The sequence below is a fragment of the Lactuca sativa genome, chromosome 4, assembly GCF_002870075.4.
Source record: "Lactuca sativa cultivar Salinas chromosome 4, Lsat_Salinas_v11, whole genome shotgun sequence".
Classification (NCBI taxonomy): domain Eukaryota; kingdom Viridiplantae; phylum Streptophyta; class Magnoliopsida; order Asterales; family Asteraceae; genus Lactuca; species Lactuca sativa.
Genome location: NC_056626.2, coordinates 34,259,266 through 34,331,354, shown reverse-complemented (window position 1 = coordinate 34,331,354; position 72,089 = coordinate 34,259,266). Strand labels below are relative to the sequence as shown.

The following is a 72,089-nucleotide window of genomic DNA, read 5'->3' as shown; positions in this document are numbered from 1 at the left end:
AACCAAGTTATAGGTTGGTTACACAAGTTCTTCAAACTGGATGATTTGATCAGTGATCTGTTGTGATAAAGTTCACCTAAGCAATAGAGATTTGGGGCATAAATGAGATCAAATATGTCTATTAAACTTTGTTATTAGTGATCCTATAAAAATAGGAATTATATACTGGTATATAATTGATATCGATATCTACATAGTTGGATTGAGATGAATGGGATAAATGATACTTAACCATTTTTTTGTTTTGCAACTTGGATCTTAAACTTTGATAATTAATGTTTTTAGAAACTAAAAGGGTATTAACTATTAAAGATTTAAATACTGAAAATACTGAATGAATTTTGTTAAAGTTTTGTAGAAGTATAATTCGCTCTCATTACCATGAATCATCATTTTCTTAATGATAAAAAGATAATAACATTCTTAAAATGCCATATTCCTAAACCACCTACTTTGAGCAGGAAACCTAAACATGATACCTGGTGTCATCAATGGGAGCAATTATTCCTGACTTCTAGGAAGTCTTAGATAACTTAGATGTGTATCTAATGTTCTGACAGGTTCGGCAAATATTCCAACAATACAATGATCTTTTTATTTTAAGCCAGTTGAAACAATGGAATAATGCAAGGATGAAAAGAGTTACCCTGTATGATCTATGAGGCCCATAGTTTATGGAATGGATACCTTTAGGCCTAAGAAATCCAAAAAGACGAACATAGATGGATCATGTTTATTCTATAAAGAAACATTGCACTGTAAGAGGAACTATATCTTTTATATGAGAAGAAAGTCTGGAAAAACTAATACTTCGGGTATCTACTATATAGAACTTATGATTTTCATTTAACAGTCAAGTACTTGGTACTTAATGTTAATCATATATTTGTAAATGAATTAGCGATATTACAAGAAGAGTAGCCAGACGAACACAAGCAAGTTGGAACTGCACTATCGGAGTTTAGTTTATTAGTTATGCTTCCAATATAATGCATTTCTATTGTTAAACAATATTTGTTTTGGAACAATGTATGTTTTGATTTAGATTGTATAAATAATATATGTCTCGGTTAATCTATTAAATGATTGATTATTTAGTTAATCGTTTTTCGTAACGATCACCTTCATATTTTGTAATGATTAGAATTTTATTTTTGAGAACGAGATCAATTAATAGAATTACAAAGAAAATATCAATGTTTTCTAAATAACAAGTTCTATATGCAAACACTTTTGACTTCAACTTGTTTCAAATCAAACTTATCTAAGACATTATTATCTTTATTATATAAATAATATCCACATATTCCAACTTCAAGAAATGGATTTTTTAAGGTAAATAATATAGTTTATTTGAAATATATGAATCTTATTTAAATATAAAAGATTCCTAATGTTATTTTGACTAACTTGTAGAGAAAATAATTATTAAGGAACTATACATTGTAATGTATGACTTCATTTCTAATGAATGTCTAAGATTTAACACAAGATACCAAATCAACTTTATTGACAACTATAGTCATTATAATTATATTTTACATGTTAAAACATAATTATGAAATCTTTGTTGAAGTTTTCAAATATAAAGTTGAGACATAGTTTAGTAATACCATCTAAATCCTTAATGATTATAAAGGATGTATTAAACCTTACTAGATATGGTTAACTTTCTAATTCGTAAAATTTATCTTCCTTTATCCTTTTAGGATTATACCTTAACCACTATTACTTGTAATTTGAATAAAAACACCAAGTAATGAGTAGATAAAATACTTTATAATATTTTATATCGAAATGCTCCGTCCTTATCGTATTTAATGTTTTATAGATTTGACGCTTATGTTAGACTAAAGCTTCTAAACCTAAAATCTACTAAATACATATTTGTAAAATATTCTAAAAGTCTGCTTAGATTATTTGTACAAACCCACTAAGAATAAGTTCTCTTATTCTTATGAATGTTGTGTTAACAGAAAGCACACTTATAGTGACAAAGCAATTTGGAAGGCACATGGAACTTGAATCAGCTCAATAACCATAACCTAATGTAGCAACAGTTGGCACTAGTTTCAACAAGGAATTGTTGAGCATGAATAACAAAATTCATAAAGAAAAATAGTTCACATATATGGTAGAAATCATCTACGACTTGGGAAATGAGGAATCTCTCATTGATGAGTTCTTCTTGATGGTTTGTGGAAAATCCATCAACTACGAAAATGCTTTATCAAATCTTGAATATGATTAATGACTAAGAGTCATGAACACTGAAATATAATCCATGTCTAGTAATCAAGTATGTGTTTGATTAATTTTCCTCTTTATAGCAACGCTAGAAGGAATAAATAATTCTTTTAGAAAGATTACACACATGGAGATCTATACACATTTATCAAGACTTGTTATAAAATGATTTTCTTATACTCATGTCATTGACTACGATCTTTATCATAACTTATGTCATTGACTATGATCAAACATATTCACAAGTAGCTACGATTAGATAAAAAAGGATAATATTTACTATAACTACATATTCCTAATATGAGATATGGAAAATCGATTTCAAGAAAAATCGTTTTTATTAATAAACGCCAACTTGAAGATGTCTATATAGCTTAGCCTGGAGGTTTTCTTAATCCTAGTTATCCTAACAAAATGTGTAAGCCTTAAGATACATTTGTAGATATAAAGCAATCATCGTAATGTTGGAATCATCATTCTAATATGAAACTAAGAACTAGTGGAAGCATAGTGATATTCATAATCTTGTATGAACAAGACACACTTAATCATAAGAGATTACATTCCGACTATGCAAGGGTCTCTAACCTTGACTCAAAAAATGATTCTAAGATAAAAGACTTAGAAAAGACAAGATATATTCTTGGAATGTAAAATCTATACGAATAGATAAAGATGAATGTTAAAAGTTTTAAATCTTTATGCATAAGTTGACAATATCTTTAAAGAGATTAAAATACAAGATTCCTTCGGAGGACTCTTGATTGCCACATGGCACTAAGTTTGAGCTAGCCTAAAAAAGGATTTAGCACATAGGTTTGAGTAATATAAAATGATTTATATTCAATTTTCTTGGCAAATGAATTCATTAATTATGCCATATTATACATAAGACTAGGTATATGATTATGTCGTGAACATATCATAAGATACCAATTCGATACATGGGTATGTAACTTGATGACTATCAGAACATTCTAAGAGTACTTAAGAAGAACTATGAGAATGTACATTAGATAATCAATGTAGAAGATCTTTATGTAAAGAGCTATACAAGTTGTTGACTTCAAAAAAAGTATATATAATTATGAATTATAATTAGATTATGACTTCATTATGGAATGAAAGTTTTTTTTGGGATGAGGTCCAAGAAAAACATAATTTCACAATCTAGTACAAAATAAGAATACACTGCTACTTCAGAAGTTATAATCAAATATGATTGGATGAATTAGTTCATTGAAAAACTAAGTTATGTCCTTCCATTTTGGGATAACCTAGAAATATTTTATTACTTCGAGAGTATACTTAATCAATCTAAGAAACTCTATGTCACATAAGAACACCAATTATATTCTCTGAAGATATTTAACTATACTTAGAATAAAGTTAAATATGGAGATGATAGTATTTTCAGAATTCACACAAATTAAATTTAGTCTGGCCCATTAATAAAGTCTTTCCTTAAACTAAGTATGAATAGTCACACTTCAACTATAAGACATTGTTATTTTGAAATGGGATTTAATTTAGATTTAGTATTTGGATATTGGAACATTAAAGCAACAACAATTAACTTGTTTAGATATATTGGGATATGATTTTCACATCGATAATTTTTGTGTTCTATATTAACATGTTTAATCCATGAATAATCTTATTACTCTAAAAGTTCATAGTCAATTATAATTATGGGAGCAATTATGAAGTAAGAATAATATAAATTGAATTGGTTGAATTTCATTGGATGAAAGTAGGTAAGGTTTGTAACCAAGATTCATATGTACTTTTTAGAGAACTGGTATTGAACAGACCTACATCAAGGTCACCTGATAGATCATTGTTATGAGTGATACTTGATTAAAAGATACTATATTCGTATCCTTAATACCTGGGATACATAGTGGGACTTAAGTTTAGTGAGTTTTGTGCTTTAATATGGTCAAATGTTGATCCTTAACTAGGCAGTTATAAAATCCATTTCCATGTACGGTATGAACTATGCAAGAGGCTTATGTAGTCAAGATAGGATTTGTTCCTCTTATGTGTTGAGAGATAGACATTGATATGTATGAAATATACTAGTTTTAATCCTAACTAACTTAAACAAAAACCAACATTTGATAGGCAGTGTACCTAATCGAATAGTATTTTAGTACAGGTAAGTAAGGTATCGAACATAGGGAACAATAAAAATAATAAAAAATACTACTAATGTTAACTAAATTTAACAATGATTAAAGAGGGGGTTTTATCTAGTTTTGCAAGACTAGAAACTTAGACAATCAATTAAGCACTTAAAAAGAAACAATTAACAACTAATTGAAGGACAAAAGACGACTGGATTCAAGAGTATTAAAGAGACTTCCGTTTAGATTCGATTCACTTATTCCTATGGTTGATTTCATGGAAAGTGCAATGGATTAATGTGTTATCAATTACAAATTTCTAATGTGATTAGGTTAATGTCACTACTACTAATACTTTAGAAAACAAATCAATTCAAGCAGTGATCAGTTGATTAAATTAACAAGTTTCCTAGTATTAAGTTTGAATAATGCAAGACTTGTAATGGTGGTTAATTAAATTGGTTGGTCAATTAGCTCATATATGATTGGTCATCATATATAGCTCATACATTAACTTACATATTTTCTTATTAATTCTAGGTTATGTTCACAACACTAGGCTTACAATCTTGATGCTAACAAAATCATAAAAGGCAAGCAATCAAGAAGATGTTCATGCAATCTCAATTTACTTAGTAATTAACAGAAAATAGTTATCATTAACACATAAGGTTCTTTTAACTAACTTGGCATGATAAATAATCAATTAAACATAATCCAAAACCACAAAATCAACTCATAATCGTAAGATCCTCTACTCTAAACAAAAGTAGGGTGTTTAGCCCATGACATTAGCATAAACAATCACAAAAACGAAATACAACATTAAAAACATGATTTAAACAAGAGAATTAGGTAAAGTGGATGTGATTTTGCCTTAGATCTCTCCAAACAAAAGCTTCTAGTCGAATTCTGTAATCCACGACTCCTTGGGATGTCTCTGGCATCCAAAAGTCGCTAAAATCCTTCAACATCCGTTAGGTTTTCGAACAGAAACGATCCTTAAATATAGTCTGCAAAACGGTGCAACACGGCGTGTTCAAGGACCCAACACATTGTGTTCTTCATTAAAAATGTGTGTACAGCAAGACACTAATTCATCGAGACTTTCCATATCAACATGTCATGTTTAGGTATAACACGACATGTTCTTCTTTGATTTCTTCTATTTCTTCAAAATCCAAGATCCAAGCTTCCAATTGCCAATTCCGCTTCCTTTTCCTTCCGAGCATGTCTTTGTTGTTGCAAATGAAATTTTAAACTAATTAAGTACCTTTTATTCAATATTTGAAACAAATACAACATAAAATATTAAGATAATGCGTGAATTATATAATTAAATACGCCAATATCAGACATCTAACGCATATTATCCAAATTTGAACACCAAATGAGATTGATTGTGTTCCAAGTCTCATGTTCAATAAGATGTCTGTAACAAAGGGATAACTGATAAACTTACCTTAAACATCAATTGCAACTTTGACCTTTTAGGAATTGGCTGGTGGTAGAATGGTATAAAATCACATATTACTAGGGGCAATGAAATGTTGTTATACGTTCATCACTGTCTAAATCAATATATTATGTGTCTTGTGCAAGTGGGAAATGAAAGATTGGTGGTTGTCGAGGCCAACACAAATAATAACCCTAAATATTACACACTAAAATAGTGTATAGTGGTAAAGGGATCGAATCCACAGAGATTGGTTCAATTTATAACTCTATGAAAAATCTCTTTGTAAAAATACTTGTAAAATGACGATAAAAATAAAATGGGGGGTTTTGGTGTTTTGAAATACTTGAAACAAACTAGAATTAACTATGATTTAAATAGACAAATGCAACAAAAATAAGAGTTTGATGTAAAATCAATAAGGGAGAGATGGTTGACTTAAAGTTTCCTCACTTTGACTTTTGATGAACATATCATTAGAATCCAATGGTGCAATAATTTGATTTAAATCCTTAATTTGGCTATAGCAATCCAAGGAGCTTGAGATTACCTAGACTTTTCTTAATTGTTGAAATGGCTAGAGAAGCTCATAACAATTTCCTTAGTCAAAGTCACTAATTCCAAATAGCATGTAATTAGTGAAAGTCAACTAGCATTAAGAACCAAAAAGTCACCAAATCCAAGAGGGGTCAAATGCTTTCACCACCATGTTGGAGGAAATGTTTTTATGATTGTGTGAAGCAAAAACAACACAAAAATCATTTGTTGCTTGCTAATTTGAGGATCATTTACTTAATCAAGAAATTAGCCAACTAATCACCACAAACATATTTAAACTCATGAATAAAAACATACTAGTAATGATAATATGATAAAACACAAAACAATTCCATAAAGATTTAAGAACAAGTTCATGGATTCTTCAACATCCAACAAAAATTCAAAAGATTCAACAAAAAGTCAACCAAGATTTGTTTAGCCAAGCATGGCTAAACTCAAATGAACAAAGTTAGATAAGATTGTACCAAACATTTGACAAGATTCAAGAGATGAAAAGAAGATATTCTTCAAGTGTTCTTGGCCTCTAAAAGTGCTCCAAACTCCAGAGAGAAAGTCTCCAAATCGGACCTTCAAGATAAGGCTAAAGAGGCACACCAAACTTCCCAAAATAGAGCTCTTAGCAAAATCCCGAAATTGCCCTAGTCAGGAACCCACGCGGGCCGCGGGGAATCTTACGCGGGTCGCGGGCTCTGACGGGTATTTTTGGGCTTCTTCAAGTTTTGGGCCCCAACAGCTAATCCATTGGCCCAGTTCGAATCCAATCAACTCCTAGCCCATTTTTCTTCAATATTTCTTCAATTAAAGCCCAATTTGTTTATCCACATCACTCTAAACTTCCGCAAACTCCCAAATATTGATCTTGCACACTCAAGAATTCTCCCGCGTCTTTCCAATTTAAAGCTCAATTCTTCCAAGACTTCAAGCAATTGACAAGTCCACCTCATGAGTCACCTTCATACCCATCAAGCACGAAATCCCCAATTCCCTTCAAGCCCAATCGCCTCCCAAGAGTGCCGCTCCGATAGTTTCCAAGAAAATCTACAATCATGCTCAAGAAACTAGAAAGTACCCCGAAATGGTCATAAAAATAACAAAAGGGAAAATATGCATGGAAGTTAACTAAAATGCGAATGAAATGTACTAAAATAAACTATAAAAAGAAGTAAATAAAATGAAGCTATCAAATCACCCCAAGCTTAAACCTTACTTGTCCTCAAGTAAGACAAGACTAAATGAACTTGGGACGAACTACCCTAGAAATAAAAAGAATGGATAGAACCATGGAACCTGATCGATGTTAGTCAACATGGTTAGAATTGATCTCGCTGCTGTCTCACAACTTTTTCATCCGATGACAATGGGACCATAAACCACAGCCGGGACAAATCCTTTAGGTGAGTAAGGAGGGATGAGCAGTCGCAGCCTCAATGGAACATGCATACAATGAAGAACATCTGTAGTAGGGAGAAAGCAACTGGATGGGCTCGGGTGGAGCTCTTCTTTAAGTGCACACTTTGATCTCACGTATGCCGGTTTCTCTCATGTGTAACTAGGTTTAATCGCTCGGGCACTGTTGTAGGAATCGGTTCATTTAGTGTTGGCTCAAACCTCCTGTAGCATCCGACTTGACAGTCTCCCTAACATCACCAATTTGCGAAAAAAAGAACAACTCGATCTATATACAATAAAACAGACCTATACAAATGAATATCAAACGTCGGGTGACCAAGATGTTGGGAAATTCGTTCAATAATTGAACCGGCCACCTATCTAAGATAGTTGCAACTGAAAATTTGCATGCTTCTTTTTGTTTTTGTTTTTGTTTTGTTTTTTTTTGTTTTTTTGTTTTTTTATAGTAATTTATTAACTATCGAAATTTGGTTCCCAAAGGTGTGTAAGTGGAACCGAAAGGGTAATGATATAATCCGAATGGCCTAAGTGTGAAAATGACCATGTGTGGAGCATAAAGATGTAATGTAAGCTCCTTTTCAAACTTGTGGCTTTTCAAAGATAATGAAAATGTCCAAATGTGGACTAAAAGACTCTCTAAAATTCTAAGAAAATCGCAAAAAGATATGGTGATGTAAAGAGACTGGATATGGATTCTACTCGGGGACAAGCACCAATGCTTCATCCTAACAGTTCAAACATGATCAAGTGTGATCCTCTCGGCGGTAGTGACCGCAAGGCTAAGAACATCCATTGCTATAGTATATCCTACAGTCGTTAGTATTGTATGCATAATTTTTCATGAAACTACCTGGCCATGATCACTTACCCCTTTAAGCTACCAGCATCTGATCCCAAGTATGAAATCCCAAACTGCAGCCAATGGTCCCGGTTCGATGGGTGAGATAGCAACAAGATCCTGGACCAATAATGATACAATAACTGTGAACCTGTTCCATGGTATCCAAGAGAGGTGAGAATAAACAGACAACAAAAATGCATGAATGCTAATGCCTTAGGCTAAATGTTATGCAAAAATATAAAAGGTGAAAAAGAAGAAAATAAAATCTTTTTGGAATTTTAAATAAATAAAAAAAAATGAATGAAAATTAGCTTAATACTAAAATGTTATGCAACCTAGTTAAAAATGCATGAAAAAGTAAAAGATAAGGGAAATGCCCCACCCCAAGCTTAAGAACAAGCATTGTCCTCAATGCTTAAGGAAAGGGCGGAAAGGACCTAAATCGGTGGGTCGGGCGGCGGGAAATGCCGGTGGCGATAATGGTAGTCCCATATATCTTGGACCTGGCGGGAAATGGGAGGGAAGGACTGTTCCAATCGACCAACGCGACTCGCCACATCTTAGATGGCTCTCATATTCTCTTGCGTTTGGGTATCGATGCGCTGCACCGTGGAGAACATTGTGGCAAATTGATCAAAGAACGTAGGGGGAAATATGGTGGGACTTCGTGTCCCCCCTGCTGCTGCAGCTGGAACTGAGGCTCGACGAATTGCTGTGCAGGCTGAAACTGGTCATCCTCATCATCTACAGGTGGAGGGTAGTCTGATGGAATGATCCATTGCTCGGGATCGGTCGGCTCAAAACTCCCTATATACTCATGGGGAGAATGAGGTATGGTTGGTTGTCAAGGATCCACATGGGACCGACGACCGAATCCCGGATGAGTTGCATTCGGCGAAGTGAGTTGCCGTCAAGGCTAGAGGGGCCGGAAGCCTTCTCGAATGGAAGAGTAGAGAGATGAAGTTGAAGCGGTGGCCGGGATGCAATGAGGGTGATTATTTCCCCAATGAAAATGTCTCCTTTGTCCATAGTTGTGAGGTTGTAGCACTTGGTGAAGAAAAAGGAGGCAAAATTAGGCCGCGGACCGTTCTCACGAGTCATGCACCAAAGAAAAAATAATTCCGCCTTTGAAATTTGTCCCACTTCGGAGCGGACGAAAATGGTGCATGTGAGAACTCGATGCGCTAGGCGCAAACATGGGTGGATTATGGAGGAGGCCTTTGACGAAGACGATGAGTATTGTGGCTCGTTGGTAATTTGTTGCCAAAAGTGATTCTCATTGAAGTTTCCGAGCCATGGGTCATATTGGTAATATAGGTTGTCCACTGGAGTGCCCATCAGGGCGTTCACGACCCGATGCGGTAGGGATCGTTTCTCACCAAGCATTTGGAAGGTGACAGTTTGGGCTTCCTCCTCGGAATTGAATGTGGCAAGAAATTCCAAGGTGGGTTCAACATAGGTGGCGGCGCGGTTATAGAGGAATTGACCCCACCCGATGTTGTTAAATAACGCTTGGACTCCATCGAGCACCCCAAGACTAGCAAAAGATTCCCTATGGAGGAATTTTGTTGACTTGACTTGACGCTTATTTGAAGCGAGAAAATCATAAGTTTTACGATCCTCGCGATTCAACAAACGAAACGGGGGATCCTTGGATTTTCCCTTCGACCCTCCCTTAGAGGAAGTTGCTCCCGTCCCCGTTTTTGCACGCTTTGACATTTATTCGGGACAAAATTTTACCAATAATAATTTTCAGCCACAATAAAGGCACACAATACCAACAACAAATGGGAAATTGGGATGTAAACAATCAAGTTATAGGAATGAGATTATCCAATTTCTTAGACCCGGGATGAACTACTGCCACCAAAAAGATTTCGTCAAGACATACCCCAAGCTTGCAATTTTGCTCCGTATTTGACGCTTTAATCGCTAAAACAACCCCACAAACTAGCTTCAAGATGACATTCCGGTGAATGGAGCGGCGGCACCCGGAATTAGATGGAAATTTTTCGTGAGTTTTTGTGGGAAGATTGGTATGACTAGAAAGCTCTTGATGAGAGAAACAAAACCCCATGCTCGGATTCTCCAATGGTAGCCGGAGTTGGCCGGAAAACGCGAAAGAAGGTGGTGGTGGCGCCCGGAATTCCGGCCACAGATCGGACCGGAATTTGGGTGGGGTTTGTAGAGGATGAAAAATGGAGAAGAATGGCGGTGGTTTCGCGAGATTCCGACCGGTAGAACTCCGGGAAAATGGATTTTAGTGAGAAGTGGGTTTAGTATTCTTGAGCTTCTAGAGAGAGAATGGAGGAATGTGTTAGGTTAGAATGAAGAAGAAGGGTGTGGAGGTGTTTAATCTTTGGTTAAGGAAGGTCAAATCCGGGTCAATGTTGGTCAACTCATTAAACCTCTTGGTCAACGAAAGTCAAGGCAGTCAACAGCTCAAAACATCAGTCAAAACGACCAACACGCGGGCTGGGCGCGGGCCGCGTGCTGGCCGCGTCTAGCATCCTCCAATACAACATAACCAAAAGCAAAAAAATACGACTTCTGCGCGGGTTGGCCGCGGGCCGCCGGCTGGCCGCGTGAGCTGGTTTGCTCAAAAAATTGCCAAGTGCTTCGAAAATACATGCAGGTCAGGCGCGGGCGGGCCGCGGGTACTGAATTGAATTTGAGCTTTTGGTCCACGCGGGCTGGACTCGGGCCGCGGGTTGGCCGCGTCTACTTGCTAGAAAACCTTCTGACCCTTCTGACCTTTAACACGGGCTGGACTCTGCCCGCGGGTTATGTTGTACATCAAAAATGGGATTTTTCCAAAAAAAAAACTGATTTTCAAGCCAAAACGATCCCCGTAAGGCCCGGTATCAAAAATTTGACAAAATTTGGAGTAAAATGGGGATCGATTGGTGAAACCTTTCAAAAATTGGAGTAAAATGATTTATTAGAATTTGAAAAAAAATGGTGAAAGCACATTGCTTTCCAAAAATGCCCTTCTTTAACGTCTTTGGCGAGACGTCCTCCTAGCTTTCTTCAACACATCGGGACATCCAAATGGATGATTTCAAGGGCATTAGCACCGAAACCTTCATAGAATGGCTTCAACCGGTGCCCATTGACTTTGAAAATTTGTCCCGTCTTTTCGCTTTGAATTTCCACCGCCCCATGGTCAAAGGTCTTAATCACAACAAAAGGTCCAATCCATCTTGACCTTAGCTTGCCTGGAAATAACTTCAATTGTGAATGGTATAGTAAGACCCTATGCCCCGGTTCAAAATGCTTCCGGGTGATGGACTTGTCGTGGAAGAGCTTCGTTTTCTCCTTGTAAATCCTTGCGTTTTCATAGGAGTCGTTTCTCAATTCTTCAAGCTCTTGGAGTTGAAGTTTCCTATGCCTTCCCGCCTCGTCAATGTTGAAATTGCATTGCTTGACCGCCCAAAATGCACGGTGCTCTAACTCGACGGGAAGATGACATGGCTTTCCAAAGACCAACCTAAACGGGGACATTCCTATCGGGGTCTTGTACGCAGTCCGATAGGTCCATAAGGCATCGTCTAGTCTCAAACTCCAATCCTTCCTTGTCGGATTCACTGTTTTCTCTAGAATAGACTTCACTTCACGATTCGAAACCTCCGCTTGACCATTTGTTTGAGGGTGATAGGCGGTAGAGACACGATGGGCACGTTGTACTTTTTCAATAAAGCTTCCATCATTTTGTTGCAAAAGTGCGTCCCTCTATCACTAATCAAAGCACTAGGCACACCAAATCTCACAAACACATTAGATTTTAAAAACTCGATAACTGTTTTGGCATTATCCGATCTTGTGGCTTTGGCCTCAACCCACTTAGAAACATAGTCAACCGCGAGCAAGATGTAAACGTTGCCAAACGAAACAGGAAATAGGCCCATGAAATCAATCCCCCATACGTCAAAATTTTCACAAACAAGGATTGGATTTTGGGGCATTTGGTTCTTTTGCGAAATGTTTCCCGTCATTTGACACCGTTCACAACTTTTGCAAAACAAGTAGCAGTCGCGTGACATGGTTGGCCAAAATAGTCCACATTCAAGAACCTTTCTCAAGGTTCGGCTAGGTCCGAAGTGTCCCTCACAAGCAAATTCATGACAAAATTGCAAAATGGATTGGTGCTCTTGTTGGGGTACACATCGCCTAATGATTTGATCGGGACAATGTTTCCACAAATAAGGCTCATGCCACACATAATATTTTGCATCACTTTTCAACTTGTCTTTTTGAGCACGTGTGAATGTGTCGGGATACCTTTTTGTGACCAAAAAGTTAACGATATCGGCATACCAAGGAATAGATTGAGTAAGGGAAAAGAGATCCTCATCCGGAAACTCGTCCCGCAACGGGAGAGGAGTTTCATTTGAAGTGATCCGGCTTAGATGATCGGACACGAGGTTCTCGCATCCGCTCTTGTCCCGGATTTCCAAGTCAAATTCTTGTAACAGTAGGATCCACCGGATGAGTCTCGGCTTTGCATCTTTCTTTGTCATCAAGTACTTGAGAGCCGCATCATCCGAATACACTATGACTTTGGTGCCAAGTAGATATTGCCGAAACTTCTCCAAAGCAAACATTATGGCCAATAGCTCCTTCTCCGTGGTTGAGTAGTTGCTTTGAGCATTGTCTAGTGTCCTTGATGCATAATAGATCACGTGGGAGGCCCTCCCGTTCTTTTGACCCAAAACGGCGCCTATCGCATAGTTGCTTGCATCACACAAGATCTCAAAGGGGAGATCCCAATTTGGTGCTTGCATGATGGGGGTGGATGTAAGCAACTCTTTGAGCTTGTCAAAAGCTTCTTTGCACGCCTCGTTGAACTCGAAATCAACCTCCTTTTGCAAGAGTTGGCATATTGGTCTTGTTATCTTTGAAAAATCCTTGATGAACCTTCGATAGAAACCTGCATGGCCCAAAAAAGAACGAACTTCCCGAACACAAGTCGGGTAAGGTAAGCTTTGAATAACATCAATTTTGGCCTTATCTACCTCAATTCCTTTTTTAGACATAATGTGACCCAAAATGAGACCTTGACTCACCATGAAATGGCATTTTTCAAAATTTAGAACCAAATTTGTCTCAATGCATCTTTTTAAAATTTTGGTGAGATTGGTCAAACACTCTTGAAAGGAGTTGCCATATACCGTGAAATCGTCCATAAAAACCTCAATTATGTTTTCAACGTATTCTGAAAAGATACTAACCATACAACGTTGGAAAGTGGCCGGGGCATTACACAATCCGAATGGCATTCTACGGTATGCGAAAGTGCCAAATGGACATGTAAAAGTTGTCTTTTCTTGGTCCTCCGGTGCCACCGGGATTTGGTGAAAATCGGAGTACCCGTCTAGACAATAATAATGGGATTTCCCGGCCAACCTTTCTAACATTTGGTCAATGAATGGCAATGGGAAATGATCTTTTCGTGTGCTTGCATTGAGTTTGCGGTAGTCAATACATACTCTCCACCCGTTTTGCACACGGGTGGGGACCATCATACCTTTGTTGTTTTCGACCACCGTGATTCCCGTCTTCTTTGGAACGACTTGCACCGGGCTCACCCACTTGCTATCCGAGATTGGATAGATCATCCCCACATCTAGGAGCTTCAAAATCTCTTTCTTGACCACTTCCATCATTGGCGGATTCAACCTTCTTTGTGCGTCCCGTCTCGGCTTGCATTCATCCTCCATTAAGATCTTGTGCATACAAGTGGAGGGGCTCAATCCCTTGATATCCGCAATCATCCATCCCATGGCTTCTTTATGCTCTTTCAACACCTTGATGGGTTGTTCTTCTTCAAATTCGGCTAAGTGAGTTGAAATGATAACCGGAAGGGTTTCATTCTTTCCCAAATAGGCATACTTCAAGTGTTGAGGTAAGACCTTCAATTCCAATTCGGGTGGTTGAGCAAGGGATGGGGGCAATTTTGTATGAGTTGGGGGCAATTCAACTTGCTTGACATCTAATCTTGTGGATTTCTTCATCTCCATTTTATTTACCAACTTCTCAACTTCCGGATCCAAAGAATAAAGTTTTAATTGCTCGGCTAGCTTCCCACAATCGAATCCTTTGCTTAAGATCATCTCCAATATATCACCGTTAGATAACTCGAACAATTCTTGAGTGATTGGCTCGACAACATCAACAAAGTACAAAGATGAAACATCACTAGGATATCTCATGGCATCATAAATATTAAAACTTATTGTTTCGCCATCAAACTCCATTGTCAAACTTCCCGCATACACATCGATCTTCGTCCTAGCCGTCTTCAAGAACGGTCTCCCAAGCAAGATTAGAGCCGATTTGGAGGACACTTACCCATCTAGATCAATCACATAGAAATCCGCCGGGAAGACCAATTGGTTCAATTGCACTAGGACATCTTCCAAAACACCTCTAGGAAAGACACTTGATTTATCCGTAAGAGAGATTATGACACCGGTTTCACTTAAGGGTCTGACATTCAATGATTCATACACCGAATAGGGCATGACATTGATAGAGGCACCAAGATCAAGCATAGCACTACTAAAAGTGACATCTCCAATCTTGCAAGGAACCGTGAACATCCCGGGATCTTTGCATTTAGGTGGAAGTTTCCTTTGTAAAACCGCGGATGCGTTTTCATTCATCAAAATTTTCTCATTTCCCTTCAACTTCCTCTTGTTGATGCAAAGTTCTTTCAAGAACTTTGCATATCTCGGAATTTTCTTGATTGCATCAAGTAGAGGGATGTTTACTTCCACCTTTCGGAAGGTGTCCAAAATCTCTTTCTCCTCCATATTCTTCTTTGAAGTTGCAAGTCGGGAGGGGAACGGTGGTTGAGTGGCTATCGGTGTTACTAAAGGGGTAGTCTTCTTTGGGGCTCCGACTTGTGCATCATTCTTGACTATAGGTTCTTCAATGGGAATGATCTCTATTTCTTCCTCTTCTTCCCTTGGCTTCTTCTTTGAAGTACTTTCTACGGCTTGTTTGCCACTTCTCAAGGTCACCACATTAACATTTGGGTTCTTTTCGGTTTGAGAAGGGAGCTTACCACGGGATTCCAACTTGCTTATAGATGTAACTATATCTCCCATTTGTGCTTCAAGGTTGGAGATACTAGTCCTTGTCTCTTTTTGGAATTGTTGGGTACTAGTGGCTAGAGATTTGACAATGTCTTCAAGAGACATTCCGGAGCTACTTGGTTGAGATTGAGGAGGTTGTTGATGATGATGTGGAGGGTGTGGTTTGGGTTGATAGTGTGGTTGTTGATGTTGGTATTGAGGTTGTGGTGGTGGATAGGACGGTCTAACCAATGCATTTTGAGGCAATGGTCTTGAGTTGTAGCTCATGTTGGGATTTGGCTTCCAACTCGAATTATATGCATTTTGGTAACCGGATGGTTTGTTGTGGTAGTTTTGGAACTCTCCCGTGGCATTCACATGTTCCGCATCTTCTTGAAGGATGGGACACATATCCGTAGGATGTCCCATTGTTGCACATATTCCACAAACCATCACTTGTGGAGTTTGTCCCATGGCTAGCTTTTGGACAACGGAGGTTAGATCTTTTATTTGAGACTCAATATTTAATGTTCCCACTTCATTGACTTTGTGTTGTGTGTCTCTCTTCATGTCTTGGCGAGGGCCAAAATGTTGTGAATTTGCGGCTATGGTGTTGAAAAGTTGTCTTGTTTGTTGTGGGGTTTTACTAAAGACATCTCCACCACTTGAGGCATCAACTAGTCTTCTCTCCATTGGTAACAATCCCTCATAGAAGTGTTGAATGAGGAGTTGTTCCGGAATTTGGTGTTGTGGGCAACTATAGCACAAGTTGTTGAACCTCTCCTAATAATCATGGAAAGTCTCATTTTGACCTTGGCGGATTCCATAAATCTCATTTCTAAGACTTGAGACTCTTGAGGTGAGATAGAATTTATCAAGGAAAGCTCTTGCCATGTTGGTCCATGAGTTGATCGACCCCGGTGGAAGATAGAATAACCAATCTTTTGCTCTATCGGCCAATGAAAAGGGGAATGCCCTTAGCTTGATTTGGTCATCGGTTGACCCTTGTGGCTTCATGCTAGTGCAAATAATGTGGAACATCTTCAAATGCTTATGAGGGTCTTCATTCTCCAATCCATGAAAAGTTGGTAGATGATGGACTAAACTTGACTTCAACTCCGAGCCTCCTTCCAAAACCGGGTAATTGATACCGGTTGGAGTTTGTGTAACATCGGTCTCCATCATTTGCCTCAAAGTTCTTCCAGGAACTTCTCCTCCATCCGCCATTGCAATTGGTTCAATAATGGGTGGATTTTGTTGTAGGGGTGGTGTTTCGGGAATTTCTTGGCGAGGGTCGGGACTAGAATCGGGTTCTATATCACTTAATGAAGCGGTTTCAACCTCCGGGTCCCCGTGGGGGTTAGAAGTTTGACCACGTTCAACTCGTTTTTCCTTCGCCAAACGCCTTGCTTCTTTTTCGATTTCCGGATTGTAAATCAAGTCACCTGTACGCTGAGATCTGGGCATAGAGAAACAAATTGATTAAAAATAAACCAGTCCCCGACAACGGCGCCAAAAAATTTAGTGGTTGTCGAGGCCAACACAAATAATAACCCTAAATATTACACACTAAAATAGTGTATAGTGGTAAAGGGATCGAATCCACAGAGATTGGTTCAATTTATAACTCTATGAAAAATCTCTTTGTAAAAATACTTGTAAAATGACGATAAAAATAAAATGGGGGGTTTTGGTGTTTTGAAATACTTGAAACAAACTAGAATTAACTATGATTTAAATAGACAAATGCAACAAAAATAAGAGTTTGATGTAAAATCAATAAGGGAGAGATGGTTGACTTAAAGTTTCCTCACTTTGACTTTTGATGAACATATCATTAGAATCCAATGGTGCAATAATTTGATTTAAATCCTTAATTTGGCTATAGCAATCCAAGGAGCTTGAGATTACCTAGACTTTTCTTAATTGTTGAAATGGCTAGAGAAGCTCATAACAATTTCCTTAGTCAAAGTCACTAATTCCAAATAGCATGTAATTAGTGAAAGTCAACTAGCATTAAGAACCAAAAAGTCACCAAATCCAAGAGGGGTCAAATGCTTTCACCACCATGTTGGAGGAAATGTTTTTATGATTGTATGAAGCAAAAACAACACAAAAATCATTTGTTGCTTGCTAATTTGAGGATCATTTACTTAATCAAGAAATTAGCCAACTAATTACCACAAACATATTTAAACTCATGAATAAAAACATACTAGTAATGATAATATGATAAAACACAAAACAATTCCATAAAGATTTAAGAACAAGTTCATGGATTCTTCAGCATCCAACAAAAATTCAAAAGATTCAACAAAAAGTCAACCAAGATTTGTTTAGCCAAGCATGGCTAAACTCAAATGAACAAAGTTAGATAAGATTGTACCAAACATTTGACAAGATTCAAGAGATGAAAAGAAGATATTCTTCAAGTGTTCTTGGCCTCTAAAAGTGCTCCAAACTCCAGAGAGAAAGTCTCCAAATCGGACCTTCAAGATAAGGCTAAAGAGGCACACCAAACTTCCCAAAATAGAGCTCTTAGCAAAATCCCGAAATTGCCCTAGTCAGGAACCCACGCGGGCCGCGGGGAATCTTACGCGGGTCGCGGGCTCTGACGGGTATTTTTGGGCTTCTTCAAGTTTTGGGCCCCAACAACTAATCCATTGGCCCAGTTCGAATCCAATCAACTCCTAGCCCATTTTTCTTCAATATTTCTTCAATTAAAGCCCAATTTGTTTATCCACATCACTCTAAACTTCCGCAAACTCCCAAATATTGATCTTGCACACTCAAGAATTCTCCCGCGTCTTTCCAATTTAAAGCTCAATTCTTCCAAGACTTCAAGCAATTGACAAGTCCACCTCATGAGTCACCTTCATACCCATCAAGCACGAAATCCCCAATTCCCTTCAAGCCCAATCGCCTCCCAAGAGTGCCGCTCCGATAGTTTCCAAGAAAATCTGCAATCATGCTCAAGAAACTAGAAAGTACCCCGAAATGGTCATAAAAATAACAAAAGGGAAAATATGCATGGAAGTTAACTAAAATGCGAATGAAATGTACTAAAATAAACTATAAAAAGAAGTAAATAAAATGAAGCTATCAAAGATCTATATGTCCAAGAGACTTTATAAAATGATATTGCTAGATAATATATGAGTTTTTAAGAGTCAAACTAACAACAACTTGATGATAATATATTATTTATAAGAATTTGATTGATAAAACTTATATTAATATATATTATTTATAAAGATTTGATTCTTAATAAATATTTATATTTGTTGTAATTAACTGAATATTAATTTTATGAAAATAATATTTTTCCTATCAAAACTATCAAAGAAAAACGCTTCGAATGTTTCATATAAATTAAAGAGGATTATTTTTTTTTATAAAACTAGAAGTGTATTTTATATAAAATGGAGGAGTGCTAGGTACTCTTCCCTCTCTTTTTCTTTCAAGGCTGAAGTCAACATAGGGAGTGGGGGATTTGATGGTTGCTTGCATTTTCTTCTTAAAGTACATGCACCATACAATCCTTACTTGTGTCATATGAAAGTATAGCTTAAGGACTTTATGCTTGACTTTTTTCATGCATAAAAGAGTGGACTTGAAGCTACTTTTGGTTTCTTCTTTTGGCTCCCAAAATCATATACACAACTCCCTTTCTCTATATTTTCTTAAGTTCTTAAGAAACTAGAAGAAAAGCTTGATACTTTGAAATTCTCTTTAAGTTAATATTTGGTATTAACTTAAAGATTATGAATTCTTATTACTACAATATTTTGACTAGAACCTCTATCAAGTTGATCTATTGTTGGTGTCCTAGACAAGAAGGAGATTTTCTCTATATTCTACATCAACTTCCAAATTACCAAAAGGAATCAAAGTCTTCAAAGGTTGTAACACTTTCCCTTTCTATGGTGTTTTAATCTTTCCTAGCTTTTTAAAATGATCCTTGTTGAAAGATTTGTATTTAGTTTACTCAAATGTAAAATTGCTTCCATTGCTAAATTCATAGTTTTGACTATTTTTTTTTTTAATAAAACCCAACAATTTCTCCATGGTCTTAGAAAAGATCACAATATCATCGATAAAAATAACCATTGAACAATTGAGCATATGTCTGCACACACGATTCATCAGTTCCATGAATGCAAATGGTGCATTAGTGAGCCGGAAAGGCATCACTACAAACTCATAGTAACCGTATCGAGTTCTAAGGTTGTCTTCGGTATGTCATCCTCTCCCAATTACATCTGATGACACCTTAAACATAGATCAATCTTGGAAAACCAAGATGAACCTTGAAGCTGATTGAATAAGTCATCGATTCTTGGTAGTGGATAAAAGTTATTTAATGTGAGCTTGTTAAGTTCTCTGTAGTAGATGTACATTCTGTATGACCCATACTTCTTCTTAACAAACAAGGTCGTTGCTCCCCAAGGTGAACTTTTTGGTTGAATGAAACCTTTTTCCAACAAATCCTGAAGTTGAGTGGACAAATCATGCATCCCTAGTGGTGCTAGGCGATATGGTGTCTTGGCTATTAGTGTCACACCGGGGATTAGATCAATCTTAAACTTAACATGCCTCTCTGGAGGCACGCCATGCAAGTCCTCGAGGAAAACATCAGGGAACTCACAAACTGTTGGTACTTCTGTAATGGATCCATTCTTCTTTTCTTGGGTGTCAACAAAATAAGCCAAGAATCTTGTGCAACCATGTTGTGAATACCTCTTGGACCTTGAGGTGGAATAAAAAGTTGAACTTCCTTTGGAACCCTTGCCTCGAATAGCCAGCTCTCCCCCACTTAGGGTTTGAACTCGAACTAACTTTCACGTACAATCGACCAGGGCCTCAATTTGGTCTAGCAAGTCCATACACACCACTATATTCATTTCTCGCATAGGAATGGGAATGTCATCTATCAGAAAACTTACATTATAAAGTTTTAGGGTATAACCACGATAAACTTTTGATGCCCTTAATGTTCGATCATCAACTATCTTGACCTCAAGAGGATTGTCCACATCTCATATGGTGACATCGAAACTCTTGCTAAACTTAAGTGACACGAAGGAACGAATAGCTCCTGAATCAAATATCACTAAAGAAAGCATATAGTTGATTAGGAATGTACCTAATCTCATGATTAATAATAATAATAAGTGCTAAAAGTAGGAACACAACATCACAAATAAAGGAATATATACAAGTCATGACGTTTGGCGCACTCTAGCCTCCTCTGCTGAGAATTGGAAAGCTCAACCCTTGGCCATTGGGGCCTCTGCCCTGCCCTGTCGTCCATCTGTGATATGTAGTGTCGCAAGTGTTGGAGTCTATACATGCTTGCCTGAAAGTAGGGGAAATCTGCTCTAAAGTGACCAATTTGGTTGTAGTTGAAACAAACTTACGTGCTATGCTGGCAATCCCTAACGTAATGCCCATCTTGCCACATTTGTGGCATTCAAACCCTCCACGACGAGGCCCCTCATAATACTTTAAGTGCAACCCTTCTTTCCCCCAGACTTCCAATTAGTAGGCTTAAACCAATTAGCTACTAGATGAGACTGAACTGGAGTCTGTCTCTTCACTTTGCTCTAGGACTCCAAATCAGTTTCTCTCTTCCTGGCGTGCAATTGAAAGTCTGCTAAGGTCTAGTACTGTTTGTTCGACATGAATTTCCTAATCTAAGTATTGATTATACTCAAATATCGAGACATTTACACCTACTTTGAGGATGCATACTGTAGGTGAAACAAGACCCTCTCGATGAACATCTTGGTGTTCTCATTCACCGACTCTTTTGTATGCTTGAGCGGAAAATACTCATGATCTAGTTTCTCCCTATTTACCAATGGGACTTACTCTTCCCTGAGCATCTCAACAAACTGCTCCCAGGTCATCGTGCTTCACTCACCAGGTGTAAGGTGGAGACCAAGTTCCACTTGTGTTTCACTCCCAACAAAGAAGATTTTGAGCATAGTTGAACTTCAGGTTATCCGGACAAGCACACATATACAAATATCGCTCCACATATGAAACACATCTTATGGAAACAATTGGGTCCTTGACATTGTCATACTTTGGGGTTTCGTTTTATTGAATTCAGGATAGGACATCCCCTACCTACTCGTTATCTAGCAGTAAAAACAACAATTGTAGTTGCAGCGGTAGCAGATTCAGTTACGACTATATAAGGCTCGTCAAACATGGTTGTCAGTTGGGTCTTGATAGATTCGGACATATTTGGAATCATCTGCCTCACTACCACATATACTTCAACAACTATCAAATCATGTATATCAGTCTCGCTAGGACCTAACCTGTCTGAACCCGTTCAAGAACCGGAACCGCCTATTCTAGTTACCACCATACTAAAGATATAAATGGGAATAGATTAATACATAATCATATAACTACCCCATAATATGTAAAACGTTACCATTTCCTTAGCAACTTTCTGGCTCTACCTGATTCCTATAAGGATCGTGTGCTTTCGGTAATACGGGCCCATACTACCTTCCACACTTATTCATACTAGTCCCAAGAGTTGTCCCAATGTTCCCAAGTCACTACACTCAACTACTGCTATGTTTCTTATCATACCTATGTGCTCAAAGATCCCAACACTAAACTTCCTAGACTTGTTTTCTAGGATTCTCTTCATCTACGCTTTTGTACCACTAGAAGTATCTGCTAACATTGATACTCACCTCATGTATGCAAGCCGTACATAATCCATGATTGAATAGACTTTAGAATAAATGATTCTACCCCAACCCCACAACCAAACAAGGAACATAAATTAAGGCTCAAGCAAGCATTCTAAGGATGTATATAGAATCTTAATCATTTGCGTCAAACGGGTGAAACTTAGGTTTTACTTGATAGTTGAAACACTAAGTGACATGGACTAAGTTTGTAGAGGTTATGATGGAAAGGGACTATATTGGAAGATATTATAAGTTCCTTAGTTATTTTGGAGTCATTTTGAAAGAGCTTTTGTAAGGAGCGACTAAAAGTGGTTAAGTGACCATGATGTGTCTATTTGAAGCATCCTTCTTCCTCATTTCCACTATTCATGATTTCAGCCTCTTTCCCTCTCCATGGATTTATTTCACCTCCCAAATCCATGTTGCCTTGATGCTTGAAGATTCCACTTGAAGCTTGGTGTAACGTTTGGTTAAGGTATTATTTATTTCTCAACATTTTGGGGTTCTAGGATGGAACTCGACGATTTGGGGAGCTCCAACTCGTCGTGTAGGGATTTATTTGGACGCGTAGATTAAGCACCCAACTCGACGAGTTGGGGAGCCTCAACTCGACAAGTTGACGTTGGGGATGAAAACCCTAATTTTTCGGGCTTTGTACCCTATTTAAAGGACTTAATCTCTACGGATGGCCTCCTTACCACCCTCCTTGCCCCAAAAAAAAAACCCTAGAATCACCTCCCCCTCTTGTTCGTTGAGTTTTTTTTGATTGTTGAGTGATGGTTTGAGAACTTTGAAGGAGGTTTTGAAGAGATAAGTATCAAGCTTGGAGGAGTGAACTTGGATCCAAAAACTCTGCATCAAGGGCTACATCTTTGAGGTATAAAGTCATAACCTTGACATGTAGCTTATTAGATCTCATCTTTTGAAGTTTAAGCATGATTTTGGGATTTCGGGTTGAGTTGTCCAAAAGAAATAGATTCCAATGGTTTTCAAGCTAGATGTGACCCCTCCATGGTATCTTGAGGCTTAAAGTTGCAAACTTTAATGGCCGCCATGTCCCATTCATGCAATATTTTCACATATAGTAGTTAATAAATATAAGCCTTTGTTTATAAAAATGAAAGTGAAAATATATTTCTTTTTAGCCAAATTGTTGAGCATAAAAGTTGTAATAGACTTCAATACGAACGTGTGGATATAAAGAACGTCGAAAACGCGGTTTGTATGAGAATGTTACGATTTTTCGAATTTCCGACAAATTCCGGAAGCATTGGGGGTCTATAAGGAGTGCGGGGCACCACATTTAATGCAATTGACATCTTTCAGAACTAATCATAAGGCATGGTGCGTTTTTCTCATTTTCAGTCTGTAAATAGTGACCTTGGCCTCCCTCATTTGTTTGCCCTATTCTTTTTGAAAGAGTTTTTCTCCCTCTCCATCGAGCATTTCGGTCCCTCGTGTTTCAACTTCTCGTTCTGTTTTCTGGTTAGCGAAGTTCTAGAAGTTTTCAAAGGATATAAGAAAGTAGGCGTCGAAGTTCTGCTCATGGCTATTCGAATTTCGTCAAATCAAGTAAGTTACACATATCCTTATCTATATCTAGTTATATTCATAGTCATTGTTATGAACTCTATAAAAGTTAGATTAGTCATTGATTCCATTTATGTGCTAATTGGTCTACTTACGAGAAAGGTTTCTAGGATAAACACATTGGCCTGGTTGTTGGATTACATAAAAACTATATGTCGAAATGGTCCTACTTCTCGACTGTCTTTAATGGTTGGTCCTTATTTGATAGCCATGAAAGTATATTTTTGGAATTATAGGATCTAAATATTTAAATGTTATGTTTAAATAGTCAAAAACCTTAATAATATATTATAGGTTGTTACATGTTGGTTGAGCCATCTGCAAACCAACCTACTTAGCTATTTTGAGATTGTTCAAGTGAGTTTTCTCCCACTATATATTACAATATGTATCCTTTGTATTTTAATATGTTGTTATTTGTAGAGGGTTTTAGGCAAGTAGACTAGTTTAGTTAGTTGACTGTTGTGTTGAACCGTTTGTTTGTTTGTTATATATGTCGGCTTTTTTGTATTTTTTTAATTTACCAAAATACCCTTTTAAAAAACATCTCAAATATTCTATATACCCTTTAAATCCGAAATGTTTATTTTACAGTATTTCAACAAAATGTCAATTTTAATGCCTTTGTATCATAGTCTATGTTTTTATTGCTATGTAAATTAAAATTTTTGTTAGAGCTAAGTAAACAAAACATTTTCTTGAAGTTTTAATCTTTTTTTAATTTCAAATTTCATTTAGGCACATCTGCCAAGATTATAACTTTCTCTATTAGGCACAACTGCCGATATTAGCATTTAGGTTCAACTGTCATGATTATGATGTTCTCTATTAGGCTCAGCTGCTGATATTATCCTTTAGGCGCAGCTGCTAGGATGTTTAGAGTACATCGTAGTTCAAAAACATCTATAGGTTGTGGCGCAGCTGCCAATATTCATCTATATCATCTTTCACCTCTCATCATTTATCTACCCATGTTCTACCCAACATATTCGTAGATATACAATACATATACAGTTTAAATCATTTAAAACATGTATAAACGTTCATCCAACATAGAAATCAGGAACACAAATAATATGCACACATAGCACATAATCTATATTAAATACTTCATATCTATGTGTAAGATGAAAGTAACCATGCACACACTTGTTAAAGTGATGATTTCAAACTCGGGCAACGCTTCACTCCTAACAATTCTATTTTCCTTCGACGAAACAAAGTATTATTACCACTAGATTTTAGTCTAATATTTTATTGCTCCTGTTTATGAGCGATGTTGTTTTATATATATATATATATATATATATATATATATATATATATATATATATATATATATATATATATATATATTGTTTATAGGTTCATAATAACAATAATAAACTTAAACATAACCTATACTTAGAGTAGGGTAAACATATCTCACTTACCGAGCGTTTGGCTAGGAACCGGGCTCTGTGGGGGTAGAACTTCGAAGCCGAAAAGCTCTTCTTCTCGGAGCCTTCTGGCGCTCCGGGACTTGCCTCTTAGCACTTAGGAAGTGCTAGGTAAAAGCATTGAGGGTTTGGGGGTGTTGGGAGAGAATGAGTTAGAATGATGTGAGAAATGAAGTGATTTGCGCCTCTATTTATAGGCTGGAATTTGGACCAACTCAGCGAGTTCAGAGCCTCTAACTCGTTGAGTTGAGTGCCAATTATCACCATTTGGTGGCAAGGCGTGGGGAGGAAGCAATGGTCATGATTTGTGCCACGTGTCACTCGCAGATTACTCCAAAAACTAATTATTTTTTAAAATTCGTAATTGTTGCATACGAGCTTCGTTTTTGACGTTCTTTATACCCACGCGTAGGTATTGCCAAGGTCTACAACTCTCCTTCTGACTCCATCAACTAATTCTCGACCAACTTTAAATTTAACAGTATGAGAAGATTACATTATTTAACGACCGTGTAAAATTCATAACTTCTACATACGGACTCAGTTTTCGACTGTCTTTTTATCGTTGAACTCCTATTAATGAGATCTTCAATTCTCATTTAGTTTGTGCTGGCTAAAAATCAATCGATCTAAAATTCAAATTCCGGGTTGTGCACTGCTATGCAAACTCTTAGAAAAATCATAACTTCCTCATACGAAGTCAGATTTGGGCGTTCTTTTTATGTCCGCTCTCGGTTTAACGTATACTACGACTTTCGTGTAGATCACTAAGGCTAAAAAGTGCTTTATCGCAAAACTCACTTTTTACCATTACTGGTGTCGTGTCAGTTTTGCCTTAAAACTTTGACGGGTCATAACTTCTTCGTTATAACTCAGATTTCAGCGTTCTTTATATGTACGGAACCGTTGTGACATATATTATAGCTTGGTTAAGATTATTTATTCTAAGACACTTATTATCTATAAACTGATAAACCCAAATTTGCGGGCGTTACATAGTTAGGATTAGAACTAATATATTTTACACGTATCGGGTGTTATGTTATACATAGGATAATCTGAATCCATATAACTTTAAAAGGAACAAAACTTCTAAAAATAAAAAAACGAACACCAAAACATTGACACCGGTTTTTTATTAGCCTTTGTCATTTGGTATTCGTATAACTCGAAAATGGGTGTCAATGTTTTCAAGTTCATTTTCTTATTTTTAGAAATTTTGTGCATTTTCGAGTTATATTCATTTCGATTAGCCTATGTATAACTTGACACCCTTTTAGAATTTCAGTTAGCCTATATATTAATCATATTAAAATAAATAATTTTATACATAATCTATGTTAATCATACTCTATTTAAAAAACATTTTTTTACAAAATATTTTATAAAAATCTTTACAAAAATATAAACAAACAAAAGGTCAAAAAACAATAAACATATATTCGATGAAAAATAAAATAAAAATTGGAAAAAACCATTCACAGACAAAATGAAAAAAAAATGTATGCAAACAAAATGTGAAAGAAAGGGTAAAATTGTCTTTTTAAAAAGACCAGGGATGCACAATGTAATTTCTTTAAACCACAGAGATGCATCTTGTCAAAATTTTAAAAGTAGTGACTAAAAATGTTATTTACTCTTTATTTTATTTAATAAATAATAAGTATAGAAAAAACTGCAAAAATGGTCTATGTGGTATGTATTTTCTTCGAGTTATGGTCCAAACCCCGACTTTTATTCGTTTTGTGGTCCTTTTAAACTAGTTTCATTATAGATTTGGTCTATCGATAAACTGAAATGATATTATCCTTTATTTTTCTTTATTTTTTAAAATCTAATACTTATTTATTTATTTAAATAATTAAAAATTAAGTGTCTTTCTCTCTCTCTTTCTCTCTCTTGTCTCTCTCTTTCTTGATGAAAGTTGATTGGGTGAAGAATTACACGAGAGGACTTGTTCATCTTCTTCAATCTTCACCGTTAACGCAATGCATCTTCAACAAATGTCTCTCTACAAGATGACTTATCAGGTGAAGATCTTCATCATCTCCATCCCTGCTTACATCTCTGATGTCTCTTGATGAAAACACACAGTCGAAGCTATAAGACATGTGTTTAACACACACACACACACACTATAAACACACATATATACTTGCACATAACGATGAAAAACAGTATATAAAACAAGTCATTTTTTAGGTTTCGATTCAGCAAATAGACAAAATCGAAGCTTTAAGATCTGGGTTTTGAAGAAGATGTGTGGTGGGTTTCGAATGCTTTCGAATTTCGTTTCAGGGTTTTCTACGTTTCACTCAGGTCCTCTGGAATCAATAACTCAAAGCATTTGAGCATAAGGAAGAAGTCAGTATAGTTATTGGGTTTCAGAAATTGATTCAGATTAAGATTAGGTTTCAGAATCAAATTTTTTATGTTGATGGTCAAGGAGAAGGGAGATAAGGATTGATTTGGGTAGAGACTAAAATGGGTAGTTTATGAATGGTTTCTAGGTTCAAAATCAAAGCAGAAGATGAGAAATTTGGAAAAAAGATCTCGTTTTGTTGACCAAATCAGTGAAAACGCCTTCGGCAGATGGGATTCTACAAATGTTTCCCAAGCAAACGAATAGAACAGATAAGGTTTTTCTGTACTTTTGTCTGTCTGAGTTGTGGAAGCCATCGATGACGATGGTGATGATGTGATTAATGTTATGAGTTTTTTTGTTAGATTTGTGATATTTGATAAAAAAATATTTGAACTTTGAAAATGTGGTGATGGATTTAGAGGAAGAAGGATTTGAAGAAAGGGGGATTTGGGGCAATGGCAAAATGGAAACTTGAGAATGGTTGGGAGGCTACTGGTGCATAGTGACCTCATTGATGGTGTTGGCGTATGAGAGGTTGTCGCCGGTGGTGGCGGAGGCTGAGATGACTTCCGATGTCAATGGAGATGTGGGTTTTCTTGAGGAAGAAGAAGACCAGGTGAATGGATGTGTGTGCGCGCCAGGGGGAGAGAGCCCTCGATTATTTTTTTAATTATTATAGATAAAAATGAAAGAAAAATTAAAAATAAATACACAATGGTATTTCAGTAATTTTATTTTCTGGGAGTAGGCCTGACAATCGTGTCGTGTTCGGGTTGGCGTGTCAAAATATGTCAATCCAAACACAACTCATTTAAATATACATGTCACTGGTTGGCGGGTCACGGGTTGACGGGTTTGGAACATAAACCCATATATGATCCACCAACCCATTTATTTAAACGGGTTCACAAGTTGGCGGGTTCGTGGGTCAGATTTGGGTTCATGGGTCTGAATTTTACATATATTTAAGTGTTAAACATCCAAATGAAAATTAAAAACATTCATAGAAACATGTTACAAACTTAGCCTTATAGGTTACGACTTATGACATTAGACCATTCACCACGAGTCATAATGTCAAAACAGTCAAATTGTCTATGAATAAATGGTATATTTTTGTAATACTTATTAAATATTAATACTTGATACATAAATACATTTAAAAATAAAATAATTTTTTTTATTAAGAATATAAACGGGTTGGCGGGTCAATCCGTTTATTTTTTGAGAAACCCATATACGACCCGTTTAATAAACGGGTTGGCGGGTTAGCGGGTTGGTGGGTTGAAAAACTCAACCCAAACTCATTTATTTCGTGTCATATTGCGGGTCGTGTCGAGAATTGTCAACCCTATTTGGGAGGGACCAAACCATATAAAAACATGGTCAAAAGACCACAAAGCCACAAATGCTAGGTTTTGGATCAAAACCCAGAAAAAAAAAATACATACACATGGACTATTTTTAGAGTTTTATCATAAGTGTATATTCTATAGATATATAATTTGCTTGACAAAATTACAAAAAGTGTACCTATGGTATGAATTTTTTATGAGGTTTAGTCCAAACCTCGACTTTGTTGTCTTCGTGGTCCTTTTGAACTAGTTTTGTTACAGACTTGGTCCTTCAGTAAAATGAAATGACTTTAATACCTTTGGGCTATTTATTTTCTAATTTTCTTTTATTTTCTTAAATATTTTATAATTATTAAACATACAAAGGGCCCCTCTCTCTCTCTCTCTCTCTCTCTCTCTCTCTCTCTCTCTCTCTCTCTCCTACATACCTGGAGGAACATGTTTAAAGACCCATAAATTTCTTGTTGGTAACATGATGAACACATTTAATATAAATTATGAACATGCTCAAGATAGATTGATTTCTTCCGAAATTGATTGAAAAATCATGTTTTGAAGACACAAAAATCATTTCTGCAAACACATACAAACACAAGACAATAAGATCTTCGATTTCTTGAACGGGTTTCTAGAAAACCACACAAATCAATTTAACACAAACCTGTAAATCGATTTCTGGATTTTGTTTAGGCCAGAAAGTGTCAATTTCGAGAGCTTCACTGAAAAAAAAAATCATCGACACCTCGACACTTCTCACCACCATTACCGCCGCCCAAACTCAAATTCCATCAACAGTGGCACCTCCACCGGCGTCCTATTCCAAGAATAATTGGCACTTAATGATCTTCCTCCATATCTAGAATAATGAAATCTGCAGGAAAAACAAACTTGTCAATTATAACTAATAAATCTTCACAAATTCCTCTTAGAAAGGTCACCATTTTGTTTGCTAAGTGGATGGCCATGCGAATTGGTCTTGGTTCCGCGAGGTCAAGCTTCTTGAAAAATGAATAAGGCATTAAGTTAACACTTGCTCTCGAATCTGCTAGAGCGAAGCTTGTGGCTATATTTCCAAATTGGCATGGAAGTGTTAAACTACCCAGATCACCCATCTTCTTTGGTAGCATGTTTAACATAGCGGCTGATTAGGTTTCGTTTAGTACAACCTTAGACACCTCCCCCGTCTTCTTTCAGTTTGTTAGAAGATCCTTTAAGAACTTTGCGTATTTTGGCATTTGAGATAAGGCTTCAATGAATGGGATATTGATTTGAAAGGATTTAATGTGATCTAGGAACTCCTGGTGGTCTTCGACATGTTTATCTTGTTTTGCTTGACTTGGAAAAGGAAGCGGTGGACAGTATGGCTTAACGGGTTCAAAATTTTTATTTTCAGATGATTGCCACATTATGGTATCTTCACCATGTCATGGTGACTGTTCAGTGTTTTTTTCTTGACTTGCTCCTTATCCTTCTTGCACAACATCCGGGTTATTGTTAGTAATAGGAGTCAAATGGATAACAATTTTTCCACTTCTCATTTTAATGGCCTGGATGTGAGCTCCTCATGGGTTTTGTTAAGTGTTTCCTGGTAGTGTGCCCGGTAATCTTTCGTTGAATTGTTTCGATAGCTTCCCGAATTTGTTGCTCAATATTCTTGATTGCAGCTTGCTAATTTCTAAGTACTGCTTCAATATCGTCATGTCTCTTTTCTGATGTGGCAGCAAAACGAGCAAGCATTGCCACAAAATTAGGTTTCTTCTCGGGAGTCGGTTCCTCTTTTTGATAGAAGCCTCTTCCTTTTTGTTCAGATTTGTCTTCTTTGGCTTTCATGTACTCATCATAAGGTAACCACATCTTTTTGGGCTTTCTCCAGTCTTCGTAATAACGATCACCGCTCGAATAGCAAGCTTGGGCTTTTCAGTTTCCATTTTCATCTAGATCACAATCTTTGGTTAAATGCAGTCCATTACAATTTTCACACCCCAATCATATTGCATGGATTGTTTGATCCATGTTATCATCCTTCTATCCATGTTATGCAACATTGCTAAGACTATCACCATGTCATCTAAAGCTAAATTCACTATTCCCCTAGTTACATCTTGTCGAGGGTTATGGTATTCTCTTGAATGTTTGGATAATTCCTCGATTAGCTCCTAGATTACGGCATGTGCTTTATTTGTGACTTGCCCTTGAGAATCAAGGAGTTTCCTAGTCATTACGCCCCATCGTAAAATATTGCTACTTCTTGTTTGATATTTAGATCGTTTTGGGGACAATTTCTAAGCAATCACTTATAGCGCGCTCTCATGCCTCCTACAAAGACTCTCCCACGTTTTGTTCGAAATTTGCAATGCCCTTCTTCAATTTGAAAACCTTCGATGGCGGGCAAAAATTTTGTATGAATTCTTCATGCATTTGCGCCCATGTTGTTATTGTGCCCGGTGGAAGTACTTTCAGCCAGTCCTTTGCTGGACCTTTAAGAGTAACAGGGAGCATTCCTAGTAAAACCGTCTCGTATGGTGTGTTTGGTATGTTCAAGTAGTCGACGATATCATTGACCTCATCAATGTGCCTGTAGGCATGCTCGTGGTCTTTCCCATGGAATGGTTTGTCTTTCAATTAAGCAAGTATGTGTCCTTTTAACTCAAAGCTAGCTGTGTTGGGAATGATAGGTTGCATAAGAGTCGGTCCAGTGTCTTCTCGCATTTGTCTCTTGTATGCCTCCATCGTCATGTCAGCAATGTCGGCCATGTTGTTTTTGGGCTCGCTTTTGGGTTCGCTTCCTTTTTCTGATTCTGTTTCGGGATCACACCCTACTTCCTTTTTGTTAAGAGTCTTCTCAAAACTTTTGAATTCGCTTTCTAGAGTCTTTTTGCTTGATTCTCCATGTTTGGTTGTCTTCTTCTTATGGAATGCTGACTCAGGATCGCAAACGGTGGTGTGGTTGGTGTTTTTGATCCTCAGGTCATAAATCACTGAAACAAAATAGATGAAATGCGTAAAAGGAACAAGACGAACATAAAAAACTAACTGTTTTATAACCACGACATGGTGATTATTACCACGACATGGTAAATCAATCAGAAGAAAAATAAAACCAAAATTAAAAAAGAAAATAGTCAGAAAAAATCTTAATAAATAGCAGATAAAAATTAACTAAAAGTTGACAGTTCACCGGCAACGGCCCCAAAAACTTGATGTGAATAATTTTGCACTAGTTTTAACCAACTAATGTAACTAATTATTATTCCTAAGGCAATGTACCTAGTCGAAAATATAATAGCACAAATAGTCGGGTATTGAACAGAGGGAACATAATTACTAGCTAGTTTTATCTACTAAGTTACCTAAATTATTATTTAATTAAAAAAAGGAATTTTCTCTAGTTTTGCAAGACTATAAACTTAATTAATCAAACTAAAACTTAGAAAGGAACTAATTATCAACTAATGAAACAAAAAGCGAAACTAAAAATCAAGAAACACAAAAGATGATTTTAATCAAGATAAATGAGAGACTTCCGTTTAGATTCGATATATTTGCTATTATGATTGATTTAATGGAAGTGCAATTGATTAATACTTCGTTGATTACCGATTCCAAAGATGACCAGATTAATGTTCACTAACCTAATCATTTAGCAAATAAGTTCATTCATAGGGTGATCAAGTGGATAAACTAACAAATTTACTAGTGTTTAGTTCGAGTTATGTTATAATTCTAATAGATTGATCTATTTGGTTGATTTAATTAATTTAGTATATGATTGGTCCTCATATATTAGCTCCTACATTTACTTACCCACTTTTCTATTTAACTCTAAGTTTTGGTCAAAACACTAGTCCTATAATTTTTCAAATCACAAGATCATAAGATTCAAGTTAATCAAGATTGATATGTCATGCAAACTTAATTAAACACAACAATAAACAGAAAAGTAGTTATCAAAAACATAGAGAGGTTCTTTAATAAGCTAACATAACAAATAATCAACTTATCATGGTCCAATCCATAAATCAACTCATAAATAAGCAAGTAATCTAGTCTAAACGAAAGTTACGGTATTTAGCCCATAACTTCAGCAAACAAACATTTAAAAATAAAATTTAACTTGTAATCCATGATCAAACACAAGATGAATAAGTAAATATAAGAAGTATTGCCTCAAATCTCTCAAAATCAAGCTTCTAATCGATCTTCAACACCTCCAAGTTTCCAAATAACATTCTTGGCCTTCAAAAGTTGACTAAAGCTCCAGAAAAAGTTAGGTTTTCGGAGAACTTTGCATCCTATTTATAATTCTTGAAGTCGGTTTGCCACGTCATGGTAATCCCACCACAAAGTGGTTTTCGGATTTATCACGTAACCCGCAAGTTTTTGAAGTTCATCGGGATCTTTCAAGATGCCATGTCGCGGTGGAGGTCATCACACCATGGTAATGAAGCTTCTCTTCTTCTTTTCAACCTTGGTCTAAGTTCCTAACTTCCAGCTTCCTTTTTGCTCCCGAGCATGACTTTTGCTTCTATATCACAACATATAATAGATTAACTATCTTTTGTCCTATAATGAGCATAAATATAGTTAACAATATTAAGATATGATGTAATATATATATATATATATATATATATATATATATATATATATATATATGCACATATCAAATTGTCAGGGGTCAGATCCTGGCCTTCCATACATATGTTAGAGGCCAGATTCTAGTCTTTCGTACATATGCCAGGGGCCAGATCCTTATATTCCATACAAGCATCATGAAGACAACTAATATCCTACATAATATAGTGAGAAGACTCGCCTCATAAACATAATTGGCAGTTAACAAGCTCACATAGACGAACAACGAGTGCTACACTCCTCCTAATTAATCACATAAGGTAAACCCTTAGTATACCTTCTAAAACCTACAATTTGACTAAAAGTCAACTAGGTCAAAAAGTCAACGGTTAACAAAAGTTAAAGGTCAACCAAATCAATAGCCACCACGATGTGGAGACCTCTTGGTCACGTCGTGGGCATGACATGACAAAATAGACAATAAGCAGGGCATCATCACTTTTTGGCCGCGTCTGGACAAAACAATTGTGAGGTTGGACTCCACCACGTCATGATCATCCTTTCGTCACGTCGTGGCTACTAGTAGAAGCCAATTTTATCATTAAGGACTTAATCCATTAAGTCCTTTGCTCCAACTTTCCAAAAGGCTTCCATGCCCTCAAATAAACCATAAAAATCCTTACTTTATATACATGGATCCCCAACACATGTCTCTCCCAAACTAGGTCAAAATAGGGTAAGAAATGGAGTCAAAACTCCATGCACTGCACCAAGCAACATGAAAGTCTAGATCTAGAACATATGATGACCAAGGGACCTCAAGAAGTGATAAAGTTGCCAACTTTATCAAAACCAACCATTTATACCAACATATCATGAAGAAAAATGAGCACAAAATTCTAGATCTACAAAAATGAATCATAAAGGTGAGAACTTGGAGACTCACACAAGTCCAGAAGATGCACCCAGAGATGGAGAAAAGATGCTAGTTGATCATTTGCATAATAAAGCCCTTCTTCAACCTTCAAATGTCCAAGATGCCAACAAAGAGCTCAAAAGACAAGAGAAAATGTTAGGGTTTCGAGATAGGAGGGTAGAGGTTGATGGGAAATGATCTAACCCTAAAGATAAGGCCTTTGAATATAGAGAAGACCCTAAAAAAATATGGGCTTGGCTGTAACACTCGCCACATCGTGGCATTCTGCTTGCCATGTCGTGGTCAGCATCCCACTACGTCATCGCATATGGTTTTCCTGAAATACCATACATTTGACTCCTTCAGATCACCAACTGATCCATTCTAGAAAATGGGTGTTATGTATACACATTCTACACCTCTCTATATATATATATATATATATATATATATATATATATATATATATATATATATATATATATATATATATATATATATATATATATATATATATATATATATATATGAACCATCAGCACTTCGTGGCTCGATAGTATATGGGCAGGAATAGGTTGCACAGGGTAGTCTGTGCTACCCTTAAATTTTCCAACGTAATGTAATTTTTTTGAAATTTTTTCAAAATGAAAATTTGTCAACATGCTATTTATAATTTCGTGTGTTTTACCTTTGTGGGAAATGGACTTAACAAGGTAATTAACTTTTCAGTTTGTTCACATCTGGGTAACTATCTTTTTTTTGTACACATCTAGGTAACGAACTTTTTGGAAGTGTTCACATATGACCATTATGACCGGCTGTAGCAGGTTATATCCGGTCATAACCAGTCATAATGGTCATATGTGAACATTTTCAAAAAGTTCGTTACCTAGATGTGTACAAAAAAAAGATAGTTACCCAGATGTGAACAAACCGAAAAGGTAACAGTAAAATACACGAATGATCTCTGTAGTTTGGGTAATTTGTGTGTTTGGTCCATAACTTATTTTTTAAACTTAGATGATCCCTACTATTTATTTTTGTTGTGCATTTGGTCCCTGTCCTACCTCAAAAAACTATTGTGCCCTTTTTATTTTTTTTCTTATTTATGTATTTATTTTTTATATATTAAAAAAAATTAATAGACCTCATATATCTGCATCTCTTCACCGTAAATCTGAAACCACATTTGAGAAATTTAAATTGGGTCCCACAATAATCTTTTGAGGTTGCACAGGGACCAAATACACAACAAAAATAAATAGTAAGGATCATCTAAGTTAAAAAATAAGTTATGGACCAAACGTACAAATTACCCAAACTACAGGGACCATTCGCGTATTTTACTGTTACCTTTTCGGTTTGTTCACATCTGGGTAACTATCTTTTTTTGAACACATCTAGGTAACGAACTTTTTAGAAGTGTTCACATATGACCATTATGACTGGTTATGACCGGATATAACCTGCTACAGCCGGTCATAATGGTCATATGTGAACACTTACAAAAAGTTTGTTACCTAAATGTGTACAAAAAAAAGATAGTTACCCAGATGTGAAAAAACCGAAAAGTTAATTACCTTATTAAGTCTATTTCCCTACCTTTGTTATTTGATCATGTTTTGGCCATTGCTTATTCATTTAAAAAGGTCAATTTAACTTAAATGTTTGTAGTTTTTTTACAATAAAAAATATATCTATAAAAACACTAAAATATTAAGAAAAAATTGATTTATGAAATTACAAATTTAGCAAAAAAATTATTAATTAAAAAAAATCTTATAACTTCAAAAGATGGATTAGCAATGAATTTTTAAAGAACATTATCATCCTCTCCGAAGAAATAAATTTGTTTAACAGATTAGCTACAAACTTATTTCCGATGCTAGAAAATGCATTGTAGTTTTTAAGCAACGATCCATCACTAATTAGCGACATACTTTTTTTTTTTATAGGTGCTTTTGTTGTCTGAAAGTTTGTTTTTTAGTGGTGATACTTACTGATCATTGAAAGCAAACTCTTAAGATTATTTTGAAGTGATTATTTGCAACAAAAGAAAGAAAGAGCTTTTACATCACATACGTTGTGGCATTTAGGTGTCATAGAGGCATCTATTGGTCTTTTGCATCTTTGGCTACCTTGTATTTCAAAAATAGCCCTATTAATATGAAAAGGCCCATGATACTTGCAAGACTCTGGGCATGTAGTAAAATACCAGAAAGAACAACAGATGGGATATCTTTGTCTATTTGGGCAATGGGTATGTCTCAAGACTTAAGGTGCAACTGGAGTGGGACTTAAGTTTTTACCTCTTTGAGACGAACATTCCAACCACTTCAATTACTAGAACATAAAACCATGCATAAAAAGAATCACATATAATAATGCTAGTAATAAGATTGAAAATATATGAAAGAATTGAAATCCAATATAAAAATCATTTAGACTTAATAACTTGTAACTGCAAAAATCTTCATTAGATTCTGCAAATTCTTATTATTAATACTTGTAGCCATTGATAAGATGGTATTGTTGACAATAAGGGTTTGATATTAATAAACAATCGATATATGTAATGGTTTCTCAAAGAAATCTTTTCACAACCTTTAGAGGGAAATATATCTTCCTGAAGACCAGCCTCAAAAAAATTCAACCATCATTTTCAAACTAAGTTTATTAATTTTTTAATTAATTTCTTGAGAAAAATAAGGTGTAGTGGTACATAAAGAAAACACCACATTTCACCAACCATGTATATATCCTATATATTTGACATCCACCCTCTCCCCTATATAAATATTCAAATCACAAGCCAGTTTACTCAAAGCAATAGTTGATAGGTATCCATTTTTCCTTTATTCAAAAATGTCGAAAGAAAACATGAGGAGAAACATTGTGGAAAAGAAAAACACAACTTCTCCAAATCCAAGGAGTAACAAAGAGAAACCTTCATCAACACAAAGCCTCATATCCAAACACTTGAAGAAAGTTTACCCTGTTGGGATTCACAAAACAAGCTCACTTCTATCCTTATCTTCACTTTCTTTAACTCTTTCACATAACTCCAATGACTCGTTTACAGATTCTTCTCCTACACTCGAGCAAACAATCTCATCTGCACTTCAACTCATCATTACACCAACACCTTCTAGAAGAGAGCAACCCGTTGCTAAAACGACTAGCAATCATGTGAATAATTTGGATCCCATCAATTGTGAGGATCAAGGCTTGAGAAGATGCAATTGGATTACTAAAAACAGTGGTAAGTTTACTAAGTTCTTATATAAACTTGATGAGCTTGTGTTCATAGGCATAGTCACGTTCTTAATGTGAATGATATTGATACAATCATATATACAACATATAATTAATCTGTTTATGATAAGTGAATTATAATTAACAACTTGCATGTGGAATCTATTCCTTGATCCTTACAAAATGTCGATGATCAAGTTTTTAATTTGTAATGTATAGAGTTATCCAAAAATGAATAGATAATCAAATGAGTCATGGAGTTGATTAGTATTTTACTTTCTTTGCTATGAATTTTATATTAGTTTGGTGTTTGGTGTGACAGAAACATAAAACCTAATATACCAAATTTGTATTCCCTTGGCATAAATGACTCTTTGATTAATGATTAGCACCTATAAAATATGTTTATATTTGCAACCACTCTATATATAGTATCTTCTTGGTACTCTTTGGGATTCACCAAACCATTTAAAAAGAAGTCAACCCCAATCACTCAAAAATATAACATTTTAACTCATGAAATGGATTAACAAGTACAAAAATTATTACGCTTAATTATTAGGACCTTCACATTAAAAAATTTGGATTATTAAACTCAATGTGTGCATGTATATATATGTATGTATGTATATGACGAGACAAATGTTAGATTGTGATGTTGTTTGTTTGTTTGTTTGTTTTTTTCAGATAAACTTTATGTTGAATTCCATGATGAATGCTGGGGAGTTCCAGTGTACGACGACAAGTACGTGATCTTTTATAGTTTTATGTTTCCTTAAATTGTCAAAAAGTATAATAGAAACTGTTGATTGAATAACAATTAATGTTCATTAAATTGGAAACTTGTAATAACATCTAAACAGCCAACTATTCGAATTGCTTTCATTGTGTGGAATGCTGATGAATTACAATTGGACGGAAATCCTTAAAAGGAAGAATCTTGTCAGGTAACAAAAAAAAACAATTGATTCTTTCTTTAATGAGTCAAAATAAAAGAAATATTGTGATTTTTATCATTTGATGTATTCTTTCGTTAATTAATTATAGAGAAGCTTTCTATGGATTCGAACCAAATATCGTTGCAAAAATGGGAGAAGAAGACATCATGGAAATAGCCTCGAACAAGGACATGATGTTAGGTGAAAGTAGAGTCAGATCCATTGTTGAAAATGCCAAATGCATCCTCAAGGTAACTTCATTTTATCACTTAAAACACTCATAGATTTTTATATAAAATTGGAGTTATATTATATATATAATATCGTTTATTGGTTTATTCAGATTGCAAAAACACATGGATCATTTAGTGGATACATGTGGGGTTCTGTAAATTATAAACCAACAATCAACAGATGCAGACATCCAAGAAACGTACCCTTAAGAACCCCAAAAGCCGAAGCCATTAGCAAAGATTTACTCAAGCATGGCTTCCGGCTTGTGGGCCCAGTCATCGTCTACTCATTCATGCAAGCTGCTGGAATCAGCATTGACCATCTCGTTGACTGTTTTAGATTCAGTGAATGTGTCAATCTTGCTGAAAGACCATGGAGACACGTCTAACATCAAACTATTTATCAAGTATCTATTAATCTTATTTCACTTGTTTATTTTTAACATTATTATTTTATTAATCTTATTTCACAGGTAATGTATTTGGATTTGTAATTTTGTATTTGGTTTGTATCTAATGTATGTAATGATTTTTGTTCATAACTTTTAATTATGTAAAACGATTTTTCTTGTAATTAAATTTTCAATCTATACTACTACATAACATTTTCATTGCTACATATTTTATTGATATAAACAACGTACACAAGAACAAAGGTAAGCAAGAAACTAAAGTGCAACCCCAATCCTAACTAAAAGAAAGGTAGTCTTTCAAGAATATTTACACAACATACCCCTCAACTAATTAAAACAACAAAAGAAACCCTAAACCCTAAATAACCAAAGACTTCACTCCAACAACCCTGAAAGTCAACTTATTCAAAGTCAAACCCTTAAAACTCTCAAAACTGGCAAGAAGTCCCAAGCCTTTGTCTTTGCCTTTGTCCTATTGAAATTGACTTACGTTTAACAAAAGCTGTGTAAATCAAATCCTGAAACTTTTCAAGAAACAAACTCCATTCTTCTTCATTCATGTCTGAAAGCTTCACAAAACTAGCGCCAGCTGGCATCAGCTCATTGGCACTCCTGTGTCCAGATGACGAATTCACTCCTACATAACTCATATTCTCTGTTTTCTTCTTCAACTTATCACTAAAACTACAGTTGTTCTTGAAAGACATTGACAGATTTGAAACATCTTCTTCACTTTCTTCTTCTTCAATGGCTTCTTCAAGCTTCGAAAGCGGGTTTCTCAAATGGAATGAAAGATTATTGTTTACGAAATTCTCCGACATTTTAGGAGTAAAATCAAAGGCAGAAATCGTATCCTCACAATCAATTTCAAACTGAAATTGATTTTCACTTTCATGATTATCAAAGGCGATGTCATTTTCATTTCCATTTTCATTTTTAATTTCCTTTTCAGCTAATAATCTTCTTGCATCCATACATAACACCTCGAGTTCACTCGGTTCCTCTTCACCCCTACGAAATTCCCGACTCATCATCTCTCCAATTTCACCAACACATAAACCAAATCGAGCTGCTTCTTTTAAAAAAATAGTACACAAAATCAAAACCCTTAAACAAGCTTCTCTTATCATTGGAAGTTCAGATCTTAACATGTCTGAATCATGAAACGGATCGAGTTTCTCAATGTATTCAAGTTCATCATCTGAAAATGGAATCGAAGCTTGAGGCCAATGGATCCATTCGAAATATGGGTCTTCTAGATTTTCAGGTAAACAAAGCCCATGATCAATAGGTATCAATTCAACTTCACTAAATCTTCCAACTTCAGAATTTTTCATCTTTCTTACTAACAAATTTCCTCCATGTCTATCTGTGTTGAAGATTCGAATATCTAAGATCCCGATTCTATGAACAGCTGACACAGGGAAGCTTGAAGTTCCATAATCACTTGCATCAAAATCATGGGGGATGAATTGCTGAAATGAAGCAATCTTGCTAAACAGCTTCTTCTTTCTTTCTGTTTTCTTCTTGTTGTTGTTATTGTTGTTGTTGTTGTTGCAAACACTGTCATTGACATTGAAGATTGAATGTGTGATTTTGACTAAAGCTGTAGGGGGGACATTAGCAAAATGATCATAATCAAGAAGATAAGCTGCTACTTCTCTGAAACCGGTTTCACCAACACGAACTGACCGTTTTAACCCTGGTTGACCAAGGGTTTTACCAATAAACCCTTTTGGATTATTAGGAGCAAAAGGCTCTTCATCTGTAGGTTTTACAATAGCGACACTTTCACCTTGACAGTTTTTGAAGTAATAAGCTCCTCCAAGACCACCGTTGACTGGGATCGGGTCAACCCCGGAGATTATCGCGTTCACAACTTCATCAACGAGCGGTTTTGTTTGGTTGAAATTACTAGAATGCCCCAGGATTTCAACGGGGACGCTTTGGTCTTTTTGGCGGGTGTCTCTACCAGTTGGGGATAAACATGGAGTTGAAGAGCTTCTGTGTAAGATGTTTCTTGTTAAGAGAAGAGGAGAATGGTCACGAATGGCACTGAGGTCGTTGTTTAAAACCATGTCACCAAAAGTTAGAGAGCTTTCTTCGATTGGGAGACTTAGAGCTATTTGTAACCTTCGTTTCACTGTATGAGCGTTATCACTTCGATCTAGCTCCATTCCTAAGACACAGCCGGATTCAGTTTGAACAAAGACTCGTCGTCTTCCTGTGAAATGCTTCATCCCTTCCATTTTACTGGTTCCATGGTATTCTCTCCCTAAGGGACTGTTGAAAACAGCGACTGCCATTTGGGTTTGAACTGGACTGTCTGAGTTACGAGACATGAACCGAAGGAAGGGGGAAAAGATGGATTCTCCCAATTCGATCCCGAATAAGATCTAAATCTGGAGACGATTGTTTAAGTTCTCAGGATAGGATATGGTATCAGTGCATCTTACTGATTCGAATCGGTCTGTTTTCCTAATCTGTACCAAAAGAACAGAAAGAAGAATCAAATACGAAATCTAAAGATTGGTTTCTTAAATCTCTATCAGAACAAGCAAAGCATGGAAATCGAGCTTGTATAGGTCACATTTTACAGTATCAGCAAACAGAGACAATTGGGATAATATGTACAGACTTCCTATATAGCTAGTTTAAATTACAATCAGGTTTTTATTACAAACATTTTGGGGAAACCCACAAACAAAATCTTAAAATTTTGAATTGAATTAGTAACAAAAGCATTAAACGAGCTATCAATGAGATCTCAAGTCAGGTTTATCAAGAAAATATTGTCGTAACGTGATTAATTATATATAAATTGAGAAAAGGGAGTCAAGAACAACAGAGAATATAACTCACCAAATGAATAGATCCTTTTGAGGGGAATCACAGACAAAGAATCAAGATCAGAATAGCAGAATCAACCGGAGAGAACACGGCGGCGGGAGGGTTTATTCGTGAAGGGATAAGCTTCAAACGGAGAGACACGACAGATAAAAAAAAAAACCCTTTCTCCCTGTTCTTGCTTCTTTTTCTCGCTCTAAAACTCTTTCGCTTTCTCTCTCTAAAACCATCTCCATGTCTCATCATTATCTATATACAAGTGAGGGGCCAATGTGTAACTTTTGTACAATATTAAACAAAGTGCAATTTGTAATTTATTTTTTCAAACATTAATTACATTTACTATATATAGACGAGACTATTACGTGTATCAATTAATATTTTTCTTGAATACACATTAAATGTTTTACAGATTTTGAGTTAGGCGTCATTTGATAAATGAAACTATTCAAACACTATAAAATTAAAAATTTATAGCGTTAACCAGAATAATTTTTAGATATAAGTTTTAGAAAGTAAATTTTTTTTCTTTATAATACTTTTGTGTTCTTTTTGCCGTAATATTTGGTACGAACAACGAAGGGCCTGGAAGAAGGTGGACCACCGTTGGATTTTAGGATGAGTTGGATGTGATCTGGACCGTTGAATGAGCAGGGGATGGGAATGCTGACGTGGAAAGAAAGGATTGGATGGTGATGTGGCAATGGAAAATACGCACGTCAAAATAAGTCGGCACAAGGCGGCTACTTTCATTTCTATGTGCCCCTCACGATGGATTTCTGAATTCTCAGAAGATTCATTTGTAGTTCAGATTTTTGAGTTTATTTCTTTATTTATTTATAAATGAAGATCGAGTTTAAAATACAAAAAGGAGCTCAAAAATCAAAATATATAACTATCGAGCTTATAAGAACCTGACTCGGGTTCTAATTTATTTCGAGGTTTTATTGTGTTTATAATGTATATTTAATTATGAACAACTACAGAAATAATTATATAATAATTGAGTAAGTAATATACCCATAGATAATAGATTACTTATTGTAGATAAAAGCGGCTTAGCCCCTGAGACATTATGATTTCGTGATATTAATGTTGATAGATGTGGTTTGTTATTCTTTTTATTTTTTAGTGTACATTTCGTAGATTGTAGAAGTCATGGCCATACTCTTTGTCACGTACTTGCCTTTTGCTTATTCTTTTATCGGTTTGTATATTTGTTTGGTTAGAATCCTTTATTTACGGATTATTTCAACATAAAAAAAATAATAAATAATAAATAAATCCATGTTAGAAAATGAGTAGAAGACATATAATTAAAAATATAGGGTTTTATTATGAAAACCCCATAAAATTAAACTTCTGGTTTTAAATGGTTATTTAAGTATTTTGTTTAACCTGTGAAGTCATTTAAGTAAGAAACAACTTGTTTAAGACGTTAAAGTAGTGAATAAGAGGCCAACAACATATTTGGACATGTATGAACTAGACCATTAAGGCCAGACGGCCACATATAAGCTATTCTCTCAATCGACTTCATTAAAAAGTCTTCCTAATGGTTTGAACAATGTCTTCATATTCGTTTTCTACATCATCCTGATATCTTCCCGTTGTTTGTGTCAATGAACCTCCCAAGTGCTTATGTCGTGTACCAATGAATTCAAAAGAACGTGTGTCTACAAACGACAATAACCCTATTAGGGAGCTCTTTAACCGCAAGAAATCAATGATAAGCATTTCTAAGGATTTGTATGCTTATACCTTGACAAAACCGGTGTTGTTTTGTCAAAGTATGCGAATCTAAAAACCCTGAATTTTCTAGGGTTAGTTCTTGTTGGATAAGAATTGATTTATTTGTTGTTTTCGGATATATCTTAGATATATCGTCAATCAAAATGTAGTAATTTTGGTTCGAAACAAAAGGTTTGATTCAGTTATCGAAAACCCTAATTTATGTGCCGATAAATATGTTATTGTTGTAGACATCTGCTGATAGTTGTAACTTCTTGAAGTGGATAGACCCATTACTTAACCAACACTACAAATACTATATTTTGTATCATAATAGGTGGATTGAGCAACTGAACAACAATGATGAATCGGAGAGGCTACAGAGGAAGGTGGAGAAACATAAAGCTCTTTGGTTGGCTGAGAATGAGAAGTATGTTGAATTCCAATTACAGGTTACAGATTTAAAGAGAAAGATGAGACTTCAGTTCTACCTTTGTACTTCTTGTTTGATTAATGTGTTGGTGTACTTCATGATATTTTCTAATATAGTTGGTTGAGTTTTCTTTTAGGGTAGATTATACCCATAGTGTACTTCATGGTTGAATGTTAATGTTAGAAGTTCTTTTGGGGGTAGATAGATAATTGGTTTGGCATGTTATGGCTAAATGGTGGGTTCTTTTGTATTAACATATGTTTGATGTATAAGCTTGCATGCTCTTTTGGTAATGTAAAAGGGTTAGCATGTTATGTAAAAAAATCTATCAAATATTAATGAATGTGAACGGAGTTCTAACTAAGATTCCATGTTGTAACTTTTATGTATGTTGTTAGTCCATATTGTATATACCAATACAGTTTCCATGTTTGGTTCACTTTGTTTTTATAAAGTACTCTACTTTAGTGGTATGTATGTTGCTTTCAATGCATGCATAAACAAAAATCCAAATAGTTAATAAAAGTTGGTGCTTTCAATGCATACATATACATCCAAAAGTGCCAGAATGTTGTTTCCAAAAAGGAAATTGTTTTCATAAAACTCATGCAGTAACTACCAATGTCACGCCACCTTTAAAATACATAACATGTTGATAAAGTACCAAAAGTAATATAAATAATTGCCTTCCATGCATGCAACAAACCAATATACATTTACTAGTTTGTTGGAGTTGTTCCTTCACCATATTTCCCAAAATTGTTTTTGAAAGTTTTGCCTTTATAATTTTTTCACTTTTCTTCTTCTTTAGAGGTGTTGCAGCAGGTTCATTGCCCCCCATTACTTCCAACAATTACATTTCCTTAATTGCACTCAAGACTTACAACATGTTCATTGCCACCAACACCTCCAACATGTAAGTTTCGTCCATCATTTCTAGTAGGTACATTTTCTCTATTACTTCCAACCTATAAATGACATTAAGTTAATATTGAACATGAATACAACCTAAAAGGATTAGGATAGTATTGAAGAAGAATATAATATGTAGTGTCTTTTTAGTTCTCTTAACTTGTAATTTACTTGTTCTATCCATCTTTGAGCATGTTTTCTTATTGTGTCCTAACTTATTTCAAATGCTACATAATATATCATTTCCATTCTTAGATACTCTATGTTTCCCCATCCCCTCAAACATATATTTTTCCCTCTTTGTGGCAGTCCTTCTATGCATTCTTTTAGTATTATAAGGTAATGGTGTAGCATATATGGTTTTTGACTACATATTGTTATCATTCATTCAAAATATGTTGTATTGGTATGTATTATTGTACATACTTCTAGTGATCATAGGATCTACATATGTTTCTACATCTCTATTCAAAAAATAATTTGCAATTATGGAATAAGCAAACCATAACCATTTAATTCCCATAACCTTCAAGAACATGTTTTCCTCTCTAGGTCAACCTTAAACGCTTCACTATGTGATCTTGTCTCTAATTGATTAAGTTTATTAAGTAATACCTTCCATATTAATTTATCTATAATTAAGCCTTTAAACTTCAGCCTAATTTTAGGAGAAACGCCATTTGACCATCCTTTATTTTTAGATTTGAATAGTTTTTCCATCATGTACATCCTTATCTCTTCCAACATTGTAATGAGAGTCTTCTTTCTTTCATCGTACATTGCCTATATTCAGCTTGGGGTAGTAGTTCTTTAACATCCTCCATAAGACCCCTAAAATTTTATATAAGTTAGCAAACATTAAAATGTATTGTAACATACAGAAATTTCATACCTTATGTTTATCTGACATTAAAGTGAATCCTTTTCCTATTTCCAGATTGAGATCATCTATCATAAATTCAAGAAACCATTTCCAACTCTCCTTATTTCCCATACAAACCACTACCTAAGTAATTGGTTAAATCTGATTAGTAACATCTCTCCCTACAACACATAACTGACTACGACATATTCTTTTCAGAAAGCATCCATAAAGCCCTACTACATCCTACAATCCACCCCATTTGGCATACAGTCTACATCGATTTTGATTGTTGAACCTGGATTTGACCTTCTTATCTGCTCTCCATATAACCATAATTAAGCATAATTTTCAACTATAATACCTTCAATGTGACATCCCCAAATTTCATGGCCAGAAAAGACGGATTTGTTTATGCTTTATAAAAATCAGAGAATATTTTTAGATAAATATATTGCGAAAATTGTTCCCAGAAAAACATGATAAATATATTATCAAAGCATTTCCGAATAAATGTATTTTGTTTATATTAAAACTTTGGGATGTCATCGTCAATATAGAAACATAAGCATAAACAGACCTTACATTTATTTACACTAGCGATCTACATCTCCTTTAATCTCTCAGTGTAAAGTAGCTTCGTATCGATACCTATGATACAAATAAGCTTGAGTGGGTCAGGTTGGGAAACCTAGTGAGTACATAGGGTTTTCAACCCACAATAATATAATTATTATGTTCCATTAAGCAAATAACTGAATTACTCATCCCCATTATCTTCTTTATTCCTAAGTACCTTCCCTAAAGATTTATCCTAAGGGTCATCTCCTACATCGTATTTATATATCATATCCTTACATCTCATTTCCTTATATGTTTGTTCCTAAAGACTTTTCCTAAGGATCATCGCATAGACAGTACTAATTCGGGGATTACTCCCTCAATACATGTCTAGTAAGGGTTAGGGTATCATTGCATGAAATACATAGTTACAACATCGCCTGAACTCGTAATTCATAGTAAGGGGTTAGAGTATCATCGCATGCATACGTAGTTACAATGTCGCCTGAACTCGTAATTCATCACCTACAGGTTATGAGCTCGCTGGTGTTTCCACATGACTGTCTAGAATAGTCTGTGGTCGCCATCTATACTCTGGTAGATGACTACATCGCCACACTGTTGGTCGAGGTTATAGTACCTCCTCTCATCTCACATCACCTATTTATCATCACCTATCTATCATCACCTAATTATCATCACATTTCTTTCATCACCTATTTCTCATCACCTAATTATCATCACCTTTCTATCATCATTAATCTCTCATCACCTAACTCATCTTTCATCACACACCAACTACTTCATCTACCCATGTTTTACCCAACATATTTGTAGATATAACACATATATAGTTTAAATCATTTAAAACATGTATAAATCATTCATCTAACATAGATATCAAGAACACTTATAATATGCACACATAACACATAATTTATAATATTAAATACTTCATATCTATGCGTAAGATGAAAGTAATTATGCACTCACTTGTAGCGTGCTTTGATAGAATCTAACTAGAAATGGTTGGAGGTTTGTGATTGTCGGGCTCAAGATGCGGAACGCCTTCAACAAATAAGAGAGAGAGAGAGAGAGAGAGAGAGAGAAAATAACTTGGTGTAAGGAATGAAAGGGCTGAACTTGCTATTTATAGGTTGTTCTGGGCCCATTCACGTCATGAACATGATAGGTTCACGTCGTGAACTTCCATGAGTCATCCTGTAGCTTTAACACGTGTTTTCTAGCCCTGATTAGTGTCGCTAACACATTTCACATCGTGAACTTGATGTTCACGCCGTGACTTAAGGCGGCTAGGGTTTCTACCACGTGTCATGCCCTTAGACAGTTGCATCTTCGGAAGGCCATAACTTTTGCATACGAGCTCCGTTTTTGATGTTCTTTATATCCACGCGTAGGTGGAGATGTACTATACAAAGTTCTTTTAGGTTACAAAGGCTAAAAAGTATTTTATCATAAACTCACTTCTTATGATTCTCGGTGTCATGCCCGTTTTGTCGCGAAACTTCGACAGGTCATAACTTCTTCGTTATAACTCAGATTTCAGCGTTCTTTATATGTATGGAAACCTTGTGAAATATACTATAACTTAGTTAAGATTATTTCTTCTAAATAATCCTCTATCAAAAAATTCATTTTTGACGCTTATCGTCTCTAAATTGACTAGCCTGAATCTGCGGCCGTGACATTCAATAATAGTCAAAGCATGCTTCTTGGCCCTTTATACATTGCCCTAAACTTACATCAATACCAAATTTCTTAATGATATCCGATTTGAGTTATCTAATAGTGAATTTTGTCTATGTAATAGTGAGTTTTTTGTCTTATAGTTTCTAGCATATTGATGGTCACTTTTTATTGATTTTATTTGAAATGAGTATTCTTCATCACCCAAGATGCCCATGATCTAAAAGGTGAAAGCTCATTTACAATACATGACTAGAATCCTTTTACTATTATCTTTGAGAAACATAGTTGATATCTACTTGCAACAACATAATTACATAGCATGTTCTTAAGGTGCATAGGGTTCTCAACTCTCGTCCCTAAAATATGTTTTTGTTGTTTCCAATGTAGGTTATGATTAAAAGTAGCATGGACTTCCTCATCTACATTCTTTCCTTCTTTATCATTTAGTTCACTCTCTCCCATATCCATACACAACTTACTAAGGAAGTCATCATCACTGATCTTTTTTAGCTGAGTAAATTCATTTAGTGTAATTTCATCTTCCAAACCAACTTTAAACAAAGGGGGTTTTATGTAGGTTCTCTATCCTCACTATGTATTACTGTAACACCTGATTCTTGATATGCCTATTATTCAAGTATTTTTTGTTTTTCTCTGGGAATCGACGAGTTGGAGGCCCAACTCGTCGAGTAGAGTCGTGACCCGCGGACAGTTTAAGTAACCTACTCGACGAGTCGGGGGACTGACTCGGTAGTATGTATGCTATGTGATTATATGGTATCTGGTATGATGGGGGAACTCACTAAGCTTCGTGTTTACAGTTCCAGTTTTGGTTTCAGGTACCTCTTCGTCCAAGGGGAAGGAGTCGGCGGTGTAGCAGCGCATCACACACGCACACTTATGATTTCCGCTTAGAGTTTTCTGGGATTGTACTCTGATATGTTGTTATTTAAGATGATTTGGTTTTGATACATGATATTATGGTTTTATGTATTGACATGATTTTGGCAACGTTTGATGAACCATTTTATAAATCACCTAATCAAAAGTGAAATTTTTGGCCTCGAATTTTGGGATGTTACAATTACAGATCCAATTTCATCACTAGTTGACTTGAAACACTCCTCCAAACTATCCCTAGTACAATGTAAATATATGGATATTGGTATTTTGGGATCTTCGTAAGTTTTATTTATAAAATGTTTATAGTCCAATTCATTTTCTATGAACATAATACCATATGATAAAAGGCAGTTTCTTAGGTAGTAGTAAAGTTTCTCAAATACTTAACCAATGAATCGTTATAGGAGATTAACACACTCCCCCAAATCCATTCAAGCAAAATCGACATCAGTAAACAAGAAATTATCACCACCAACGTAAGAACGTTAAGATTGGATAAAAAAAACATCATTGAAGTTTAGATCTATTTTAAGATAAAAGCATATGGGTTATAATTTTTCATTTAGTTTAGTTCACGTAAGACACTATTAAAAAGTTAGAGATCAAAAAATACTTATTGTTCGTAGGAAAAAAGTTCATATTCGTAAAACCCTAGCTGGGATTTCTCCCTTTTAATGATACACTGATGATGTTTCTCTTTAAATGCCCATGAACTGAAAAAGGATTAAACATTGTTTGAAGTTCATTACAGGTGGAATAATTGACGTCGACAAACAAGAGGGATACTTCATTTAGTCAAAGTCCGCCTAACTAGAATACTAGAAACCATTTCCTTTTTCCAACAATGGCACAAGGGACATGTTGTTTCTTACTTAAATAACTTAAAAAGTACAAAAAAGGTTAAATGATCATTTAAAATCTAAAGTCCAACTTTATAGGGTTTCCATGACCAAAACCCATATTTTTAATAGTTTATAGTCATTTTTGATGTCTTAGAATTATTATAATAATTAAAAAACTCAATATATTGTCCCTACGTCTAATTTGATCCAACTTCCACTTCTAAATTGTTGGAATGTCTACTTCTTGAGAAACACAACACGTCATCACCAACCCTCTCACTAGAATGTATGCATTGAATGTGTAGGTTTTGTTGTTATTGATTATTATCATGTTGTAGATAGAGAATACTTTAGATATCACATTTGATATTATGATGTCTAATATATATATATATATATATATATATATATATATATATATATATATATATATATATATTATATTTTGATATTTGAGAAGGGCATATACAATATTTTGACGTTTAAAAAACTCATATATAATATTATGATAGTTTATGAACGATAATTATGTTATTTAGAAATTAAGTTGGAAAATATGATGTTGCTATGTAGTTTCCCGGATGCGTGTGTGGCTACCCGTGTACGAGCTTCTTCCAATGAGAAATCTCAGCAATACGTTGCATGAAGTTGATAAATCTAGGTTAGAAAGCCATACCGAGGGCGAATCCCCGATACTGTTCTCCGTTGCCTAAGTTATGAGTCGTATTTGGGGAATGGATGTTGGATTTGCTAGAATTGTGACGAGTTAGGGCTTACCTACTTTAGGTTGGACGGGACCTTGCTTTATAGTCGAGGCTTGAACCGGTTCATGGTTCCTTCTTTTGGGTTTTGCGTTGGTCCTTAGGTCGCAAGGGTAAATATCCTTTTTATTAAAATAGTTTGTCTTTTTCATGTTTCCTAGGGATGCTTCATAAGGTGCATAACGGAGTAGGGTGATTCCCGTATTACGTGATACGTATCATTCGTGCATGTGTGGCTATTTGAACGGGTTGGGTGCATTGGTTGTACTGGTGCTACGCGGGCTGAAGCCTATACCTCATTAAGCCCCTAGCCTAATTGTTATAAAGTATCGTTGGTCTATAATAATTGCGCTAAAATGGTTATTGCCTTTTCGATTCCTTCGAGTTTAGTGATTGCATGTTGTCTTGTCTCACGCGCCTAGATCTTCATGGAGTTTATAGGCACTTCAGCATTTTTTGGTAGAAGTTGGCTTTGCCGCTTCTCTTATCATAAATGCTTGTCATATCTTTGATAGTTTTTGATTCTTCCTTCCTTTATTTCCTTGTTCTCTTTGTTCTATCTCTTTCTTGAAACCTTGTTTGCTGTGTAAGAGAATGTCTCACTCATTTATACTCTTCGTTCATTCTTCCATTAATCGTGAACGCCTTGAACAAGTTTCTGCCAAGTATCATCTTGTTGACGACGACAGTGCTACTCTTCCTGGTCTAGATGCAGTGATCGATCGTCCCCCTTTGGGTAAAGTTGGTTTCTCTCTTTACTATTTTGAGGTTGGTCTTCATGTGCCACCCTCCCCGTTGTTTGGGTCAATTGTTGAAGTGTATAAAATTCATACTTGTCAATTAAAACCTAATTCGAATTCGAAGGTAATCTGTTGAGTTGCTCTGTCATGCCTCTTTTGTTGTACCCACCATTGTTTTATTCTAGTACTTTTCATATTTGTAGTAATGGGGCCTGGTATTATTTCCAGTCTATGGGATGGAGTTTTATTGAGGGTCTTCCTGATTCCATAAAAAAATTGGAAAAATGAGTTTATATGGTTGAATGCTTCTATCTTCCCTTGTCGAAATGAATTTCATCTTCCTGGTATGATTAAGGATCAAAAGCCAAACATGACTAATGATTTGGTTCAGGATATAGATAAGATTTCTCATTTCAATGTGATGATGAAGAAATTTCATGAATCCGTGTTAAGTCAGGTTGGCATGAGTTCGTATTTGTTACACCTTGGCATTGTTCTCACTTTTTTGTCCATGGTCTAGGTATTTTTCTTTTACAAATATTGCTCCCCTTGATTTCCCTATGTGTACTCACCTTATGTTGGTATTGTTTAGATGAGGATCGATTACCATTCTTTTTGTCTGATATTTTTGAGGGTAATATTATGACGTGCAATCTTGGCTCTGATGAATTTGACCTTCCTCTTATCGATGATAGTTTTACTTATAGTGGTAGTTTGGTAGTAATATGTAATAGGAGAAGGAAGGGGGCTCTGAATCGTCAGTTAAAGTTCATGACTCCTACGATGATACAACTGGTGATCGTACTCCACCTACTTTTACTGGCCATGTGGCTGTTTCCAGTGATGATAATGGTGGTCGGAATGGTGATCAACCGTTAGTTCTTCGTAAGAGAAGGATGGATTTCGTTTCCTCGGCTACTTTAGCAGCTATTCTATCTGGTGAGGGAGTAGTGGTAGAGTTCTCAATAGGTCCCATTCCCTGGATCCTAGGGTTTTCTCTTCATTTTCTAGTAGCCTTGGTGTATGTCGTCCTTCTACATATATTACTCGGTTGAACGCAAACAATCCTCCTTATGATGTTAATACTCCTTATCCGTCTGATCCTATTTATGTTTCTTCTTGGGAATATAAGCCAGAGCAAAGTTTAATGGAGCCCAATGTTGTTATTTCCTTTTTCTGAAAATTTTGCTTCCCCTAGCACTCGTTCGAATATCCGCCAAGGTCGCAGCATGAATATCTGAGATATGTTCAAGATTAAACTTGTTGAGAACATGGTTCTAGGTCAGGAAGTTATCTCATGGATCGACAAGAATGAGACCTTGCATCTAGAAAATTGTGGCATACGTGATGAATTTAAAAAGATATGAACTTGTAAAGCTGTTTATGGTTCTTTCTTGTGGTGTTTCCCGTAATGTGCAATCATTCTGTGATCAATATGTGAAGCTTGTGGATAGGGTTGTTGAGTTAGAGAAGATCTCTCCGGGTGCTGATATGGCTTCTCAGACCGAGATGGACAAGGTAAGGGGTGAACTGTATGTTATGCAATATAGAAAGCTTGTTTTGGAGAGCAAATTGGTTGGTTATCATGATGAGGTTTCGACGCCAAAGGCTACGGTGGCATCCCTCGAGTTGGAAAAAGTTTGTTTGGTGGGCAAAATATTTATGCCGGAGCATGGCGTTCAAAAGTTAAAGGGTGGCTTGAATGAATCTTCTCTCTGAAACACTGATTTATAGGCAAGTGTAGTTGGACTTAAGAGCAGGTTACACAAAGCCGATGGAGATATGTATTGGGTTTTATCATGTGGGATCTCGAAGTTGGTGGATAAATTTATTGTTGAGTCATCCTTTTTTTAGGCTAATCGTGATCTTCAAACTGTTTGTGTTGATTTTGGCAGGAGAACTGGTTGGGAGATGATGAATGCAGAGCATAATTTGGGATTGAGCGAGACTGAGATTCTGCTATATAATCTGACTCATGTACAGAAGATGGAGGAAGCATTCTCTACTTTATTTTGTTTTGATTACTTGTTTAAAGATGATGAATGCAGAGCATAATTTGGGATTGATCGAGACTGATATTCCGCTATATGCTCCTACTCGTGTGCAGAAGATGGAAGAAGCATTCTCTGCTTTATTTTGTTTTGATTACTTGTTTAAATTTGGTTTTCCTTTAGCATATATTGACCAGTTATGTGCATTGGGGGGCCCTCTTAACAGTAGGGCATCTACGAGCGGTGGTGGTGGTGCTGGTGCTAGTGGGTCTTAAATGGTAGGGTGATGTTGCTTTGTTATAATTCCTTTTGCGTCCATGAATCGTATAATTTGGTTATGTCCATTTGTCGTACACCTAATGTTGGATTTTCTGACTTTGGATATTGATGCTTCATGTTTCTTTGCAATGTTGTTTCATGACAACTTGTCCCTTGTGCTAATCCTATGGTAGTTAATTGATGGTGTTTTAGTTGTATATTTGTTTGACAGTTCTTTTTGGTGTGGCCTTCCTCGTAATATGCTTCTACATATATGTCCTAGGTATGCGATGTTGTTCAGGGTTGGTTCTATATTGTTTGCTTGATCTTCTTGCTATTTTTTGAGGGGAAACTAAAATTTCAAAAGGAGGTCAATTGTGACCTTTTCGTGACTTGTGTGCCATGTCTTATTTTGTTTTGGGAAGATGTAAGTTTTTTTTCTAAGCAAGTGTAACTTCGACATCTAGAAAGATGTAGTCCGCTGAACGAGCTATATTATTTAAGAAGAATAAGGATATTCTTTGGCTAAGCAGGTAGCATAGGTCGGAATTTGGAACTTCGACCTTTAGAAAGATGTAGTCGATTGATCGAGCAACATTATTTAGGAAGAATAAAGATATTCTTGGGCTAATCAGGTAGCCTAGGTCAGAGTTTTGAACTTCGAGTTTTCGAAAGATGTAGTTGGGTGACCGAGCTACATTATTTAAGAATAATAAAGATATTCTTAGGCTAAGCAGGTAGCCTAGGTCGAAGTTTTGAACTTCGACCTTTAGAAAGATGGAGTCGATTGATTGAGTTACATTATTTAAGAAGAATAAAGATATTCTTTGGTTAAACAGGTAGCCTAGGTTGGAGTTTTGAACTTCATCTTTTGAAAGATGTAGGCGACTGACTGAGCTATATTATTTAAGAAGAGTAAGGATATTCTTTGGCTAAACACGTAGCCTAGGACAAAGTTTTGAACTTCGACCTTTTGAAAGATGTAGTCGGCTGACCGAGCTACATTATTTAAGAAGAATAAGGATATTTTTATTTCTGATGGTTACCTTCATTTTTATTTATCGTGAACGACAATAATGGCTTTAACCATGTTTCCTACAACATGTTTTTGATAGGTTGATGTCTTTTTCTCAGTCGGGCTAGTTTACCCGTCCTTTGCCTTCTAACCTCTGTCAAGAATTAGTTATAGGCGGTGGTGCTTCTCTCCTTCCCGTTTTGGCTTTCTTTACTCCCCACTTTGGCATCTCTGTTGGTGATCTCTTGTTCCCTTTAGCTTTTACCTGTTGTCAAGTTTTCTCCATTTTGCTTGCCTTGTATACTTCAGTCAAATGCCTTGTCACCTGACGAGTACATCGTACTCATGTTGCTTCGACTGTCTTGCTGTAGCACCTGGTTCCTGGTATGTATTTTAATCTAAGTATTTTTGCATTTTTAGCTGGAACTCGGCGAGTTGTATGCCTGACTCGCCTAGTAGGGGCGAGATATCGAGCATGTTTAAGTTGGCGACTCAACGAGTCCATATCCTGGACTCGGCGACTCCGCCGTTCTGGAAGAAACCCTAACTTCAAGGGTTTGCACCCTATTTAAACCCCCTTATGCGCCCCAAGCTTGCCCCCTTCACTCTCAGAGCATCCTTTACCAAACCCTAACCCTCCCCTTTGTGATTTGAGTGTTTGTGTGCTTTTCCTTGAAGTTTGAAGAAGAGAAGGAAGGAAGGACCAAGGAGAAGGATAAGAGCAAGGATCTAGAACTCAATCCAGAGTTCATTGAGGTATATTTCAGATCTTTTCTGTTTCCATGATGATTTTCTATTAGAAACACCATTTAATCCATCTTTATCCACTTCCTTACTTGATTGTAATATAGAGATCATATTGATTTGAATGGCCTTTGAATCTAGCTAGGCTTGAGCTTCAAGAGCTCAGATCTACTACCTTTATGGAGCCATATTGCATGAAAACCCTAGATCTACTCTTTTAGTGTATTTTGAGCCTTAAAACCTTCATTGGTGTTTATCTACACGTAAAGTTGGAAACTTTACGTGTTAATCGAGCCCTAAGAACCCAGATCTATGGATGGAATGCACTGGATTCAAGCAGAATCGAGTATATAGTAATTGCATGCATGCGAATCGACGAGTCGTTCTTCGGACTCGGCGAGTCGAGTCGCGAGTTCCCGATTTTCCCCTTTTGAGCTAAGCTGAGTGGACTCAGTGAGTCAGAAGCCAGACTCAGTAATGGAGGGACTCGATGAGTCAATGCCTTAACTCGGAGAGTCCAAGGTAATCTTCTTGCCTCAAGAACAGACTCGACGAGTTGTTCATACAACTCGGCGAGTCATAGACCAGAGTGTTCATGGGATGAAGATGAACTCGACAAGTTGTTCAATTACATATTACTACCAAACTACCACTATAAGTAAAATGATCATTTTACCCTACGACTAGATAGGGACTCGACGAGTTGGCGAGCCAACTCGGCAAGTCGGGTCAACTGGAAGTTTGACTTTGACTTTGACTTTGAATTGGTCGGGGGTAAAATGGTCATTTTACCCTACGAGTAGATATTAGTTCTGACTAAGTGTTTTGTGGGAATTACAGCCGAAGGATTTCCAGAGCAGCAACAGACAGACAGTTCCCGCGCAGATCAGCAACTACTTCAAGGTGAGTTACCTTCCAGTAGCGATGGGTCTACGGCCACAATGCCGGCCCAACAGTAGGAGTTGTGTGTTAGATGATGGTCTTTGTGATATCATCTAGGTTTGCTACTACTTGATATGTTATATGCTAGCTTGATGTGTTATAGTAGTAGAGTTCGGTTGTTAGGACCGAAGGGTAGTCAGACACCCCAGATGCGTCTGACAGTATGTGACGTTATGATTATATGCTAGCATGATCTGTTATATGTGTTAGGGGTAATAGGAGGGGAACAGTCCCCGAGTTCGGTTGTTAGGACCGAAGGATAGTCAGTCACACCAGATACGTCTGATAGTATGTTATATTATGATATGTGTTAGTAGTAGTGGTAGGGGTGAAATAGTCCTCGAGGTTCGGTTGTTAGGACCGAAGGGTGTTCGGCACCCCAGACTGGCCGCACGGGTAGGACGGCACCCCAGAATGGCCGCACGGGTAGGTCGGCACCCCAGAATGGTCGTACCGGGTAAGTCGGGCACCCCAGAAATGCCTGACAAGTATTGTATGTTATATCATGGTATGGTATGTGGTACGATGGGGGAACTCGCTAAGCTTTGTGCTTACATTTTTCAATTTTGGTTTCAGGTACCTCTTCATCGAAGGGGAAAGAGCTGGTGCGGTAGCAGCACATCATACACATCCACTGTTTTCCGTCTTACGAGATTGTTCTGGGATTTGTACTCTGACATTTAGTTGATTTCATATTTTGGTTTTCAAACACGATATATGATTGTGAAATGATTTGATCAGACGATGTTTTATTTACAAATGTTTTACAAAGTATTGATTTAAAAATGAAATTTTTAGACGTGAAAATTTGGGTTGTTACACTTGCCTTTCTTGGGTTGTGTTTCCTTTTCTTAGTGACAATCATCTCCTCGTATATTCTTTCTTATATAATGTGTGTGTAGCTTGTTATTTTGTCGCATATTCCCGCTACTTCTTGCCGCTTCCCTGACCCCTGCTTTGCATCCTGTGTGTTCACTGGCATGATGCTTAATGTCCATTTAAACTGATTAACAATTATCGATGCACTATCTTCGATCATGAGCCATGATGTTTTTTGTTGCCAACAATTGTAATGCTTCTTTTAAAATAGTCTTTGCCTTTTCTGTGTTTCCTGAGGATGCTTCATAGGATGTGTACGGGATTAGGGTGATTCCCGTCCTACATGATCGGTACCATTTCTACATTTGTGGCTATTTTACGGGGCCAGGTGCATTATCTAGCCTGATGTATGTGGGTTGAAGCCCATACCCAATTATATGATATTTTAATGTTTATTATTTAACAATAAAAGAATATATATATATATATATATATATATATATATATATATACACACACACACACACACACACACATACTGCAAGTGTGCCCGTGCAAAGCAATGGTGACAAATAGTTCTTTTGGCGAATAGTTTCTTACGGGGAAATAACTACTAGATTTTATAATTAGTTATTAAGTAATAAAAATAATTACCACTTTTAAATGTATATTAATTTATATACATGATATCAATATTTTAAAGTTCTCATTCTGCTCCAAACTGGATTTCTTAAAAACTTTTCTTAATTTACGTCTTCAAATTTTTGACAAGTATTAATGATTAATTTACACATAACTGATTTGTACAAAAAACTTTATAGATTATACCTCTTAAAATACAATATATGACCAATATGTTTGATAATATTATATATATATATATATATATATATATATATATATATATATGTGTGTGTGTGTGTGTATGTGTGTGTTTGCGCACCTTTTGTTATTAAATAATATAGTAAATTACTAAAATCGTCCCTTTAGTTTGGCTTGTTGGTTTCCTAGTTTTTGTTTTCCATTCAGACTGTCCTTAAGGTATGATTTTATTGCGTCTTTCATCCCTCCTAAACATGAAATGACTATACTACCCTTAATATATTTTTTACCAATTATTTATTATTTATTAGTTACTGAAAATATATTAAATGATTTAGAGACATATAAGACCAACTCCCTATTGGAAAGAGTGTCAAATGTCATTAACTATTGGTACTACTTTTAATAATAACATGGTCCTTTTGAGTTGTCCTCAAGACCCAAATTGAGTAGAATAAATAAAGGAGAAATCGGTTTTTTAATTATTACGATTAATAATTAATTAGAAATTAATTTGAAATATATTTCGTGAGTTAATTAAAAGTTTAATTAATTAAAGAGTTGAATATTTAATTAATCAATAGTTGGTTGATCAAGAATATTTCAGTACCCCTATGGAATTAGGGTTTGACGAAAATCACTCCATCCCACATGGAGAAAAGAGTGAATTTCGTTGTTGGCCTCCTATCCTACATGGGAATGATTACAAAACCTAGTAAGGGATCCAAAGCTATAAATAGGGCTTTAGGGTTTTCATTCCTCCTTACACCTTGGTTTGAAGTTTCGCCAACCCTTCTTCATCTCCCATATAGGGGCGATATCTTACCCTCTTATGGCTTGTGAAATTGACCATTATCATAGTTATTTTTATACCACTCTTTGATGTCATCGGGTGTGATACCATTAAAGGGATTCTGGTTTGGGTCCCCTTATCCAAGCAACTTCGTGGAGGACAAGGTCCCAAACATGGAGATGATGAGCTACATAAGAGGTATGTTTTTCTTCTTTATGTTTTTTGTTTTATAAGGTAGCTGTAATTAGTATGAAGTCATAAATATTAGGGTGTATTGTAACGCCCGTGTTTCTAGGCTAGGCATTAATATTGACATAATGGTCTAGGTTAACCTTTGTAACTCATTTAGAAGAAATGAAAAGGAATTATGTGAATTTTATGTGAATTATGTGTTTTATGCTTAATTATTAGGGTTTAATTAATTAAAAATAAAAATAAGCGTCAAAATTAAAGTGTGAGATAAGCCCGATATCTTTAAATAAAGTTGTAGTGGTCGAAACAAGGATTTCGGGGATATAAGGAATGCCGAAATCCGAGTTATAACGAAGAAGTTATGACCTGTCGAAGTTTCGCGACAAAACCGGCACGGTGCTGAATGTCGTAAAAAGTGAGTTTTTGATAAACTACTTTTTAGCCTTAGTAATCTAAACGAAAGTCGTAGTATTCGTTAAACCGAGAAGTTCGATAAAAAGAACGCCCAAATCTGACTTCGTATGAGGAAGTTATGATTTTTCGAAGTTTCAGCGTAGCAGTAGACAACTAAAAACTCGAATTTTGGATCGAGCGATTTTTAGCTGACACAACCTAAACGAGAATTGAAGGTCTCGTCATTAGGAGCACAACGGTAAAAAGTCTGACGAAAACGGACGTTGGATGAAGAAGTTATGAATTTTTAACGGATTTCCTGTCCCGGTCTGTTAAAAATAATAATATAAAATTTAAAGTCAAAATTAGCTGACGAAGTCTAAACGGAAGTTGTAAATCGTAATTTTAGCTACGCGTGCATATGAAGAACGTCAAAAACGGAGCTCGTATGCCAAAGTTATGGATTTTAGAAGTTTTGACGCGAAAACCGAGAAATTTCGCATAGTCACACTTTGCCACGTCACCCTCGCCTTGCATGTGACACGTGTCCTGCTGAGTCACCGAAGCTGCTGAGTCATTCGAGCACATGGCCCTATCCGAAGTGGTCCAGTGAAGATCCGACGTGTGCCTTCTCCCTCGTGTCCGAGCCCTTGCAGAAGCCACGTGCTTCCCTCATCGGATCCGAACTTCGGTCCAATCACAGGCCGCCAGCAGCTCCTTCGCACGCGCAACCCTCATGCGAGCCTCCCCCTCTGCGAGCCTTCTCAGCCGTCGGATCAGAAGACTCCTGACCGTCCGATCAGAAGGTCTTCCCTATAAATAGAAGGCTGCGAGCCTTCCCGGGTAACTTTGGAAATTTGCCATTTTTCACCCCTTTCTTCATATTTTCTTCACCTTAACATCCCGCAAAGCCCCGGTATCGATTGTAAAGCCCGGAATACTCCACGAAGTGCCCGAGAAGCCCGGAAAATTTATCTTTTCGGTTTCGAAGCCCGACCTTTCGCAGAGCCCGATTTCTTAATAAAACTCCCGGTTTTATTAAAAACGATCGTTTTAGGAAACGAATTGCTGCCCGAATATCATCAAATCAAGTGAGTGTATATTCACTTTCAATTGACACATAGATATGAAGTATTTACCTTAAAATACGTGTTACGTGTAAATATGTTAATTGTTTTTTTGAGGTGACTGTTGTGTTGATATTCTATACAAGTTTTAAACTGTATATATATTTTTATCTACAAATATGTTGGGTAGAACATGGGTAGTTAGTTGGTGTGTGATAAAATAAAGTGATGAGAGGTATTGATGTTTAAGATGATCTAGTCATCTAACAGAGTATAGACAACGGCCAAAGACTATTTTAGATAGTCCAATGGAACGTTAGTAGACTCGTAATCGGTACATATGTTTGAACTATATGTTCATAAAGTGTTCTTGAACTATATGTTCCTTAGGTGTTTTTGAACTATGTGTTCATCCGTAAATTCTTCTTTTTGACACTATTACGTGCCGGGGTACGGGAGCGTACGGGAGTACTTTATTAGTATTTTCCCTATGCTTTTATTTTGAAGAGATTTGGAGTCTTCGCTTCTTTTGTGAAGTGATCGGACGAGCTTCATGAGTCAGTGTTTTCCTTTTCGATGCCGGATAGGGGTGAGTCTGGGGTTCAGACCATAGCCTAGGCATTAGTTAGTGTTTTCATTTCCGATGCGGGATAGGGGTGAGTCTGGGGGTTATATACCTCACGATATTCAGACCACAACCTAGGCATTAGTTAGTGTTTCCATTGCCGGATAGGGTGCGTCTGGGGGTTATATACCTCACGATATTCAGACCACAACCTAGGCAAAGTTCGATGCTGGATAGGGTGCGTCTGGAGGTTATATACCTCACGATATTCAGACCACAGCCTAGGCATTGATAACTACCCCTGACTTAATTGTCTTGTGGTTCTTTCTTTTACGAACAAAGGTTCGTAGTTAAACTTAGTCCATTCATTCAATATCTTTATCGATCCTTGTTTACTGCTAGAGGATTTCTGAAGCAGTTTAGTTAGTTAGTTGTTCATATCGATTCTTTAGGTTAGATCTAGTAAGATCACTGTATAAAGTTAGTATGTGGGGATCGATGTTGTTCGTTCCTGTTGAGTAAATCTTGGTGACGATGTGATGTCGTGCCGATTAGATAAATCTTGGCGACAATGTGACTTCGTGCCTATTTGACATAAATTGGTGAAGGAAAACAATGTTGTCACCCCGGTGTTTGTTTTATTTGACATAAATTGCTGAGAAAGCAATGTTGTTACCCCTAATGAAAATCCTTAGGCTAGGTTCCTTGTGATAGTTGTTTTAGGGACGTAACGTGAGGATAACGGGAATGGGTAATTGGGGTAATTTGGTTGACCGATTGATGTTTAAACATAATAAATTTATGTATTGTGGGTTGAAAACCCTATATGCTCACCAGGCTTCCAAGCCTGACCCACTCAGCTTTTTATGATTACAGGTAGTGGACCCCGAGCATAGTCAGATGATGATGATGAGTGATTTTGGATTATAGGCCATTAGTTATAAATAACTGTTGTAAGGCTTATAATGTCTTGTTTATGCTTTTGATCTGTATCGGAACATGACATCCCGAGGTTTTGTTATGAAATAAAAATATATATTTCTTAAAGCAAGGTTTTGATAAATTTTTATCATGTTTGACTTTGGGAACAAATTCCGCAACACTTTTAATGAAATACTCTGATTTTATTTTAAAAAGCATAAACGAAATTGGTCTTTTCTGGCCGTGAAATTGGGGATGTCACATGTATGTACACGTAGGTATATCATAGTTTGATTTTTCCGCTACCTAGATTGTGTGTATAGATGCATAGAAAACCCATTACTCCCACCACTACAACCAGGAAACCTCCAGTCACCACTGTCACCAGTCACCACCACCATCACCATCACCCACCTATTCTGGAAACACCACCACCCGCCTATTTAGGCTGTTGGCATCATTGATTTCATCAGGTGACACCCCATTTACCTTCAACAACCACCATGTTCACCTCCGAAAACCATCACAATTTACTTCCGACAACAACCATCATTGACCTCCTGCACCCATAATTTCTCTACATGGACCAAATCAAAATCAAACCAAAACCAATATCAAATCTCAAAAATCACAACCAAACCAATAAACAATTCTGAAATCAAAACCTAACCACAACCAAATCCTAAAATCCTGAATTTAGAACCTTAACTACAATTAAAACCAAATCTGGAAATCAAAACCTAAAACGTAAAACCAAACTTGAAATCGATTATGAAATCCTAGAAATTAAATCCAAAAACTAATGAAATCAACTGAAGATGATTTTTCCAGATGAAATCTATGATGTTGACAGAACAAGAAGAAATGGGGTTAGATAGGAACGATGCTCTCTGTAATTTTTGATTTGGTTGTCCAACATCTGGAGGTTTTTGGCAGAGATGATAGCGGTCGGTAATCTTTTGATAAAAAATTGGTGGAGTTTGCATGTGGGTAATGGCTGATGACGACGACTATAGAATTGCAGGTCTCGGACGGAGGCATCTCTGACGGGGAGTTGAGGTGAAGATCGATGCTTTAGGCTTGAGTTCAGAGGGAAAAAGATATGGCTTGAACTATGAACGATGATGTCTAGCTATAGAAGGGAATAGGTGGAGTGGGGGTTTGGGGTGGGGTGGTAGGGATGTGTGGCACCCAACTTTTTTAATAATATCTAAATAATTTTATGAAGTATTTGTCTAATCTGTATTACTCCTTTAAATATAAACAAAATTTGGTAAGGGTATAATAGTCTTTTTATGTCTATTAGGGACAAATATCGTAACAAAAAGAAACTATAGGGATGACCGAGTGCCAAAAAAAATTAGGGATCAAACACGTAATTTTAGTCAAACCACATGGAGGATTTCAAAATTTTACTCTAGATAATAATAAAAAGTTACTAAACAAATGTTGAAAAAATATAAGGGTGATGGTATCGATGCGGCAATGTTCGACAATGAAATAGGAGTTTGCATAAGCGTACATTATCCCACCCTCTCGCTATCATCCAAAAGAAAACCAGAGCAACATAGTTTTACCGATTCGAAGTTGGCAAAAAAGGAGATCCCAGGGGACAAAAAATATGAGAGGGACGGTGAGCAAAAACATCACCATGTCTATTTTTTTGGAAACGGAGAATATATATATATATATATATATATATATATATATATATATATATATATATATATATATGTTATAAAATTCAACGTGATTAAGATAATTTAAAACAAACTAAACTAACAACATAGATAAAGAAATTTGATGGAGAAGAAGATTTAGAAAAGATATGAGATATTTTATATCTTGTGAAATTGTATCGTCATATATTTGCAAGAGCATGTTATTTATACTACAAAAGTTACCTATCATATGTCATGTAAATAGTATGACATGATAGCTTTCACCAATTCACCAATTATTGGTGTCATTCACAATAATTTACACCTTGGATGACACCATTTCTGATCTAGAGTTCAGTTTTGAAGTACTGCCTCATTAAAAACCTTGCTAAAGAAAACCCAACGGGAAAACAATTTAGCAAAGGGAAAAAGAGTGCAGTGTATAGTTGCCTCCCCCTTATTTAGACATATGTTACATTATATTCTATGCACATGTTTCCTGAAGACTGAAGTAGGAAGTGCTTTCGTAAAAAGGTCTGCTGCATTGTTGCTGGATTGAACATATTTGATTTCAACTGGATGATTCTTTATAAGCTCTTGAGTGTACTCAAAAAACTTTGGAGGTATATGTTTTGTCCTGTCGCTCTTCATATATCCTTCTTTCATTTGAGTGACAATTTTTGAGTTATCTTCATATATTAAAGTTGGACCTATATCTTTTTCAAGTCCACATGAAGTTAAAACTAGTTGTGTCATCGATCTCAACCATGTACATTCTTTACTAGCTTCATATAGTGAAATCACTTCAACATGATTTGAGGATGTGGAAACAAGTGTTTGCTTTTGAGAATGCCAGGAAATTACAGTACCTCCATTCATGAATATGTATCCAGTTTGAGATCTAGCTTTATGAGGATCAGACAAATAACCTGCATCTGCATAACCAATCAAGCCTTGTTTTGAATTGTTAGGATAAAATAATCCTAAATCACTAGTTCCTCAAAGGTATCGAAAAATATGTTTGATTCCATTCAATAACTTTTTGTTGGCGCTGAATTAAATCTTACTAGCAAGTTTACAACAAAAGAAATGTCAGGTCTAGTACAATTGGTAAGATACATAAGAGCTCCAATTGCATTAAGGCATGGTACTTCTGGACCAAGGACTTCTTCATTTTCTTCGCATGGACAAAATGGATCCTTGTCAAAATGTTTAATGATCTAACAACCATTGGAGTGTTTAAAGGATTAGCATTGTCAATATTGAAACGTCTCAATACTCTTTCTGTTTAATTTGATTGATGTACAAGTATTCCGTTAGGCATATGCTTAATCTGTAAACCAAGACAATATTTGGTTTTTCCAAGATCTTTCATTTCAAACTCTTTCTTTAAAAGTTTAATCACTTCAAGGATTTCTTTATTCGTTCCAATGATGTTTAGATCATCAACATAGACTACTATGATCACATACCCAGATGTTGTTTCCTTAAGAAATACATATGGACAAATAGTGTTATTTTTATAACCTTTAAATATTCGCTCAAACGATTGTACCACATGCGTCCAGATTGCTTTAACCCATACAAAGATATTTGTAATTTTATAGAATACATTTCTTTGGGTTTTGCACTTAATGCTTCGGACATTTTAAATCCTTCGGGGATTTTCATATAGATATCACTATCAAGTGATCCATACAAGTAAGATGTAACAACATCCATAAAACGCATCTCTAAAATTTTAGAGACTGCCAAGCTAATTAAATATCTAAAAGTGGTTGCATCCATTACCGGTGAATAAGTTTCCTCATAATCAATTCCAGGTCTTTGAGAGAAACCTTGGGCAACAAGTCTAGCCTTGTATCTTACAATTTCATCTTTCTCATTTCTTTTTCGTACGAAGATCCATCTATACCCTAATGGTTTCACAACTCCTGGTGTGAGGATAATGGTCCCAAAAACCTTTCTCTTGTTAAGAGAATTTAACTCAACTTGCATAGCTTCCTTCCATTTAGCCCAATCATTTCTTCTTTGACATTCAATGATAGATTGTGGTTCGGGATCATCATTCATAATATCACATGCAACTGATAAGAAAATATTGTACTTATATTGTCAGTTTCATTTTAGTCATGTATTCTATTTGCTTGACCATAATTTTGTGCATTATCCTCTTTTCCTGGGTGAATTTGAATAATTTGTGTCTCTCCAGGAACACTTTCCTCATGATCTAGTGCAGTTTCTAATCCTCTTCTTTTTCGTGGGTTCTTATCCTTATAACCAAATGGGCTTCCACGCTTCAGGCATGTTTTAGACTCTTGAGTGACTTTATCATTACATTGTCCATGTGGAATTTCAATTCGAGCTGGAACATTGACAGCCGATATATATGATTTAGTCACCCTTTTTGTGTCAGTAAATGCATCAGGCAATTGATTTGCCATTTCTTGAAAATGCATTATCTTTTGAACTTCCATGTCACATTATTTTGTGCGAGGGTCAAGATATGATAAAGAAGGCTCATGCTATGATACATCTTTTTCCACAAGCTTCTTTTCTCCCCCTAATGATGGGAAATTTGCCTCATCAAATTGGCAATCTGTTAGGCATGCTGTAAAAACATCACATGTTAACGGTTCAAGATATCTTATAATATATACCGACTCATAACCAACATATATTCCTAAACTTCTTTGAGGACCCATTTTTATCCGTTAAGGTGGTGCAATAGGGACATCTACTGCACACCCAAAAATTCTAAAATGGGATATATTCGGCTCTTGACCAAAAGCAAGTTGTAGTGGAGAATATACATGATATGAACTCGGTCTCATGCATATCAATGATCCAACATGTAAGATTGCATGGCCCCAAACAGATACATGAAGTTTGGTCCTCATTATCAATGGTCTAGCTACTAGCTGGAGACGTTTAATCAGTGATTCAGCTAAACCATTTTGTGTATGTACATGAGCAACTGGATGCTCAATAACAATTCCTATAGACATGTAATAGTCATTAAATGCTTGTGAAGCAAATTCACCAGCATTATCAAGTCTCACTTTTTTGATAGTATAATTAGGGAAATGTGCCCGTAATTTGATAATTTGGGCAAGAAATTTTGCAAATGCCATATTACAAGTTGATAATAGGCAAACATGAGACCATTTGCTAGATGCATCTATTTAGACCATAAATTATCTAAATGGTCCTGATGGTGGGTGAATCGGTCCACATATATCACCTTGAATTCTTTCTAGAAATCTAGGTGACTCCCTTTAAACTTTCATTGGAGAATGTTTTATAACTAACTTTCCAAGGGAAACAGATGCACATGGTTTTATGTTGTTGGATTGAGGGAACTTTTGGTCCTTCAATGGATGCCCATTCGTATTTTCAATTATCCTTCGCATCATTGTTAATCCTGGGTGGCCCAACCTATCATGCCATAAACTGAATGTACCAGGATCACAATGTTTTCCTTTGTTTACCATATTTGATTCAATCATATGTATATATGTATATGCAGACCATAATCAAGTGTTGGTAGTTTTTCAAGCACATGGTTTTTGTCTATAATGTACATATATTTCTTATTTTCAATGGTCACAGTTTTTGTATCATATCCTTTGAAATATATGTCACTGAAACTTAGTAAGTTTCTATTAGACTTTGGAGAAAATAAGGCATTTTCTATACAAAAGCTTGTACCATTTGGTAATATAAAATGGGCTTTCCTAGTTCCCTCTATCAAGTCTGCAGGACCTGATATTGTATGTATGATTGTTTTTGTTGGTACTAATTTTGAAAAATATTTCTTTGATTTCAGAATAGTATGCGTACTACCACTATCTGCTATACAAAGATCTCCAACCGTTTCCTGATGTTGTGCTCCAGTTGGAGTCCATCCCTGAGTGTCTAATCTCGTCCCCATCCCGATCCCCATCCCCAACGTATGTGGGGAATCAAATCCCATCCCTTTTGTATTTTGGGCTTTTCCCTAGCCCATCCCCGAGACCCCGACCCATACCCAACCCATCCCCAATATATCAACATAATAAACTCAACTTACACAAAAAAAATCAAGTTTAATAAGTGATCAGTACCACATGCCATAATTAAATTTTGTTTACATCAATCATAAAGTTTAACAAGCATCAAAACGAAAAGTGACGATTTGGTATATAGATCGTCGAACGAAGTGACGATTGACGAACTCTTGGAATTCGAAACATAATTTGATACATAATCTATCTCTGATGGTCTAATTTCTAGACCAGTGGTATCCGGTGTTGCCCTCCTTCCTTGAGGTTATGGGTTCAAGTCCCGTCGTGGACATAGGTGGATTTAAGGAGGAGTTTAGGAGTGGGTTAGATTTGTCGTTTCAAAAAAAATCAAATTGAATAATTGATATATATATATATATATATATATATATATATATATATATATATATATATATATATATATATATATATAGTCATCAAGGCGGAGGCTAGGCGGGTTGGGGATTGTTATACCCGGCCCCGGCCCCATCCCCGGTTTTAGACAAAATTGCAAGAATGGTCCCTGTGGTTAGGTGGAAATTGCCACTTTGGGCCAAAAAGGTTTGGGCTAGCATTGATGGTCCATAGGTTTTCATTTTGTTGCCACTTTGGTCCAAAACCTTAATTTTCGTCACTTTTCCCCTGTTACCATCCACTTGACTTGTCAAATGGAGGGTATTTTCGTCATTCCCTATTTTACTCCCTATGTTTAATTAATAAATTCCTTTTACGTATCCATCCCTTACCGCCATACGGATAAAAGCGTCGATCATACTCACATTTATAGTCTTAATTACATAGATAGTCGTTTCCACTTCAATTTTCATTAACTGAGGATCAAGAACCCTAATCACATTTCCAGCTTGTGCGCTTCGATCAAGTGAGTTGATCAGTTAATGCAAGTTCCAATGTGGAATGTAAGGTTGTATGAGAAAGCATTCAACACAAGGGTGGTTTATGGTACGTAATTTTTATTTCGCTCACTAAGTTGCCTTTTTATGTGAAATCCTCTCATTTAAAACTTCTTTTTTGTTCTTGTTTTGAAGATGGATACCCTACTCTGTTTACCATCAAGCTACATCATGGGGGAGAGTTCACAAAGTTTCCAGATGTGAACTACATTGATGGAACTGTGACATATGTTGACATGGTCGATATAGAAGAGTTTTCTGTTCATGAAATGGATGCCATCATGAAAAAGGTTAGGATACTCAGTTCCTCCAGTTATCTATTATCATTTTCGGTTGCCCAAAGGAGACATGCATTTTGGACTACGTGCCCTAGGAAACGATGATGATGTTCGTAATCTTGCCCAATATGTGAAGGAGCATCAAGTCATAAGGGTGTACACTGAACACGGTTTTACAAAATTGCTTACTTACTTTATGGCTCCTAAACCTGTTAAAAAGGTCACTATTGAGCAATTAGATGAAATTGAGGAACATGAAACCACCACAACTGATAACTAAGCTAGTGATAGGAAAAGGAGTTGGACCAAGGAAAAATCTTTGTCATTATCCCCTGTTTTACATAATGAAGGTGCTTTGTCAATATCCCCTGTTTTACATAATAAAGGTGCTTTCTCATTATCCCCTGAGTATAATAGGAAAAGGAGTTGGACCAAGGACAAATCTTTGTCATCATGCAATAAGAAATTGGCCATGGGTGATGTTAGTGAAGCTAATGTAGATGGGGATAAGGATCATGCACCTAATGATTTTGATGAGGCAGCTAATGAATTTGATCTTGGATTGTACCAACAGATTTTAGAATCTAATTCTGAATTTGATAATGGATTCAATGAAGAGAAGGAAGGGGATGAAGGGGAGGAGGTAGTTAATGAAGTTAGTGCTAATGTAGATATGAGGAATTATGAGAAGGATGCTAGAGTTGAAGATGATGTAGATATGGGGGGTTATCAGATGGATGTTGGAATTGAAGATGATGTAGATATGGGGGGTTATCAGATGGATGCTGGAGTTGAAGATGAAGTTACTCATAATGTAGCTGAGGATGAAAGAAGTGATGGGGGAGGAGGATAGTGATGAAAGAAGTGATGGGGAGGAGGATAGTGATGACAATGACTTTTGGGTAGATGAGGATAACATAATTCCTGAAGTAGAGGTAGATATGAAGGATTTTTACATGAGTGTTGATCTGGAAGCTGAATTTATGGAAAAGAGAGTAACAAATCCCATGCATAATGATAGTGATGAAGACCCTAAAGACCCTGAAGATTTGGATGTAATTGATAATGACCAATGGGATTCAATGGATGAGGGTTCTGATATGGAAAGGAAAAGGAGAGTTTTATTAAAAGAATTAGGGAAGGAGACAAGGTGCTCTCAAGGGGAGATACATAAAGTTACTTTTAGGATAGGACAAAAATATAAAAGTAAAAAGAAGTTAAAGGAAAAAATACAATTGCATGCATTGGAAACCAGGAGGAATATATTCTTCAAGAAAAACGACAAAACAAGGTTAAGAGCTTTATGCAAAGGGACTGTAGCCTTTAATGAGGGTGATGCTGGTGAACCTACCCTTTGTCCTTGGGTGATACAAGGTTCTAGATCAAATAAAGATGGTAGTTGGATGATTAAAACATATAACCACGAACACAGATGCTTGCATACAAGAAAAGTGAGATCTGCAACTGCAAAGTTAATTGGGAAGCAAATAATGGATCAGGTTGAATTAAACCCAACAATCCCTGTGAAAGCTTTAAAAGAGCAACTGCAAAAGGAATATCAAGTGGGTTTCTCTATACATCAGATTTTCAAGGCTAAATCTAATGCAAAAAAACAAGTGCAAGGGGATTACAGCAAACAGTATGAGGTTCTCAAAGATTATGTCTTAGAGCTACAGTCTACCAATCCAGATACAACTGTGAAGTTAGAATTTGAGTCTGAACCCAACTCCAATGCCACCTCAAGAAGATTTAAAAGAATTTGTGTGTGTCTGGGTGGAATGAAGAAAGGGTTTAGAGCTTGCCTGAGGGATTTTCTTGGTTTTGATGGGGCATTTATGAAGGGCCCTTTCCCGAGACAGATATTGACTGCAGTTGGGGTAGACTCAAACAATGGAATATACCCCTTGGCTTATGCCATTGTTGAGTCTGAGAATACTCAAAGCTGGAAATGGTTTCTTGAGATTTTAGGAGATGACCTAGACCTATATGCAAACTCAAACTTCACATTTATAAGTGATAGACAAAAGGTATGTAATTGGTATCTTAAATTTACTATATTTGCATGAAATATACTAACTATGTTTTATTTCCTTACAGGGTTTACAAGCAGCCATTGCTCAGTTGTTTCCATGTGCTGAGCACAGATATTGTCTCAGGCATATACATGATAATATGAAAAGAACATGGAGATCCATTGAACACAAAGAACACTTGTGGAATTGTGCCACAACAACAACAGTCCAAGAGTTCAACCACTTAATGAATGAATTCAACTTATTTGACAAGGATGCATATAATTGTTTGAAGCAGATCCCCCCACAACACTGGCCAAGAAGCCACTTCACAGGTAATTTCCAAATTTGCCCCTGAGGTGTATTACTTTGTTAGTACACTGTCTTACTTACTATTTACTTTGTTTTTGACAACATTTCAGGGAGAGCAATATCAGATATGCTTTTAAATAATCTTTGTGAAGTTTTCAACAACAAATTGGTTGAAGGAAGGGATAAGCCACTAATAACTTGCTTGGAGTACATCAGGGAATACATGATGAAAAGAATCTGTAATGTCATCAAGGTGCAAAATAAGTGTGTAGGGCCTCTAACTCCTTCTGCAACAAAGATTATGGACAAAAATGTCTATTTGGCATCTCATTACACAACTAGGTGGAATGGTTCAGACAAATACCAAGTGAAAGGGCCATGGCAGGATCAACAAGTTGTTGAGATGGCAGAAAGGGTATGCAGCTGCAGGAAGTGGGAATTAACTGGCCTCCCTTGTAAACATGTCATAGCTGTCCTAAATGATAAAGCAGATAATGGTGAAAAGATTGGAGAGTTACACA

At 36.1% G+C, this 72,089-nt stretch overlaps 3 protein-coding genes and 1 long non-coding RNA gene across 4 annotated transcripts in view; 3 read left to right on the top strand and 1 right to left on the bottom strand.

Moving 5' to 3' along the window:
- The first annotated feature begins 27,365 nt into the window (after positions 1-27,365).
- On the top strand, positions 27,366-28,568 carry LOC122197280 (uncharacterized). Its single transcript, XR_006190183.2, has 2 exons — positions 27,366-27,504; positions 27,677-28,568. It is a non-coding gene; the product is annotated as an uncharacterized LOC122197280 (long non-coding RNA).
- An 8,924-nt stretch (positions 28,569-37,492) lies between these two features.
- LOC111896510 (uncharacterized) lies at positions 37,493-39,653 on the top strand. The gene is made up of 5 exons (XM_023892494.3): positions 37,493-37,947; positions 38,628-38,685; positions 38,804-38,887; positions 38,988-39,129; positions 39,222-39,653. The coding sequence occupies exons 1-5, from the start codon at positions 37,551-37,553 to the stop codon at positions 39,498-39,500; spliced, it is 960 nt and encodes a 319-aa protein (XP_023748262.1). The 5' UTR covers positions 37,493-37,550; the 3' UTR covers positions 39,501-39,653.
- Positions 39,654-39,716: 63 nt separating this feature from the next.
- Positions 39,717-42,619, bottom strand: LOC111896507 (phosphatidylinositol 4-kinase gamma 6). The gene is made up of 2 exons (XM_023892493.1): positions 42,387-42,619; positions 39,717-42,007 (listed from the first exon to the last, which is right to left on the bottom strand). Exon 2 carries the CDS (start codon positions 41,864-41,866, stop codon positions 39,953-39,955), a length of 1,914 nt encoding a protein of 637 aa, XP_023748261.1. The 5' UTR covers positions 41,867-42,007; positions 42,387-42,619; the 3' UTR covers positions 39,717-39,952.
- Positions 42,620-70,185: 27,566 nt separating this feature from the next.
- Positions 70,186-72,089, top strand: part of LOC111896476 (uncharacterized) — a 2,185-nt gene continuing 281 nt past the window's right edge. Inside the window, exons 1-3 of the mRNA XM_023892465.2 lie at positions 70,186-71,271; positions 71,342-71,591; positions 71,679-72,089. The exon at positions 71,679-72,089 is cut by the window's right edge and continues 281 nt beyond it. Of these exons, the coding sequence (XP_023748233.2) occupies positions 70,186-71,271; positions 71,342-71,591; positions 71,679-72,089 (1,747 nt within the window). The remainder of the gene's footprint in view (positions 71,272-71,341; positions 71,592-71,678) is intronic.

Excerpts from the sequence above, each read along its gene's own strand:
- LOC111896510 (XM_023892494.3), top strand. The coding sequence starts at position 37,551 with ATGTCGAAAGAAAACATGAGGAGAAACATTGTGGAAAAGAAAAACACA. Across the intron at positions 37,948-38,627 it reads TTGGATTACTAAAAACAGTG|ATAAACTTTATGTTGAATTC; the intron begins GTAAGTTTACTA and ends TGTTTTTTTCAG. Across the intron at positions 38,686-38,803 it reads GTTCCAGTGTACGACGACAA|CCAACTATTCGAATTGCTTT; the intron begins GTACGTGATCTT and ends ACATCTAAACAG.
- LOC111896507 (XM_023892493.1), bottom strand. The coding sequence starts at position 41,866 with ATGTCTCGTAACTCAGACAGTCCAGTTCAAACCCAAATGGCAGTCGCT.